Source organism: Amphiura filiformis, chromosome 3 (genome assembly GCF_039555335.1).
Source record: "Amphiura filiformis chromosome 3, Afil_fr2py, whole genome shotgun sequence".
NCBI lineage: Eukaryota > Metazoa > Echinodermata > Ophiuroidea > Amphilepidida > Amphiuridae > Amphiura > Amphiura filiformis.
Window position 1 is genome coordinate 54,035,019 of NC_092630.1, and position 53,895 is coordinate 54,088,913.

Here is a 53,895-nt window from a genome sequence, read left to right on the forward strand (position 1 = left end):
AGTGGTACAGCTCAACTGATCATACTTTTCCTACATTCGACCTTGCATGATTTTTGAGTTGACACAGTCATGAAAATAACTATAGATACTTGACAGACCATTAGTAGCCCAGTTCTGAACCTTTTCATTGATCATTCATAACAATATGTATCTGATGGATCAGTGAAGATAAGAAGGGATTATAATATATCCGTAACCTTGATATTATAGTACATCTCGAAGAAAAAGTGCAATGGACATGTTTTCATTTTATGTTTCAAATATCCCGCGCATGAAAATTGAGTATTTAACCCAAAATGGAAAATGGAACAATTTATTGAAATCTGTTTTAACAGATTTTTTGACATCTTTTTCTGCACTGTATTATACCTAAATTAAGAAATTTGATAAATATTCAAAGAAAATATAGGTCATCCAAAAATGTTGATTTTACACATTTTGGGGCAAAAAGGAAAAATAAGCAAAAATATCAAAATCTGTTTTAACAGCTTCATTCATCAAGTCATAACAAACGGCCTACATGCTTAATTTCTAATAAAATATTGAAATTGTGAAAAATATAGGTAATTATTGATTTTCATGTTTTTTCTTGCAAATATGCTAATAATATGCAAATTATGAAATTGCAAAATAAAGTTTCTACATAGCATACATCTTTCAAGTGTGATGTTCAAAATGACAGACATCAAAAAGAGATTCGATGAAATGTAAAGGCGTAGTAACAATTTTGGCATGGACTGTCTGGTTAGGCAAAGTACGGTAAGTTGAGCTGTACGCACTCAGAAAGTTTGAATAATCCCCTGTGGTCAAATGTTATAAACTTACCGTGCATAAATAAACAGCGTGAGTTTATTGGACAACCAGGAATCTGCGCAGTTATTTTGGTACCGTAAGTTTATAACATTTGATCCCAGGGGACCATTCAAACTTTCTGAGTACGTACTACTTTTAAGAGCCATATTTTTAAGCTTCTCCCGTATTCAAAAAATTGGTACAATGCAAGTGTATTTCAGCTGTGATGAATGTCAATTGCTGACGAAGTTTAAGAAATATCACCTCAAACCCCTATAAATTTGATAATAACAGAACAGGGTTGCAAAATTGCAAAAGTCCAAAATTGTGTCCCGGCCCCACAAAGCTCAAATTAAGGTTCCCTAAACCCGCCATTTTAGGCAACTTCACTATAGTCATGTAAACATAATGTAAACTTATGGAAAGCACATGTTCTATCTAACTATCAATGTAATACGTACACCATCTCCCGACACACCCCAATTCATATTTAGCCTGCGAAAAATATTCCATATTAAATGTCAAGTCTGTATCATCATAATGCAATATAACCAAACAATTACAACACGAAAAGCATAATTATATATAGTTATTCAGAGTCGTTATTGCCCGCAATATATAGCGCCCAGCGCATGCTGATAATCAATACAGTATATAGATTTTATACAAATTGTTGAAAGTCATAATGAATTGTAGTAGATGAATCAAGTGTCCTTGTTCACTAAATATGTTGGTGTCTTCTTCTTCTTTTGGACAGTATTTATTGTGGGACATTAGAGCACATCAGACATATCGAATTGCATTCTGAATACGAAGAAATGTCCTTCTGATATCAAATAATTTTGATACAGCGCGTGCGGGTGTACTGACGAGATACTCGTATTCGCTATTTGAACCAATCGGAGGTGCATAGCGACACACACCGACATCGCCCGGTTAATAATTACATTATACAACCAGAGACACTGAAATGAATACACGGGATCGATACACGTAAATGTGCTGTGCACGATTGATATTCAGACGATAAATCTTTGGATACCGGGGTGGAAAATGATGAATATCTCCCGTAAATGATTTCGTATAAAGAAACCAGATGTGGTTCCATGCACTTGAATATATATTTTGAACAGATATGATAGTCGTTAGTTTGCGTCTTGAGAGAGTAGCTTGCGTCTTGAGCTGAAAAAGTGACCAACATTCAAGATTTAAATAGCGCAGCGTAGACCCTCGTGGAGGTAGTCTCGGGCCAGACTGTATGTGGCTATCACGAACATACAGGATCGACGAGTGTCAGACCGACTGACACAAACTGGCTGTGTAGGAGACTATCGTAGAGGCAGTCTATAAGCAGATGACAATGGCGAATGTATGCTCGCTGACCGTACAGAGGTCAGTCACAGGCAAATGTCATTAGCCTTAGTCGGATGTCCTTCAGCCCACTATGCATTTAAAAACTATTAAACAGGTGGGAACACAATGGCCATGCGTGGCTGTGGATTCAATCTACCATGGCATTTTCTGCCATGAAGATATCGGGGCGATGACACTGTGCGACAACGGGACTGATCGATTTTAAGCCCAGGCAATTCCTTGTAAAATGTTGGATTTAATTAAAATTAAAATTTGATATACTTATGATGAATACTTTTATTTGAATTGAAGTGTTTAAGAATGAGAATAAAGGTATTGTTTTTAGCCGCATCTATTGTCTCATATAACACTGGCAGCATCATTATTTTAGGCGTAAAACAACTCGGCGATAATGATGTCGCCAGTGTTATATGGGAAGATAGCTAAAAACAATACCCTTATTCTCTAGTTAAAAACCCTCTCTGCTGAGAAAGTGAATGAAGTGAAGTATATAGATTAAGAAGTTGGAGCAAATTCGTCATTGCCTCTACATGTCTGCACAGTGTAATGATACTTGTTGTTCGCGGTGATAACCGTAAGCCTACTTCAATGAATGAAGTATTCTGATATTATTTAGAAACTGCAGTTGGGGATGTCATAATTGGCATGATAGGAACACTACCTCTTGGTTGCGCAGTAGGCATAATATTATTTGGAATACTTCTACGCGGAGGAGCAACTTGTCGACCATTATTTTCAGTAGGACTACAGGTACCGTATAACATCCTGAATGAACTTGGATGCGTTCCGGGGATTTCTGTTCGAGAGTTGTCAAGTCTGGATGAAGTATCTCAGAAATCAACGCCGGTAAACTCCAGTATCAAATCTGCAGAAACTATAAAACTGCCATTACTGGAATCCATTATCTCAGACCAAGCGGGTGATTTGGAGGAAGTGTTGGAGCACGTATATCACCAGAGGGAAGTCTGGGATGCGTGCTGGAATATTCAGCTAGAAGCTCGTAATCATTTTCTTCATCGATTTCCTGATAATCACCATGGTCACTCCTATTCGTATGTAGTAAAAAAGTAATAAAAGAAAGAAACATGTGAGAATGTGATATCATTATGTTAGGAGTCTCCTACAACACCATGAACACCAACCTATCATATATATATATATAGAACCTACCGTTGATAATCTATTGAATTGTATTTTCATTCCCTTATTGGGACATTTAAAGAATCATAGTTAACCATGTGAATTGAATCGCTCCAAAAGAATGCATTTGTTAAACCTTCGTACATGATATTTGAGGTACGTTAAAAGCTGCGCTGCGTCGATAGTATGAGCATAATTATTATGTTTTTGTAAACAGTGTTAAAGGGAAAAACGGCAGGTTTCCACAGTTAACTCTGATGATACAAAAAGCGGAAAGCGTTGGATCGGGACGATGAGAAGGAGGTCCCTAACCCTCATAATGAACTCCTCGAACCCTAACCCTAACCATTTTCTCCTTCTCATCGCCTGATCCATTGTTTACCACAAAAAGCCATAGCTTTTGAATTGAAGGCAAGACTATTGCTACCTGCTTTTGTTATGTACCCACATTCCTGTAGAATATTCGTCAACCCCCTCCCGACACATACTCTTATTGTGCATAATAATTTGGTGACACAAACTTACTCATCGTCAGATGGATCCTCCCATGTTAGCTTGGGCGTGTTACTGGTAGTAGTATTAAGCTTCGGTACTGGACGACTGGGAGCAGGACGAGCAGGTCTTCTGATATTATTAGCATTAGAAACTGCAGTTGGGGATGTCATAATTGGCATGATAGGGACACCACCTCTTGGTTGCGCAGTAGGCATAATATTATTTGGAATACTTCTACGCGGAGGAGCAACAGGTCGACCATTACCTTCAGAGGGAACTGAATTTCTTGCCACGTTGTTGTTCTGCTCAACCGGTATCAATCCCGATTTCCTTTTCTCTTTACTTTCTTTGAGTTTCAAAGAAATCTGCGCCTTCATATCGCGTACATTATTCGTTCGTGTTGGTATAACTGGACTGTCTTTTATGTTGTTGTTTTTTGGTTTAGCGGTTAGAGGAATAGGTTTGGGTGGTTTCTTAGTAGGTTTGGGTGGTTTCTTTATAGCCTTCGTCGCTGTGTGGGGTGTTTTCAGTTGAGTTTTACCGACAGTATTTTCTGAAATAATGTTGGTATTTTCTGCTGCTGACAGTGGAGAACCAAACTTTTCTGGTTGGTGACGCATATTCGATGAAGCGTTGGTTGTTGGGGAGTGTGACTGAGAGAAGTGCTTGGGTGATGGTGGCAGGGAGTGTGGCTGAGACAAGTGTGTGGGTGAGGGTGTTGGTGACAGTGCCGTTGATATGTCTATTTTGCTAAAGGTGCTTGCATCTGCAGAATACCTATTCTTTTTGGTGGCATTGGAGGTGGAGGTTGAAATACATCGTCCATTTCGAATGAAGCTTGTTTCGGTACATTTTCATATCCAGTGGTGGGTGGTTCATTGTCTTTGTCAATTACCCCCACAATGTCGGTGTTTTCTAAAATAACGCTTTTCACTTTTAGTCTCCTATTTGGTGGCGTTGGCTTTGGAGAAGTTGGTGTATTTTGAATGGATTCTGCGTCATGGTCTGTGGATGCTATTCTCTTGTTTATTCCTTCTGCACCGATTGGTTTGTTCATTATTGACGATCGCACAAGCGGAGTTGGACGAGTTTGGTGAAGACGTCGTAGTGGCGCATGTTTGGTAGCTGCTGGCGGAGTTACGCCGAATCCATGGTTACCATCTGATGAAGGCATCGGTGGTATCTTTGTTCCAAAGTCAGCATGTGTAGATGACGGAGGTAACCTAACTTCGATGTCCGCATCTTCATCATTAGTTTTGGGAATATTGATATAGTCATGTTGAGGGTCATCCGGATCATCAATGGTATGTTCCATTCCATTGTGCTTGGGCACTTGTGGTTCTGTGAAGCCATTGTTGAATTCTGGAGCAGGTTTGTATGATGTAATCTTGTCTTCATGTGTAGTGCCTTTTGGTCTTTGGTCTTCAAGGTCATTTGATGTTGTACGTGACGTATGATTCTCAGATGGCTCATGGTCCATGGTGACATAGTTTGGTTTTCTATAAGACAGAAATGCAATAATGACGTAATTATGATCTTGTGTTTTGTATGTTATTGAAATAACATATGCTCTACGATTTGAAACCTGACATTGCGTGCGGCACTGCGTAATAACATCTCAAAGAAATTGTTTATTAATTAAGTACCGAAACTATCCATAGATATAGCTGTCGATTTTGGGATGTGAGAGCTTTAGAATAACAACCAAGTATCCCATTATAATAATGTTCCTATTTAATTGGGTCCTACTTTTTAAAATACTCACTGCACTTTCGGTACATCTTTAGAACTTTGATTGGTGCCGATACGTATTTTCAACTCTTCAAATTGGTTTGCAGTCAGCACTTGGATAGTCTGCTTTGGCTTCATGAACTTCGTCACATAATCCGGATCAATTGGAATTTCGGAAGCTGGTGTGACATCCAGATGGTAATAATCTGGTATACTCTGCGTGGCTTGAAATGCTGGAAATGACGGATCGTTCAAATGGATGGAAATATGCGTGACTGAAAACAACGCCATTCCATAGACTGTCAGTGGGGACTCTTCCTGTAAGATTGCGTGGTCTAAGGAATGGTTATTGTCCATACACGAATCAGCGTACTTCACCTGTGATACAGGAAATGTACTTATATTCGAGTATTCTTGCAAGGTACGCCAATCCTGCTGAATTGAAATAAAGGAACCTCTAGTCAACAGCGGTAAATGAACGATGTCGCTTCGTTTTCTTAGCTTACTACGGCGCTTGAACACGGCAACTTCTACGTCTTCCCCAGTGTCAGTGTCTTTGCGGACTTCTATTTGTCCCTCATTGTGTAACTCCAAAACATCACCTTCTTGAATCGCATCAACTTTGTAGCTGTGATTTGACGATACATTTTTAGCTAGTAGTGTTTCCTGACATTTTGCGTTGAGAATCTCACCCGTGGTTCGAAACACAGTGCTATTTGCCTGTAATGATGACGATAATAATAATAATAATAATAATAATAATAATAATAATAATAATAATAATAATAATAATAATAATAATAATAATAATAATAATAATAATAATAATAATAATTACACATTCACAAGACTATATATAAAAAAGCCCGAATGTAACCATGGTTTGAGGTTTATTTGAATTTCCTGAAGATAACAAATTACCAGAAGTGAATACTCTGTTTATGTACCTCATGTACAATATCCTCGCTGGGCGGGAAATCATTTATGTGCATTTCACTGTTACTTATTTAGCTAATTGTTTAATTTACCAATATTGTAATTTCACAAGTAATTAGATAACTGTTCATAAATAGTTGTTGTTTTCTCCTATTAGCGAAGTGTGTTTTATGTCCTTTGAAAAATTTAAACACTGTGAAATTTGACATTTTGTTACTGACTATCCCATATTGTGAAATGGGTAACAGTGAAAAAGTACATAATTGTGAGGGTTTTCTTGCCCAACGAGGATTATAGATATTTTTAGGTATATTTTAATATTTATTGATTTGTATTATTTGTAGACAAAAAAGAAAAAGAAATCACGCAGCCACATTCAGACTCATAATGAACATGCACAATTTATGCATAAATGAACAATAAACCTCAAACTTTTGTTTAAGGTCAAATCTCAATTTACGGAAATAACAAGAAAGTTTATCTTTCTTTTTGGCAATGAAATAATCTGTTTTCTTGATTATCTTTAATATAAGCCTTGAAACCGATGCAATTTGTCGCTTTGTTTTGGGGTTTACAAACATAGAAGTTCAATAAGAACAGGTATATATGTTAAAAAATAGTATCATCAGGACAGGGACACAAAAGGTTTTGTCAAATGTTGAAATGACAAAATCAATGTCATGCTTATTTCATAGTTGATATACTTCAAAATCACAAACACGCGAGTTATTGATTCAGGCATCTTTTTGCAAAAAGCACAAATCGTTGAAAGCAATAGCTTTGTGAAGTTTTTTGAAATAAAATGAACGGAGTCGAGAATCAGTGGAACATTTAAAGTTACGTAAATGAAGTTCTTCCCACATATAATTATTACTGATAATAATAGATTCTTCAAGGTCAGGTTTACCTTTGGAAGTTCGTCGAAAAGAAACTTCTGGTCACAATCGCTCGGAATGACAAACATTTTAGTGACCCCTTTCGCTAGGTATCCAGTCATATCATCTTTGCTGTGTATCATAATCCTCCCTCTTCCATTATCCCTCATCAGCAAAGAGTATTTGTCTGCATTGTTTGATCCTCCGGCAGGTATTGCATAAATCGGTTCATCTGGTTTGCCTAAGCTAACCAGAGAATGGATATCCATAATAGGTCCCATACTTGTAGATGAAAAACGACTCTTTGATACAACATTATAATTCCGCAGTGTCAGCTGTATTCCAGCATTACCTTTGATTTTGACGATGTATTTGGGGTTCTTCCAAGTACAACATGTGATGACAGTAGTTTGAGACGCCAATGGCGACGAAGATCTACTAAGAAACCAAACCAGTTGTCCATCTTCAATCTGTAGACCGGTGTCTTTTAGACAACCTGTGTTGTATACATCCGCAATAAATGGAAACTGTATTCGATTATTTTGTGAAATAATTGCCAAAGGCACTCTCCTTGTGGATTTAGGTCCAGACTGGTCGGCCATATTTGTTACTATTCAATGTATTTCCGCGTCTCAATCATTGTGGGCACACAGGTGATATGAATTCACAATATCGTCAAATCAGGAAACTCGAAAATTGGTAAAACTCTAACTGAACTTCTTTCCGACTCTCGATCATTGCAGTTGAAACCGTTCACACTGCACAGGCGCGATGATGAAATAATTAAATAACAATATCTATGGCAAATCTGAAAATCAGGAAAATCCAAGTGTATATAAACATTAAACAATATTATGTTAAACCTCCAACTCGAACTTGCAAGGTCAGGTTTATTAGGCAACCGCGCAGATTCTACACAAATTTAACACGTACGAAAGTATTTGCGAACGTCACAATGCAATATTTTACCAAGTTGTGATTCAGGGGTCAGCTATGAACAGGGTCATGTCTGGAATAAAGGTAGTGCCTCTACGTAACGGACCATATCGTTGGAGTGTTTACACACGTTGGTAAATAATTGTCGTGTTCATTCACCATAAACTTATTGTTGTACTGTTGGTATAGTTTGATATTATACATAAGTATGGTGAATAGTATTAGTAGAAAAGTCTGTCCCATGAAAAAGAAAGTACGACCAAAATAGTATCAAAGCTCGATGTAATAAATAATTTCTCAATACTGCGCAGCCTATCTCCTCCTATTTATAGCCCAGTTAAATTAAGAAAAATAAAAAAAGGGTTAACCCACCAGTAATTTTAACAGCATCCATTCACCATTTATTTTAGAAAAGCATATTAAATTACTAGTACACAAAAATACAAGTATTTTGCAGAGTGCTTAATAATTGCATAAATAAAAAAAAAAGGGTCGCTTATGCAGGGGGTGAAATTTCAAAGTTGGCCAAATCTTGTTAAAAACCATACCAATGTACGTATTGTTCTCGTAATTCAGCAAAATAGTTTAGCCTGTCTCCGGCATGCAGTTCTTGAGTTATAGGCAAAAATATCAAAGGTCAAATGTTGGGGTCCACATGAGTCTACAATTAGAAGTGCTCCAATTGATATCAAAATGTTCTCAAATTGTTCGCAAAATAAATCACAATGAGAAAATGTGTAATTGTTTACATGTTATTTTGGATGCTTTGTTACAAAAGGTAGCATCGCAAAATATGTCAAGGTCAACAGGGCTCAATGGATTTTGATCAATTCTTCCATGTTACCAAGGTGATCACCTGAGATGATATGCAAACGATTCTTTTTTTTTAAATCTTTTTGATCAAAATCAGAGAAATTGTCAATTTTTGTCCTCTATGGAATCCAAATTTTGACTCGTCATTTCCCCGATAACGCAATAAATGTACATATCAAACTATACCTTTTCTCGGAATCCTTGTGATGAGAGGAATACATTGCTATTGTTTTTAGCAAGATTTGAAAAAACTTTGAACCCCCTGCATAAGAGGCCATTTTGGAATTATGCAAATTAGGCACTGTTCCACTACTTGGATTTTCCGGGATATTAACTAGCTGGGGGGTTTACACCCCCCAGCTAGTTACTGTAATGCTATCCGATCTTTCTTCTTTCTGGCAATAAACTTCAAAATGCTTCTCCTCCTACATGTTACACCCTACAGTTATGTAACTTGCACATATGTATCGGCTATATCTAGTGCCCATAGGGTCTAAAAAGAATTGGGGTGAAATGTCATTAAAGGGACATTTCCGGTATTTAACCGAATACCTTTGAAATGCTTCTTCTGCCACATATTATATAGTACAATGATGTCATTTGCATATATGCATCGGCTATACCACACGCCTAAAACTTGCATACAGAATTGGGGTCAAAGGTCATTAAAGGGGGAAATCTTAGAATTGCATTATCTGGACATCTGTAAGTGGTATGGGGCTCAAACTTGGTGACATCAAACTTAATGATCAGGGGAATATGTTGGAACACTTTGCAGGGGTCAGGTCAAAGGTCATGCAGAGGTCAAATCTTATAATTTTATTTTCTGGATATCTGTAAGGTGTATGGGGCTCAAACTCAGTGACAATAAATCTCATAACCAGGGAACATTTGCAGGGGTCAGGTCAAAGGTCATGCAGAGGTCAAATATTTGAAATGTATTTTCTGGACATGTGTAAGGGGTACGGGGGTCAAACTCGGTAACAACAAATTTGATGACCAGGTGAACATTTTTGGAACATATTGCAGGGGTCAGGTCAAAGGTCATCTGGGGTCAAATCTTAAAATTGCATTTTCTGGACATCTGTAAGGAGTACGGGAATCAAACTCGGTGACAACAAACCTCATGACCAGGGGAACATTTTTGGGACATTTTGCAGAGGTCAGATACCTCCACAACACCAACACGCCCAGCTAGGTTTGTGGTCTATGACCACCATTTGCCACTAGTTTGATATGTTTTTGTGTGATCTTTTGGAAGATGGACGCATGTGAAATGGATTCTGTTGCAATAAGTTGTTGGTGATTTCATAATTTGACTGGGCTATTACCCTGGTTGTTGATGAAATTGAATATATGAATAAAAAAAACCCACCCAAGTCCATACTTTGACCAAATTGAGTTACGCATGGGAAATTGTTGCTGTACATAGGCCTGTCATATGTATGAAAGAACAACTCAAATTCATCCTATGTCTATTGAGCATGTGAAAAGTAGCATGTATGAAAGAACCACCCAATTCCATGATTTGAGTCTTGTAACACATTGATTGAAATCCAGAATGTATAAAAGTCCATTTGTAGCACATTCATTGCTGTAGAGTGACTTTTGAAAAAAAATGGTTTAATAAAGGAAAGTGTGTGGTTTATATTATAATATGGCAGACTGCTTATCAACATTATACATACCTGTGTGCTTTATTTTGTATTATCTTACTAGCGGTAATCTCATTCCAACATTGTTGTCTTTGTATATGATTAAAAACCACCCAAGTCCAGCATTTAAAATGCTAATCGTCATATCTAATACAGGTTAATCCACTCATTTGCACGTAAAACTTACCATATTGACCAGGTAAATCTAACTGACGGAATTAAAATGATTCACAGGTTTTTCTCTCAAAATCACTTGTCAATTTTTGTCCTCTATGGAATCCAAATTTTGACTCGTCATTTCCCCGATAACGCAATAAATGTACATATCAAACTATACCTTTTCTCGGAATCCTTGTGATGAGAGGAATACATTGCTATTGTTTTTAGCAAGATTTGAAAAAACTTTGAACCCCCTGCATAAGAGGCCATTTTGGAATTATGCAACTGTGTGGGTTTTGTATTCATGTATTCAATTGTATCATTTTGCATAAAATCGTAAGAAATAAATTTTATGCTATTTTCATGTAAGGCTATTTAAGGACTGTGTTATAATTATCTGTTCCCCCCTGGGTAGGCAAGTATCAAAATGGCCTACAAAAAAAGTCTGGATCATGCGAGCGGAATGAGCAGTGAATTTTGCTTATCAGAACATTTCCGTACTGTTTTCCTCAGCGTTTTATTTAAAACAGCCCCCCCCCATGAATGTGTGCCAACAATCTCTTTCCCCCCTTTTGACTTAAAAATCACTTGCCATCTTTTCGACCTGCCAAAATAGATTGCATCCACCTTTTTGCCCTGTCACTTTTGCTTACCGTTCATTTCTCTTTTTACCTGGGATGGAGGACAGAAAATTATAATGCACAGCCCCTAATACGGGAATGCAGTTCGACTGACTAACAAGATATCATGACTATGTTTATCATGAGCTTGATGGATTTTGGACATTTACCACCAAAATAAATTGAATGCTATATATGTAACGACATTATGCTTATAGTCATTAACATAATGATTTTAAACTCCTCAACCTTCGCGAAACTGTCAGGTCCAGGTGTCAGGTACAGGTCTGTCATGCGCATATACCAATCTCTGAAAGCTTCTGAAAGACAATACAGATATGATGAAAGACGGAGGTAAAGACTAACTCGCGTGTGACGTCAGGGCAAAGGCGCGCCGTGATTAGTTGCCGACCTGCGCAGTACGGCATTTTTTGTCTAGTTGACAGAATTTTAGATGCGAACTAGTCTTTTTATCTCTGTCTTTCATTATAATTGTTTAAAATTAAAATATCGATCTTTCAACATGTGAAGTGTCTTTGAGAAGATGACATTGCCCAACCCCGCAAGTACAAGTCGATATAACATGGGCGATATCGACCCAATGTCAGGTTATCCACACCTTGTTGTTCTTTAGATGACATAATTATTAGCAATAACACGATTAATTAATAAATATTGATCTGCATATAATACAAAATTTTGTGTAGTGCCAACAACAGCTACAAAAAGGTCAGTAACAATTAAAGGACGACACGGACCAGCATGACCAGATTATTATGTTCCTCAGATCTGTCTTAAATGTCCATCAATTTTTGACATCATGGCAGCCACACAAACCAATACACAACCATCCAGCAAAGCCAGCCTACACCAAGCAGTATCATCCGACAACCATCCATCTACTATACAACCAATCGACACAATTGACAAGACTGACGAAGGAGCTTGGGGTTTCTTAATCGTCGCTAGTGTTTTCATGGCAAATTTTTCGCTATTAGGATGGTTTCAAACACAAAGTTTCTTTTTTCATTGAATGGCAGAGAGAATTCAACACTACGTCAGTACAAGCCAGCCTATTGGTATCCATTGGGCTCGTCATTCTTGGTATTGCAAGTAAGATATAAACCTCATAGTCATAGCACTATACTTCAAGCTACTTCTTAAACAAAGGAGTACTAATCGATTGGATTTAAATGTGTTAAATGATGTAATGGTGTGAATCCCTCCTTTATGTACATGTTCTAGGATCTGTTTTTTTGTACATGGTATTACTTTTAGTGTCAAAGCAAAGATGGTGCCAATGTACTTTTACCAAATCCGGGTTCTCCATATACAGATATAAAGTATTATCTGTTGCTATGACAATAATTCATTATAAATGGAGCTTCATCTACACGTGCTCCAAACACCCCCTTCCAAACACCCGCCCCCACCGCCCCCTCCGCCCTCCACACACCCCACGCACTCAACTCATTCCCACAAATTCACACACACAGCAAATAAGAAGCTATACGACGTACATGCACTGTAATGTGTTTGGTACATAGTCTTTGATAACACAACAAAGATGCTACTAACGTGATTTTCCCACCTCACACACACACCCCCACCACCCACCCATGACCCACACCCTCCTCCCCACACCCCAACCTAGCAAACAAACATAATTGCAATTTTGATTAAATCCATTTTATAACTCACTGGTATTACATTTATTTATTGCAAAGACGTCGCCAATGTGCCTTTCCCAGATCAAGATACTGTTATTATTGCACGAGTTCATTTACATATCTTGACCGATTGAGCATGGGCTTCATCAGGCACACCCCACCCCACTCACAATCACACTCCGCTCACAAGCACACCCCACACACTAAAACAAAATATACACACTGCACTGTAGATTTGGTATAATGTATTATTTTGGTGCATGGGTCTTTGATAAAGCAACGAAGATGCTACAACAACCAAGCCATACATTTTACTCATTATACACATTCCTCCACACACATTGTTAAAATAATCAGTGTGACTGCTAATCTTAAACACTACTTTGTAATGCACGATTTCTTCGCAGGTCCAATCGGCAGTATTTTAGCAACAATATTTGGTAATCGTAAAGTAGTAATGGTTGGTGGTCTGCTTGTGGCTTTAGGGATGATAGGTACCATGTTATCGGATTCAATAGTGGAAATCATTTTGACCTGGGGAGTCATGATAGGTTAGTCTTAATAGTGTATGTATTTAAAGATCTGTATTTGCCTTAGAATTTAGATATATTGTGAATTAAACAAAATGCATCTTAAATTTGTGTAATGGTAAGGTCGCGATTTTGATATTCTGTGGATAAAATCAAATGTTCTTGAAGAGGCTCATTAAGGTTGGTAGAAACTAATACATTTCATCTTGTCAAAACCAGTTATTTGCTGACCTGACAGTGTCGACCATCTTGGACGATGGCCATCTTCAGAGTGATTTTTTTTTCTGTACACCAACAGTGCCCATAAGAGGATCGTATACAATCTCTAAGCATAATAGTAACAGTGGCGTTGTGGGAACCATCATATATATAGAAGGAGGGGAACGACCGTGATTGGAGCACCGGGTTTGATTGGGATCGAGGCACAAGCGATTTTTTGGCAGTTTTCCTCAGAGATTGTTTCAAAATTTCAAATCAATTGGGGGCACGTGCCCCGTGCACCTACGACGCCACTCTACTGTTTAGTAATAAGTGTAGCAGAGCAGAAGTCTTGATAGAGGAAGGTCAGATCGTAACTCACATCATTGTGGCTCACTTTTGACCAATGTGCCATTCGACAAATTGCCCAATGTCATCAGAGTTATATATAGCAACAGGATAAGTCTCTTAGCAATCACACTCTGCTCGTGGTAGATGACAGCATCCAGGGGCGTAGCAAGAGCCTCGGGGGCCCATGGACAAGAAATAATGCGGGGCCCTTTTAGCAGGGCCGGATTTACCATTGGGCCTGAGGCCCCTACCCATCAGGCATGTTCCTTTTAGCCCGACAGCAGGACCAAAATATGGTAAAATTGCAAAATGTTGCCCTTTTTTACACATCAAAATTTACCTTGTCTGAAATTAAAAATTTATTTCGCGCGCAAATGTCCTGGTAAGATCGGTACAAAATATGCTTAGGCCTATATCCCTCTAATTTGCAATGCTTCTTCCACCACTGTCGATCTTATAGAAGGCCCCACGTGCCTTCCTCACATGTCTTCCTCACGGTGGGTTTGGGGCCTCCAAATTTTGGCTTGGCCCAGGTAAATTCGGCCCTGCCTTGTAGCGTCTCTTTAATCAGCGCTTATTTCATTTTCTCTTTTGCTTGGGGCCCCTGAACCCTTGGGGCCCTTGGACTTCGTCCACCCTGTCCCCCGCTTGCTACGCGCCTGACAGCATCGATCTTTTACGATTTACTTACCACCACATATTTTTCTGTTTCCTTGGGAAAATCTATAAGCAACGGTTTGGTTCGGCTATGGCCGGCCGAGGAGCTCGATGTCGTCTGTGGTCGCGATTTTGTATCTGGAATTTCTCGAGCAACAACCTCAGTATAGATGAGTTGACTTCTGACGTCAATGCCTGGCAGTATGCGCGCGCATCATATTTTGTTCAGGACTCGTGTTTTTAAGACTCCCGCCACATCACAATAAAACTATTGAACAGTGAAGTGGTTGATGGGGTTCACTCAAGCATAAAGATATACCGGTCCCTTGCCTTTGTTGATAAACATTGAGGTCAACTCATCTATAGCCAGCCACTGCCACCTTGGTTTGTAAACCGCGGCTATGGAAACGTTATGTGGAAAACATTTTAAAAATTGTCGAGGAAGATCAATTTGAAAATCTTACCTCGCACTACAATAAAGCGGATCCCACAGACAGTACCATATTTAAATGCTAGAAAGAGCAGGGATAATCCATACTGTTCATTGACACATTGATCGTGTACAAACCTGATGGGTCGGTTAAGCTACTGGTCTATAGGAAAGCCTCACACACAGACCAGTATTTAAATTTCGCTTCTCATCACCCCATCCACCACAAGCTGGGCGTGGTTCGCAAATTTCCGGACAGAAGGAATAGCATTGTTTCAGAAAAGGAGAACAAATATCATGAAGAAGGACATATCAAACACACAAGTTTATGTGCCTATCCCGTGTGGACTTCTAACCATGTGAAACGCAAGATGGAATGTAATAATGTAAACAGGCCAACAAACCAAACAAGAACAAGAATTGCACAGAAAAAAACCTTGTGATCTTACCATATGTTACAAAGTGACGGAGACAGCGACTCGCATTTGTAGAAATCACGGTATAGCCATAAAACGTCCACACACCACTTTGAAAAAATTGTTGGTCAATCCAAATATGCCGAAGGAGAAGCGAAAACTCCATGAGTACCACAGATTGCATTTATGAAATCCCTTCTGCAAATTGTGATAGTAGATATGTGGGCAAAACTGGGCCTCGCTTTGAAACAAGTAGCATAGTAAAGGAACCGTCACGCAAGAAAACAATCGGTCAGTAATCAGTCCGGTCCGACTGCCTGATCAGGAAGTACTGCCGAATCAGTCAGCATGTTGCCGAGTCAGGCAACACCGTCAGGCTTTGGTAACCCTTCCGAATTTGACAGACTAAGAACTAAATTGTTCATGGTGATTTTATAAAAGATCGGTGGAAATTTTACTTTGACACACATGAGCTACATGTAAGTTGACAATTTTTCACCAGGCGAAAAAAAATTCCACCAGGAGAAAGATAATTTAAATAACAAAACAATTTCTAACGGTTTAAAATTTTTTTTATTTAAATATGCAAATTAACTTTATTTTAACTAAAATTGATGAAAAAACACTACTAATTGTATATCCATTGATAATTTTATATATTTTACCTACTTCTTTACTCTAAACCAAGAAATAATGGTATATTGAAAGATGCTCTACTTGAAACAGAGCATTGCACTGTGGGATACCATGCTGCCTGACTCGGCAACATGCTGCCTGATTCGGCGCAGTATTTCCTGATCAGGCAGTCGGACCGGACTGGTAATCAATCCAAATCAACGGTTGCGGACCATGTATAGAATCACGTTATCATTATTGGAAAAATTACCAGGCCCTCGAGAAGGAATGTACAACGGGAGATGGAAGAGACGAGTTGAAAACATCACTCTGTAGATGGCCATTGCCAAAGATTGTCGAAACTGTCAATCAGTAAATAAATTCAAATTTCACTTCTTTTTGGAACAAAACAACTATCTCTATGAGAATCATTGAATAATATTAAGTCATGTTCTGTTCTTTTTTCTATTTCTGTAACTTTTCTTGTTTCATAGGTATTGGTTTAGGATTGGTTTATAGTCCATCGGTTGTGATGATCGGCCAGTATTTTGACAAGCATTTTACTCTCGCCAATGGCATAGCGTACGCAGGAGGATCAATGGGTCAGATTTTCATCCCTTTATTATCAGGAAATCTTATTGATGCCTATGGATGGCGAGGAGCAGTGTGGCTTTTGTCTGCTATAATGTGTAATTTAATTGTAAGTGGTGCTGTGTTAAGACCAAAGAGAAAACGACGAAATGCGAAGGAATTACATAAAACCAAACAAATGCAACCTAGCTCAAACGCTCACGATAACACGGCGTTTCAGAGCGACATTGATATCGAGATGACAATGATCCCAACAGACGCAACAGAAATAGATACAACTGTATCAGTACAAAATCATTTTGAGGCCAACGATTCACGCACTTCAAAAGATATCAAAAATAACATGCCAGTTCAAAACTCGAATGCTTACAACGAAGCGTCTCAGGGTGACTCTAAGATAGAGCTTTTGTCAGTTCCGAAAATTACCTCGCCTCGACATAACCCGGAGGAGACAAATTCATCACATAGTACAAGTGCTATTCAAAATGATAAACTGAACGTTTCAAAACATCAAGAAAACAACAACAAAGGTGCCGAACGTCGCGGCTCTTCATTTGCATCAATTGCCTTAGCAATCGTGGCGATAGACGCAGGAGAAATTATTAATGGTAAAGAGTCATCACCCAACACAGACACTGCGGAATCCAATACATTGAATGCAGATGAGAAAATTTCATGCATGTCCGTAGTGAAAAGTCTAACAAGTAATATTTGCTTTATTTTAATCCTCATGGTGTTCTTTATAATGGGGTTCATATTCTTCACTCCAGTCGCTCATGCTATACCTCGCGCGCTAGCATCAGGTATTGAAGAACACAAAGCATCTCTCCTACCAACCATATTCGGTATTGGAAGTTTAGTAGGAAGACTAGCTCCAAGTTTCATGACCGATTGCTTGAATATTCCACGAGATGTCATTAACATATCAGGATTTGTAATATGTACTATTGCCAACGTACTCCATCCATTTTTCAATAATTATGTGTTTCATGTGGTCTACCATTTAATCTATGGAGGTGCTACAGGAACCTTAACAGTGTTCACGTTTACATTGATTCAGATAGTTATACAGAAGGAACATCGTGTTTTTGGAGTGGGACTTGCAACTCTCTTCCTTATGATCGGAGATACAGGTGGATCATTGCTGGCAGGTATCTGAAGGTCACTCTATTATCATGTTTAGATTATTAGTACTATCTGCCATAAACGGTGGTGTCTTTTATACACTAAGTAGTGTCGTAGAGAGGGGAGGGGGCAAGGAGACATGTGCCATGGCCGCCGTCTTTTAGGAGGCAATAAATCGCCCTTGGTTACAAAATTTACTGTTACTGATATAATACGTTGCCAAAATTAGCGAATTGCTTCACTCCCTCTTGTCTGTTTGCATGATAATGAACCAAATTTGGCAATATTGAAGCATTAATATTGCCACAAATACGTGCGTGGAATTTTTTTTTTGTTGCCTACCCCGTCCACTACCCCACTTTTTTAGATTTTCGAGCGGCTTTGTTAAAAAAATGAGGTCAACAATTAACAATGTCAGATCGTGACGAAATATTTTACCAGTTTGGGCGCCATTTTATATCCGTGCCCTGGGTGCCACAACCCCTAGCTACGTCACTTGAATAAAAGCATGACTGGTTTAGGATAGCACAGGTTACAGCAAAATGATTGGTACGCATTGTATGCAACATTATAAAAAACACAAAATATGAAAATTATCTCAAGAATGAAAATGTCAACATCAACTCAAATTGTTCGATTTGTTCGATTGCTCAAATTTGTCGATTCTGAAATAATATTAATATATTCATGATATCAGTGGTATTATAACTACCTCTCAGGTAATAAAAACTTTGCTACACAATTGGAAAGAGATCATTCTATAATTGTTATAATTGTTATTGTTTTATATCTTTTTTACATTAGGATGGTTAGTAGACGTGACAGGCAACTATGACGTCGGATCATGGCTATTATCATGCTTATCATCTGTTGGGGCTATCCTACTATTGATAGTAGCAATTATAATTAGACGAAAGAAAACCGAAGATCAATTTAAAACCGCGAGTATAGTCCATATTTTCTAATAATGATATGTGTATCCATACGTAGTGGTAATGATTAAACATGTAAATAGAAAGCCAATCAAGTTTCTACGCTATGTAAAATTGGTACACTCACCGGTGCACTTTCACTGGCTCAACTGGCGTCTTCAGTGTTATCGCTCTGAAGACATGTTGTTTCTAGCGATGTTGAGATACCTCCGTTGACGCCACATGTGTAGATGACGTCAAACGTGACGCTATATCATCTCCTGTTTTGACGTCATTTACACCCGTGATGTTATTGGAGATATCTCAACACCACTAGCAACAACTAAAACAGGGGTTCTGTTTTCGAAATATGTGCTTATTTAAGTATCAAGCGCCAAGTTCACTTTTAAAAAGCTGGCAACCAGATTATTTTGGTTATTCGGGTATGTTGCATCTGAATTCAAAACTTTTGTCTGCCAAGATGTATTTGAGACCCGTGAAATGGCGAAAGTCCAGTGACCGCGCCGCCCATTGCCTATGGGGTAATTTAGGGATCTTTTTAAGGGTCACGGTCTCAAAATACTGCTTGGCTGACAACAGATTCTCGTTCAGCATACCCAAATTAACAAAAATAAGCTGGTTGCCAACTTTTACGAAACCGACCTTGCCAGTTGGAACGCGATTGTTCCAAAATAGAACCAACCTAGCAGGTTGACCCAATGAAAGCGCACCGATGAGTGTACCAAATTTCTAAATAGTTTAATTTCATTTCTATTCATATTTTCAAAGTTAGCAATCACGCCTGACATGGGCCGAGTAAGAGTTGATGTGAATTATTCATAACCGATCGATACCTTGCCTCACTTTGTTGAGATCAAGCCAACAAAATTCGCCATAGGTTTGCGTTGCGTATACAAAAACCGTGAATTTGGTGTCACCCCTCTGTTCTTACTGGGCCCATGTGATTGAGGTCACCACATTAAAATGTTGTAAGTTTAGCGAACCATACTTGTTGAAAGAGAGTAAATAACGCCCTCTAGCAAGGTCACGGCATACGAAAATGGGTCTACTATTAGGATACCACTATGATTTGTTTTTCCAAGAAAGTCTTCTAATGTGACAAGGGAATGACTTTTTGCTATAGTAATGTCGAAATTAGGACTACGAAGGAAATGCGTGATAGGTATAAGATATGAAATACAAATAGTATATGAAGTCACAAAACCTTTGACACCTCACGTGACCTTCGATCATGGCGCCGAATTTGTCTGTGTGTTCATATGCGTGTCCTCGTGTGAAAAAAATCAGAATCAATCTGTACTGAATCAGACATAATGGTACTTGGCTCCCGGCATGCTAGATATCCTACATGTAACGAGCTACTTTCAAAAGCAAAAAGTAATGCACACGGAAATAAGACTTGGAAGTAACTTAATGCAAGTAAGGATGACCTTAATGATCCAATCCTATTGTGATTGTGCATAATTTACCAGTGATAGTCACACGCTTACTTGTGAGATGGCTTACAAGAAGTTCCAGCGTGGACACACTGGCAAATAGGGTAATTTAATTGCTGGGTAGTAAGTAAGTACTTTCAAAAGCAAGCTATAGTCTATTTATATCCTAAATTTTCAAAATAACATATCAATGCAGTCAATAATTGCTCATTGTTTTATTATATCTATCTGATGCACTCGAAATGTTTATGCAGGATAATTACTTCGCAGAAGTGCATTCGTCAAGATAATCGCTCTTGACCGTGTAGTTTTTGCATTTAGCTCTCGAGACTAACGGCCCTCGAGTTAAATGTGATAACTCTACGGTCTCGTGCGATTATGTTAATTAACGCACTCTGCTCAGTGAATTATCCTTATCATGTTTTAGCAACAGAAGACTTGAGTACTGAATGAAAAACACATTGGTTAGCAGCACCAAGAGCACAAAAAAGAAAGAATGTAAAATGGATTGTCAGATTCTGATCAGATAATTTTTTTAGTGGTGTACAAATATGTATTTCTTTTGTACAAACTTTGTTGAACTGTCCAAATTATCTTGAATTGTCCGAATTTCCTAGATAACGTGACCCTTACCAACATTATATGACATAACTTAAATCGACAATTCAACGCACTTTGAAGAAAATAAATATAATGGTTAAGATGTATGGGTAGGTACGTGCGTCATATGTAAGATGGGAAATAAAATTAGATTTACTGTGCGTTTGAAGTCTTTTTCAAAAGATCATCTTCGGTGTTATGCCTGACGAGAGGTGATCCGAAACGTAAAAGTATGCAGACGTACTTCAGTTTAACTAGAGATTTATACCATGCTAGTTTTGGCCCTATTCAAATAATACCCAAATTATTTTATAATAACATCCACTAATAGCTCTCCATACTCCATGAACTGGTTCATCTTAAAGGATCGTGAAGTATAACTCATACGATGATCATTTTGATATGAAATAAATATAGATATTTGTAATGAGTAGAAGAACTTTATAGCATAAAAATGTATCTTTTGTTAGACAAATTTAAATCTCAAAAGTAAATCTTACGTATCTTGCCGTTTTTAATGGAATGTTTTTGTTTTTATAGTTCTTCTGTTCATTGATGTATGTAGAGCTCGACTTTCACCACATAAAATTCAGAACGCGATTAGCATAACAAAACTGTTGTGAGCATGAAAATTAATTATTTGCAGAATAAAATAGCATGTTATATCCTTTCCTAGTGCCTTTGTATACAAAATGATATGCCATAAGTAAAAACAAAAGTTTCTTGAACTAATCCAATTATGCGGCACATACACGTTTAACTTTATTGTTCAATATTAAAGACCCTACAATGCTGGCCATAAGTGTTGGGACGGTTTTGATGGGGTTATGTAAATAAGCCCCCACTCCCGTAGTCAACGTTGAATTCTTTTTTGGTCACGGCGTCTAGTGGCACCCATCATTCATTGGTGGGGAAGGGGAGGATTGGGTGTTAGGAAAAAGTATAAGCTTGACACAAATGAAATCTCCATTTCATCACGTTACAAATTACGGAAATAAGGCCCTAATAAAGTGTACGTTTTTCATAAGTGTCCCAATACACATTGGCCAGCATTGTAGATCCCAGAGTGGGTACAAAATCTGCCATTACACACGCACAAGATTTAATATCCATTCCTGCATCTTGGGTCCCCACTATTGATCAATCAAATTGGTCGTGTATGAACCTCATTAAACACATTTGTGTGACACAGTTAAAATCTGAGACAGAATTAAAAAGACTAGTTTGCGTCTTGATTGGTTAGTAGCGCGGAAGGTTGATTCATTGGTGCCGGCCGAACAGTGAAAAAGGAATCGCAGAAAAAGAAAATATAGTATACTTTTACAAGGCAAACATCAGCTATTCTAGGCATTGTTGACATGGTCATAGTGCATTCAGGAAAGAAAGTTTCTTATTACCAAGACATAACTTGTGAGACGGTTTGTATATTTGAAGGTGCAAAATTAACCATAAGGCACGCTGTTTTACCTCTGCGTTCAGAAACTCAAACAATTCGACGCTCGTAAACAAATCGTGCCCAAGTTTAATTGCCAGATGACGTCAGGTGCAAAATAGTCTTTTTAAGAGTCCGTCTTAAATACGTTGAGTGCATGGATTACAACAATGTTTATGTCTAGTCTAATCACATCATTCAGTGTATAAATAGTCATATCACAACGTGTGAATGACATACGCCTCCATTTTAAACATCGCCCAATTGAATACACAGGAGACGGAGATGGGTAGCTCTGGGCATATACACTAACTGTCAGGTCCAGGTGTCAGGTCTTTCATGCGCATGTACCTGCCATCTCGGTTGCTTCCAGTATATCTGAAAAACAGAAATATACATTTTAGATTTTCCTCATAATACAGTGATAAGTTGTATACTGCGCGTATCTAAGAAAAACAATACAAATAAAAAAAAATACTAAGGGCTCTCTTGGTTTACTCGGCTAATATTTCAGTAAAGAACAGAATAACTATTCAACACAATTGCTTTTATGCATTAACGCAAATCCGGGTTGAAATATATATGTGTGTGTGGGAGGGGGGGGGGGGCGGCTTTTATCCCATTATATGTAATCCATAAAATAGATAAAATCCTAGTTAGGCCACTTTTCATATACTTGTACTATAGACCAGGTGAAGTTGGATTTTTACTACAGTATTAGTAATTGCCACTTTGATCAGTTACCGATTTAATGGCGGAACCATTGTGTTATGAACAAAAGGTACCTCACGATGAATAGCTTATCGGCAAATCTAATCGGCACAAAGGAACAATGCGTTACGTAATCTATTGCCCTTCTATGTTATAAAAGCTCTTTGATTTGCACCGTCCTCTGCTATGCAATTCTCTCGTGTACAATACCTTTGTTCCAATTCAATACTTTATATGCTTCGCTGCACCTTGGTTATTTTCTATGGCTAAGCGGCTTGACGCCTCTCGGATGCTTGTGCGTTGATTTCATTTCATTTCCCTGTATACTATTTCCACTACCCAAACGGTGCATTTTCAGAGCCACACCAGGCCGAATCAGCATTCGAAGTGGCTAGACCGTGGCCAAAACTATACATGGTCATCTGATTATGCCGAAATCCTCGCTTCCACGTCTGTTCCTCATTGCCCAAATTAGCGCTACCCATCCGGCACCACGTGGAGGTCAGGGTTGAGTTGTCGCGAACAATAACTATACCAGTTCTGCGGACCTTGCCGGACGCCCACGAAACGTTGGTTGTTTTGTCTTTTTAAAACCACATATTGGATGTTGTTGTGTAACATTCTATGTCATTAAAATATTGATCCTTTTCAACAAGAACAAGTGTATAGAGCGTCTCTAAGATAATGACACCACCTACCCAGTCAATATCGCATTGGCGGTATCGACCAATACCAGGTTCTCCGCCTTGGTATTATATAGATAAAGTAATTATCAAGATTAATTAATAAAAATTGATCTACATCGACCAATTGAATACACAACATCGTGTAACGGCAACAACAGCATACTCCATATAGGTCAGTAAAAATGGCAGTGAGCACCTCCTCAGAACTGTTTAAGATATTCTAATGTACGTCCATTTTAAAGTAACATCATGGAAGCTTCACAAACGAATACACAATTATCCAGCAAAGCCAGCTCACACCAAGAATTATCATCCGACAAAAATCCATCTACTACAGAACCAATAGAAACAACCGGTAACAGTATTGAGAAGACTGACGAAGGAGGATGGGGTGTCTTAATCGTCGCTAGTGTTTTCATGGCCAATTTTTCACTATTAGGATGGTTTCAAACACAAAGTTTCTTTTTCATTGAATGGCAGCGAGAATTTAACACTACGTCAGTACAAGCCAGCCTGTTGGTATCCATTGGGCTCGTCATTCTTGGTATTGCAAGTAAGATAATAAGACTTATTTAGACAAGTATACTAATTATAACGCTATATTCTTTTACAAAAGTTATGGTTATGTTCATGTATAGCCATCTACATCCTCACATACACCCAGGCCGTTGCAACTCATATGCTAGCGCAATACAAAAAGGTGGCGACAGCTTCGGCTTTCCCTGTGTATTACCCTGCACTAACATGGCGTCCAATGGCGTCTCCCGGGCGGGGCCATTTTGGAAAAGTGAAGAAAAATGCTGCTGCCACCACGATAGTACTAAAATCTACGTAAAAAAATATGCGTAGTGCTGTGGAGACTTAGTTTTACATGACGTCACGAATATGCTAATTAAAGAAAAATGCTGCTGCCATCTACGGCCACATGTTGCAAGCGTGACGATCGCCTGGCCTCACGTCGACGAACGGAGTTTCAATTCCATCGCACTACGTGCTCTATATACTTATTCCATGATACACCCATACATACAAAGACCTATCAAACAAATATATATTTGGTACGATCCATTTGGTACTACTCTTAGTGACAGAACAAAGATGTTACTAATGAGCTTTTTCCAGATCCAGGTTCTCCACAACGCAGGTGCCATACACCACCCCACAGCATCACACCCATCCCCAGCATCTCCCCCGTCACGCACCCCATACATACCCTCACATACATACAAACTAGCAAACAAACATAATGATATGAACTTTGGAACGATTAAATCCATTTGGTATTAGTGACAAAGCAAAGATGCTAACAATGTGCTTTTTCCAGATCTATGTTCTCTTCACAAATTATTATATGATTGTTATTAGCAAGTGCATTAAAAAATCCTGAGCAATTATACATGGGTATCTCACAGGCCTTCTTATTGAAGGCCTATGGGTATCTACCCTCTATCTACAAAGCAAATCTACTATCTCACAACCACGTACACCCCTACCCACATGCATTAGGTACATGAGTCCTTGCTAAAGCAACAAAGATGCTTATAATTGTTTTATCACACTAAAGAAGATTTTACTTGTTCTAGATGTCCTCACAAAAATAACCTTATAGAAATGACAAACCCTAACAAGTGTATTTTGCGTACATTGTATTCATACGCTCATCTGCACAAATGTTAAATCAATCACTGTGATTACCAGTCTTACACAATTGTACTGTACAATCTTTGCAGGTCCAATTGGAAGTATTTTAGCAACTGTTTTTGGTAACCGTAAAGTTGTAATGGTTGGTGGTATGTTTGTAGCTTCAGGGATGATTGGTACCATGTTATCGGATTCAATGGTGGAAATCATTTTTACCTGGGGAGTCATGATAGGTCAGTTTATAATATTATAATATTGTATTCTGCGTTTGTCATAGAATTTAGATATGAATTAAAACCAAATACATCTTAAATTTGCGTAATGCCAAAGTCACGAATTTAATTTATTGTAGATAAATTCAAATGGTAATACAATTTTGATAATTTTACTTCTTTTAATTTCACAGGTATTGGTTTAGGATTGGTTTATAGTCCATCGGTTGTCATGATCGGCCAGTATTTTGACAAGCATTTTACTCTCGCCAATGGCATAGCGTACGCAGGAGGGTCAATGGGTCAGATTTTTATCCCTTTATTATCGGGCAATCTTATTGATGCCTATGGATGGCGTGGAGCAGTGTGGCTTTTGTCTGCTATAATGAGTCATCTAGTTGTAGGTGGTGCGGTGTTAAGACCAAAGAGAAAACGACAAAACGCGAAGGAATTACATAAAACTAAACAAATGCAACTTAGCTCAAACGCTCACGATAACACGGCATTTCAGAGCGACATTGAGATCGAGATGACAAGGATCCCAACAAACGCTACAGAAATAGATACAACTATATCAGTACAAAATCATTCTGAGGCCAACGATTCCCGGACTTCAAATGATATCAAAAATAACATGGCAGAATCCCTTAAAAACTCGAATGCTTACAACAACAAAGCGTCTCGGGGTGACACAAAAATTGAGCTTTTGTCAGTTACGAAAATTGCTTCACCTCGATACGACCCGGACGAGACAAATTCTTTACATAGTACAAGCACTATTCAAAATGATGAAATGTATATTCCAAAACATCAAAGAGTTATTTGGGAGGAAAACGACACCAAAGGTGCCAAATACCGTCACAACTCTTCAAGACCGAAACTAGACTCATCCATAGCCTTACCAGCAGACTCAAGGAACAATACAAATGGTAAAGAGTCATCACCCAAAGACGACTCTGACATTGAAAAAAATGCAGATCGAGAATCCAACGATAATACATTGAACATTGAGGGAAACTCATGCAAATCCGTAGTGAAAATTCTAACAAGCAATATTTGCTTCATTTTGCTCCTCAATGTGTTCTTTATAATGGGGTTCATATTCTTCACTCCAGTCGCTCATGCTATACCCCGTGCGCTGGCATCAGGGATTGAAGAACACAAAGCATCTCTCTTACCGACCATATTCGGTATTGGAAGTTTAGTAGGAAGACTTGGTCCAAGTTTTATGACCGATTGCTTTAGTATTCCACGAGACGTCATAAACGTCGCGGGTTTTGTAATATGTACTATTGGCAATATACTCAATCCATTTTTCCCCAATTATGTGTTTCATGTGGTCTACCATTTAATCTATGGAGGTGCTACAGGAACCTTAACAGTGTTCACGTTTACATTGATTCAGATAGTTATACAGAAGGAACATCGTGTTTTTGGAGTGGGACTTGCAACGTTTTTCCTTATGATGGGAGATGCAACTGGGTCATTGCTGGCAGGTATGCATGCTACTCAAGGTCATTTTTAGATTATTGGTACTATCACCTACTATCTGTCATAAACGGTAGTGAACATGCTGCTTTATGTGCCGAACAAAGTTGTTATAGAAATACGATTAGGTGGATCTTATGTTACATTTTGTTGACACGGTTTTGTCCGTAATCTTCAGATGGGTACCGATCATTAATGTATTGCGTTAATATAAACGTCCTCGTGTTGACTCATACATTAGAAAAAATAAAAAACAAATAAGAAAATCACCTCGAGAATAACGTTTTCGAATCAACTCAAATTTGATATAATCAGTTTGTCGATTTTGAAATGCATCTTTAGTACTATAACATCTTTTTATTTAATCAGAATTTATATCTTGCTACAGGATGGAGTGTGATCATCTTATAATTGTTATTGTTTTATATCTTTTATACATTAGGATGGTTAGTAGACGTGACAGGCAGCTACGACATTGGATCATGGCTATTATCATGCTTATCATCTGTTGGAACTATTCTACTACTGATTGTAGCATTCATCATTAGACGAAAAAAGGCTGAAGGTCAATATGATGCCGAGCCGGTGGAATTAGAGACCATGCAGTAGGAATCTAACGAGACAGTATCTATATGTTTGATAAGAGGACCATGGTGTCTAGTATTCGCTGTCGTAGTGCACGTTACAATATGACCGTTGCCAGGTCAACTGGATCACGCCTTCTTTGTTACGAACCAGTGATCGAAATGATCACAACACAAAGCCTATGACATATCAAAATTCGGAACAGGTGTATGAGCCCAGGCTTGGAGCAGTAACCAATGGTTACTAACGTGCACTACGACAGCGAATTCGCCAGCGAAGTGTTACGTGTAATCCGATTATCACTATGTCAACTGAATAACGCTTTTGAGTTCTGACCACGATCGAAGTGATCGCAACACAAAATATATGGCATGTACTACCAATGTCAAATGGTGCGTGATCCAGTTACCAGGGAGTTATGTAACCACTTCGCTGGCGAATTGTCAAAGACGATAAGTATGATCCACAAAATTACATTTTGATATGAATTATTGATGTTATGATTGTTATGATAATAGTGTAAAAGGTAATCTTTATTCTAAAAAAGTAAATCTTACGTATCGTTTGTTGAGGCAATTCGACGAGGCTGCGGGACCGGACGATTTATACTGTATGTAGAAAAAGTATTTTGAGATTATGTTAACGTTGGCGTCGATAATTAATAATATTAACACTACAGTCAGTCTACTCTGAAGTACAAAGTACCGACGCGGACGCACACATTATGCCGACTTTGAAGGCACGCATACCTGCAGCATAGACGCAGCAGTGCGCACTGTTTATGCGCTGTATACGCGAGCGTTGCCACTTTGTACTTCAGAGTAGACAAACTGTAGTTTTTTGTGTATCTAAACTCGATGTCAACTCTGACCCACAACATCTCTATTATTCTCGTCAGAAGAATGAGAACATCTTAGTTTAATAGATCTTCATACTACTATCATAATATCCATGCAAAAATCTTATACTTTTACTAAAGTCAAAGATCCAATTGTACAGGGTGTCCCTGAAAAACCGTGAGACCGCTCCGTTTTTGAAATAAAAGAATTTTACGAAATTTTTATCTCATTTTCAGCCCGTTCCACGGAGTCAAATATCTGTTAACGACATTATAGATTCCTCCTTTGCTGATGATCCGCAGTGATCAGCACTCCGATTGATATTTGAATCAGTGGAAAGCTTTGAAAATGAGGGAGTTTCGTAAAATTCTACGGTGTGGTCAATTGCCAAAATTCAAAAAGTAAATAATAGCTGATTTATTCCTCAACCACATCAGTTATTTAATTGTATTTAGTTGTGGCGTTAAAATACCCAAACAGTTAAGTTTCCGACGATACAGTTCTATCAGGGACACCCTGTATGTGAACATTTGATCATAACTGCCAAGATCTAAGCCCAGGATCTATGGCCGAAAGCACCTCTTTCCCAAGTTCGATCAAGGATACACAATTAACACACTGCTATAAACTTAATTGCAGTATGGGAATACTGGTACATACAAATTTACAGATAATCAAAGGTCTTACAAAATGGTGTTACTTTCACCATTCACTCCTTATTCTTGTGACTCCTTTTTAGTGGTACTGATGACACAGACAATGGGGCTACTTTCACCATTCACGCCTTGTTTTGGGAAACAGAATATTACTTTAATCTGTTCCTTTTGTAAGAATTGTAAAAGCCTATAGAGGTCAGCATGTCAAGATAAATATAAATCCCTCGTAAAATGTGCACTTTTGGCGTACCCCACATCTCTTTCGCTCAGCCGCTGAATTTGCAGCACATTGACTGCACAAATACATCTGGTTCCATTTATGCTCTACTTTAAAAGAGCTTAGCTTTACTTTCACAGCTTTCCAAATATACTGCGCCAAAAAAGTATCCTTACAGTTGGTACATTTATTTTTTTAATAGATGCACTATATAATCTTGCACATTATGACACCACATTGAATCCAATGTGACCTCAAGAAGTAAAGTTACAAGCAATTGAATAGACGAATGTCCAGTTTTAAAAGTGACAAACTGGCCTATACAAGGCGCAAAAAGATTCCAACAAGCGCAACAAAGAGACAACACAGTTTCTTCAATGAAGCTTTATTTAAAACAGTTTTTATTTCGGTTTTTACTTCTCTGTTCTTTTCATGACTTTCATTTTATTTGTCAGCTCTTCTGTTTCGGTTTTCTTTTGTTCCTTTTGTTTGAAATTAAAGGCACGCACACATCAGCCATTCACGACTCTCAAACCAGATGTCTAGTCCGTGGAGTTTTGAATAGGCCAGTTTGTCACTTTTAAAACTGGACCTTCGTCTAATCAAATCTTCTTAAGGTCACATTGGGTTCAAAGGGATGTCATAATGTGCCGGATTAGATAGTGCATCTATTAAAAAAACCTAAATATGGTTCAGTTTTGAAATTGCGATTATTTTTCCAAGTGTAAGGATACTTTATTGGCGCAGTATATAATACAGACTGCCACGACTTGTCTTTTTATAGTAAACACTCATTCAAAATTGCCATTCTCACAACATCTGCTAATTCAAGACAATAATGTACGATATAATGCTATGAAATTGGTTACTCTTTTTCAAACCTTATTTTTATGCTATATTTATTAATGTTTACACATGTCTTAACTACACCAAAATGGTATCAGTTAAATGTGTTGTGTTTGTAGGTATCTAAAGTAATTTCGACATTAAGTACCTCATCTTCACGTTAAACGGCCAAAATAGCCAGAATCGTTTCTATCACTTTGCCTCGTTATTTCGGCTTAAAATCAATAGAATCATAGAAGCCCTTCCTAACAGTTATTACGAATATATTTACATTACAATATACATTATGTGTTATTTTGCACCATAAAAATATATTACCATCTGGTAGATAATTCCTCCATGCTCACAGCCATATTTTCATAATTTCTACGGTTTACACGACGAGACAGTGGTGGCACAGGTTCGTCCCTGTAATAGAATAGAGTTATATATACCAAGGGTTGAGAACCAGAAAGCCACAAGTAATCCTTTTCTGAGCTTTCTGGCAATTAGTGCAACTCGTCGTAAACAGTGCCAGGAAGCACTTCTTGACCAGGCAGCATGTTGCCTGCGCAAGCAACATGGTATTCCACAATGCAACGCTCTATTTCAAAATAGAACATCGTTTAATAGACCCGGTTAATAGACCATTATTTCTTGATTAAATGCAAAAAAGTATGTAAAATATATAATATTATTAATGGACATACAATCAGTGGTATTATTTTCATCAATATTTATTAAAATAAAGGTAATTTGCATATTTAAATCAAATTGTCCAAAATCCGTTAGAAATTATTTTGTTATTTACAAATATTTTTTACAAATTATTTAATTGACAAATTGTCAAATAACTCATGTGTGTAAAAGTAAAATTTTTCCCGATCTTTAATAAAGATTTAGGGATTAGTCTGCCAAATTCGGAAGAGTTTATACAAAGGCCTATGTTGCTTGCGCAGGCAACATGCTGTCCAGTCTGGCAGTGTTTTCTGGGCAGGCAGTCGGACCGGACTGGTAAATATAGAAACATCCTGGTAAACCAGCCACTATGCGCCATATTAACCTCATCCCTAATGGCATAGATAAATGACATCCATTAACAAACATAGCTCAAAATTTGACCTCAAGTAGTGGAGTATGAGTTTTTGTACACAACACGATCAAAGGTCATTCTATGCATGTAGAAGCCTTAGGGTTAAGGAACTGCATACTGGCAGATGAGTATGTTTGGGATCCTAGTGAGCACAGGTTTTAATCGTCACTTACATTTCTTGTCTTGAATAAGCCCAATCGCCAATGTAACTTCCTGTTTTTGAGAGCAGTTTTGGGACACTTTGACCTCTGACATATCGGGGAAATGTCTGTAATTATTATTAATTAATTTATTATTGTTATAATGTTATCCTTAAAAATATTTAAATAATTAATTTATTCAACAATAATGTTTTTTGGGTTTGTTTTCATTCTTGTAAAACATTTTAGATTATATTTTGTACGCACAAAAAACTATTTTTCTGAATTTTCCCAATAGGTCAGAGGGCAAAGTGTCCCAAGACTGCAAAAACTGTCCCACAATGCATTGCAAACTTCCAATGCCGATTTGGCTTATTGTACTTACATTTCTTGTCTGGTGTGTAGGTCATTTGTACTAGCACTGATGCGTGTCATGTATGTTGAAGCAGTCCTGGGAATATGCTGGGTTTCGATTCCTCCCTATAAAAGGAGAGATTTAAAGATATATAAATAATTTAGGAAAATCGCTTCCATTTAGTTTATTTTATTTATTATTTATTTTATTAGATCTTATTTTGCCTGGGGAACAAACTCAGTGGTCCACACTGATTTCCAGTCTGGCCCAGGGGTCAAACAAAATACATCAAAATACAAATTAAATACATACAAAGAATAACATACCATGGATTTAACAAATAACATTATATATGAACACACCAAGGAAGCACACCTGCGCTGGCCGGCCGCAGTGCGGCCATGTCAGCAGGCTTCTAAGATAGCCCGCTGACAAATTCCGCACTGCAGCCGACCATCACTGATGCAACAACCTGAATATTTAAATAATTAAATTGCACATCGCTTTGAAATGGCCTGGTGTAGGAGGTAATGGAACTTTAACCTGGGTTGGCAATGAATTAAAAGAGACCACACCTCTGGATGTGAATTTCCGCTTAGCCGACTCGCTCTTACAAGGTGGGATGACCAGGTTACCTTGTGTCCCTGCTCTAGTCAGATGTTTGTGAAAAGGTTGGATCGTGCTGGATCATTTAGTTAAAAGGTTGGATCGTGCTTTCCTTTATTTGATTATTTGAACGCTTACCAACTTGGCTTACCAAGAAAACACACAACATTTCTGACATTTTCTATAGGTTTCACACAACTGTTGCTACAACATATCGCTGAGTAAAATTAATATAGCAATATCTAGGCTTACCTGAATGGAGTTGCTACAGAGCGATGAGAATGTCCATCTTCTGATTGAGATTGAAATTGTCTTAAACTTTGCGTTTGCGACCTTGATTTTGAATTATCTCTGTTTATAAAACATACGAGTAAATAAAACAAATTTAGCAACAACAATCAAACAAAACAAACTAAAAATTTATAAAGTGAAATAATAATGTAAACCAAACCAAATAGGTTGTGTTTGGATTCAGTGCTGCAATGGGCTCTTCCATTTAAAATCCGCACTACTTCTTTGGAAGATTTTAGAAATATCTTCCATAGTGGGAGTATGAATTTTAAATGGAGTTAGCACATTAGGCGGCTTTATTTGAATTTCATACACCCTCTGAGAAAGATTCAATACGAATCTTCCACAGAGGGAGGATGAGTTTCAAAAAGAGTTGATTAATGTGCTAATTCCATTTGAAATTCATGTGATGAAAGATATTTACAAAATCTTCCACTGTGGTAGTGTGGATTTGAAATGGAACGGCCCAATTATCGAATCAATTTTTCAACGTATATGATTTGTAGTCTGAACTTCTTTCTGCAGAACATCCAAGTCCAACACCCCGCACACCGACATGACCGACATCGCCTGGTTAATAATTACATTGTACAGCAGAGACACTAATATCAATACCCGGGATCGATACACGTGAATGTGTTATGCACGATTTGATATTCAGACCATAAATCTTTGGATACCGGGGTAGAAAATGATGAATATCTCCCATAATTGTGTTATTCTAAAGAAGCCGCTTTTGATGCTTGCACTTGAATATATGTGTTGAAAGGATATGATAGTCGTTAGCTTGCGTATTTAGAAAGAACCGTGCGTATTGAGCTCAAAAACTGACAAAAATTCTGATTTTATATGTGCCGAACTATAGCGCAGCGTAGGCCACTGGTGGAGGCAGTCTAAAAGCAGATGACCTCATGGCGTGGCGTATACCATGCTCACTGACATCTTGCGTCAGTCGGCCCATCATGCGTCGGAACAAAATGGCCATGTGGCTGTGGATTCAACCTACCATGGGATTTCTGCCATGAAGATATCGGGGCGATGACACTGTGCCCGCAAGCTCTCATAAAATCAGCATAAAGTTGGCTCCTTGCTTTGGTCTTCAAAAATCAATATTTCCTCCACAATGTATTTTGTTTTCTATTGAATTTTGTCCATAGTGCGGTTATGCTGCACAGCAAACATGATTCGAACTTTGCAGTACTTAAACCTGGCTAACAGGAAATTACTCCAGCAAAATCAATCGATAAAGTCTAGTCCATCCTCCACATTGAATGGTTGGCTGCACTTATGCCCAAATATGTCACTTGCCAATCAATAATCACCCACTTGAAATCCCGTGTCTCTCTCCACTGACCAAAGTTATGGACAGATTTGGGAGCTGTTTTTGCTGTTCTCTGTCATTTACATATCAGGGAGGTACGACCATTTGCAGCAAGTACAAAAAATATCCGTCAAGTGGTTTAGTTATATTGCCCTTCGGAAGATAGCGGTTACAATGAGTGATAGTCACTAACAGTTGCATTCGATTTACACAGGGAATTTTGCAGGCAATGCTGTGCCCTTCCTTACTAAAACATAAAAGTGTGAATATTTCCAAACATCTAAATTAGCTAAAAATGTAGGACATGTTACAAAACTATATTTTCTAGAATTTCAGAGAGTACAAAAAATATTACCCGGTTAGTTTTCACACAGTGACGTTAACTAGGCAATGCCCTATACCTCTAACATACACTATTTGTAGAGGTCACACGTCAATGGTGAGAGCACTGTGTATTGTGTTTAGGAAAATGGACAGTAACTGCAGTATGATGGACTGTATTATGGTCATTTTGCGGGAGCGGGAGATTGTGAGTATACTTTCTGGCTCTCAACCCTCGAAATGTTATTTTACAATTATATATTGATTCAGACAATGAAAATTGATCTTTTTTACTGCTTCGACCAACAATACCTCGTGCACCCTTAAGGGGTGGGGTATGAACGTTTGGACTCTCACAGTATTTATTTTGGGACATTAGAGCACATCAGACATATCGAATTGCATTCTGAATATGAAGAATGTCATTCTGATATCAAATAATTTTGATTTTTGAAATTCGCAATTTAATACACATTTTATGGCAAATCATTAAAATTGATATTTTGATATTTAACAGTACTTGAAGTAAACTTTATAAATCTGATGATTTATACTTAAAGTGTATGTAGGTGGGATGAAAAGCCGACGATCAATTGAAACTTTTGACCTTTCGTATTGAAGATATGGATTTTTTTTCCAAAACACCAAAAAAATTAGGTCTTTTGGGAAAAAATCCATATCTTCAATATGAAAGGTCAAAATTTTCAATTGACCGTCGACTTTTCCTCCTGCTACATACACTTTAAGAATATATCATTAGATTTATATAATTTACTTCGAGGACTGTTATATATCAAAAATTTGAAAAATATCAAATTTTTATAATTTGTCATAAAATTTGTATTATATTGTGATTTAAAAAATGAAAATTATTTGATATCAGAAAGACATGCTTCGTATTCAGAATGCAATTCGATAGGTCTGAGGTGCTCTCATGTCCCACAAAAATACTGTCGAAACGCAATAAACGCTCATTTTGGATCCCTTAAGCGAGCAAAGAAATACATTTTAATATTACCTTGGTGCCGGTACTGGATGTGTAGCAGGTCGACCTCTACTCATTGGTTTATTTGATTTGATGGTCTTTAACAGATGCTGGAACTGTTTCGATGTAATGGCATGGATAGTAGGCTGTGGTTTACTCTTAATCTCCTGCAGTTGAATCGGGATGGGATAAGCTGGTCGCACCTCCATTGGGTAATAATCAGGGATCATTTCAATGGCTAGCGAAGGAACACCAAACGGATCACTTGTGTGCAGTGAGATGTACGTGACAGTGTAGGAGCATTTACCAAATATGGTCAAAGGTGACCCGTTTCGTAAGATATCATCATTCAGTGAAGACATGTATGAATCTGAGCTGAACTTTTCATAGGTTAAGACAATAGGGAATTGGTCTGAACTGATGTGGTTCAAAACAATCAAGTTCTCCGGTGTGAATACCTCTTCCGAGGGCTCGCAAGCTTCAAATTCGGCATTGCTTTTAGTAGAGACGCGAATGATTCCTAATTTTCCTCCCCTTTCTGAGGATAATCTTTCAAACCGTATGATATCACTTTGAATGTCGCCGTTTTCTGCAACACGGATGGTGGTATCTATGAGCTGTTATTAATGAAACAATAAATATTGAAAACCAGTAAATGTCGATTTTAAGGATGCAAGGTAAACACAACAAAAGAAAGGAAAATCACTAAGACTCCACTCTGTTTCACACCCTTCCCCAATCCCTATCTTTCAATGTTGACAGCATGGGGGAAGATCTTACCAAAGACAGGCAAAGTGTGCACCCTTTTTTTCCTGGATTGTAGGTGACACAACGTGAGTAGAATTGTGGAGTTGCCTACATAATTACCAAAACTTAAATTGAAAAATTGCAAGATTACTATAAAGAGTTTCCGTTATCACTTTTCAAATTTCCTGTAAGAGAACAAGAACAAATTTATGTGATATGTACCTGGATGATGTCGTTTTCGTAAATCATATCCACCAGAGGATCATACACAAAGTCACATTTGGTCACTTTCACTTCATCGAACCATTTCTTCGTAATTATGTCAAATAACGACCCGAATATTGGCAGCTTGATCTGTAAACAATAAAGAAAATCATCACGCGTTATTATATCCGAATACACAACGTTCCTGTTTAGTAAGCACTTGTTAAGGATTGGTTTGTGTTTGTAGTTGGTGAATTTAGGTAGTGTGTGGGGATGTGTTAGGGGTATAGTATGTCGTATTATGTGTGGGTGGTTGGGGTGTGTGTGGGGTGTGTGTGGGGGTGTGTTGGTATATGTGTGCGTCGCGCGTATTTGTCCAAGATGGTGAAAATATTCCACAAGTCAACACTTACATCACTGGGTGACGAATACTCCTTGAAAGTTCCTCTGTAATCATCTGGGATAACAAGCATGCAGTCTTCCCCTTTGACCAGGTATCCTTGCATCTTTTCTTTCCCATGTATCAATAGACGCTCTCCTCTTTTCTCTTGCTCCTCGTTACACACAACAAAGACCGGGTATTCAAAACTAGCGATACTAGCCAGGAAGCTGACATCCATACTTGGGCCTAGAATATCACCCAAACGATTGGCTACTTCATGGTACTCTCGGTGATAAACCGTAATGGCATCGTCGAGTGGCAATGGGAACTCCATGCTAGGCGCATCGGATAGTACCACTCTAACTGCTTGCTTATCAGTGGCTTCATCTTGACCGTACCGAAGCAACCAGAGTAGAGAACCACTCTTAAGTGGCTTAGTGTCGGCACGAAGGTCTTGATGCACTTCTACTAATAGAGGAAACGTATTCTCATGTTTAAGTAGATCTAGTATAAGTAAGACATTTTCGCTTGAGATTTCGTCAGACATTGCTAATAAAACGCGATGAAAAGAGCAGAACTGTTGTTTTAATCACATACGCACCGTCTGTATCCACATCGAAACCGAATGAAGATATCCTACTTCCACTACGATATAATCACCAGAAATTCCCACTTTATATAGATATTGTATTCATAAAACGAAGGTTTGTGATAAATAAGTGAACCTTGACACTGAACTTAAGTTTCCATAATGTTGAATTGAGAAATACTCAACAATTGCATATGATATAGTGTAAATATAGGTAACGGCATTTACTTGTTGAGATAATGCGGTGGGGAAAAAATCCCCAGAATAAAAAAGAAACAATGGTTTTACTACTTCGTAGAATGTCATAAATAGAACTAGAGAATCCCCTGTTACGAAAATTAATTCTATTGCTTTAAGAACAAACAAAAGTTTGTTTGCGCAAGAATAGTATTGATAACACGTTATATTGAAGAAAAAAAAGGGAATTCCCCGTTTCTGTTTATATACTAATTGAATGTTTGCGTGACACTTCGTTTAAGACGTGTCACACAAACACTTTTAAGAACTGTCAGTGATTGAAAATGGAAACACAATAAAATATAATTATATGATTGGAAATGGAACACAATGAAATCGATATGAAATATTACTGATTCACCTGTTGCAAATAAGGAGGACTTGTTATTCAGAATTGATCAGGGATAGGGGTAATAAAATACTTTCTTGTGAGTTTGGTGAGAAACTATGAAAACATGGCATTTTTATTGACAAATAATTGTAAGAAGATGGTTTGACAGAAGACTCAAAATGAGCACCCCAGGTACAACATATTTCAATGAATGCAAAAAATCACAAATCAAAATCATGGTATAGCGAACAATGAAAGTTCACGATTATACGGTTGACTACTCATAATGAAAGATCTATAGTAATGTTTGATATGTTTATTCGAGCAATTTTGTTAGAAAATAAAGAAAGACAAACATTGTGAGAAACTTTGTGAGATTGTGACTTACAAACATACGGTATCATAACTTCGATGACAACAATTATATATTATTATATACATTCAGTGTGTTTTGACACGGTACTACAATATATTTGATATAAAATCTTCAATACAAATCTCATTTATATTTAACACCAAATTGCATTCTGAATACGGAATACGAGGACTATCCACCTGATATAAAACAATTTGGATTTTTCTGAAATATGCCATATATACAAAAACAGAAGCCTTTTGTGAAACTTTAAACAGGGTAAGTGTAGGTAATTGGAGACCGTAGGGAATTGGAGACCATTATGCTAAAACCAGACCTCACTGGCTGCACTTGGCTGCAATGTTGCTGTAGCGCCATCTATAGTTTGTAACAACACTCTTGTAACATTTGCAATGCATAGGAGCTACAGGTCGTCATTTATTGGAGAGAACTTTCTGATAATGTATCAAGGGACGAAATTGTCACCCTAGAATTTTGCTCTGATGTAAAAACACATTTTTCAAGGAATGTTGGGGTGTGTTCACCTAATGAAGGGGTGGTCTGTAAAGGCAGTTTTAATAGGAAGTTATGGAAGTGGGCTAGCCACCACAAAACACTTAATGGTGATTGTGTGTAGTGGTATGGGTGATATAATGCCACAATAAACAATGTCAGATCAATAATGTGCGTAGGTAGTTGAGAACACAAATATGATGGCTCTTGTAATGAATGTCAATTGTGTTCAGGATAGTCAATGACCTGCTGCTGGTCACTTGATTGTGTAATGTGGGAAATTAAACAGCACATACTTAAAGGGTTTTGTATTCTCTTCAGGAACTTCTACTCTGTATTTGGTAACAAAATGGTGACCATAAATTAATTGATTAATGTGATCAAGGTCAAAATTCTCTTATTACTTACACGTGTATGTAAGGAGAGACCTTTGGTGATGACTTAATTAATCCTAATTATCTCATTAATCAATTAATTCATGTTCACCATTTTGTTACCAAATATAGAGTAGAATTTCCTGAAGAGAACACAAAACCTCGATAGTAAGCACATATGCTAGCTATCGAGTTTTTACGGTTTTACTCACGTATTTAGCGACGTTTCTATGATAATCTATCACAGGCTTCCTCAAATAGATTTGTTGAAGTGCCACATGAAATAAAAGAAAACTGCAAAGCTAAGCGCCACTCAATAGCTGGGAAGCAGCCATCGCGGTTTTTTAGCACCGCCGGGGGAGTCATATGGGGTGTCCCCCCTCTGAAGCTAACGATTGTTTGAAATTTAATGTGCAAATGACGCCATTTGGTGCAACATTTTGTACTATTTTAGCCTGTCTTTACAAGGATAACATGGGAATCGCATTGTTTAATGTTGAAATGTAGAATATTGGAGATATTCCTGATGAATAAAGTTTGATCAAAGGATTTGGTTTGATTTTTTTTAAATTTATTTTTAAATTTCTTTAAAAATCAGGGGCGGATTTAGGGGGGGCGCAGCCGGCGTGCGCCCCCTCTATTTTTTGACTAGCAAAAGGCGCCGGCCTAGCTTAAAAATACAAAATATGAAAGAAATTCAAAAAAATGAACAAATTCGGCCATGAACAGCAAACAATGGGCCAAACCCCCTTATCACCATTTTTTCGTCATCGACCAAAAGGCGCCCCCTCTATCAAAAATTCTTGGATCCGCCCCTGAAAATCTAAACGGCGCCGCACGCCACTCGGGAAGCCACGGCGCGCCACAAGTGGCGCTCGCGCCGCTATTTGTGGACCCCTGATCTATCATCTTCTTCAGACTGGCAACCCATACCACTGCTCACTGTCCTTTTGGCGAAAGCCATAGGGGGAGTGGTGATGAATTGGTCAAAGATGTTATGTAACTTGTAGGCACCCTCGTCTTTATTGAGAATATTGTCTCCTTTCCTCCTAATCCAGATAGCTTCCTTAAGCCATATTGTAGATTTGTCCGACTCTCTGTCTATAACTTTGGCCTGATCCCATTCAATGTTGTGGTTTGTACACACAACATGATCAGTGATAGCAGATTTGATGGAGGATTTGCGAGTCCTTTTAATGTTCCTGGAGTCTTACACCAAACGAGCGTCCCGTTTCACCAATGTATGATTTTGGGCAATCCGCGCATGTTATTTCATTAACTGCTTCAGCTTTTGAAGGGGGTCTAACTTGTCCTTTGGGTGGACTAACATATTGCCATATTGCGTAATGTTCTGTGTGGTTTGCTGGCTGTTGAGAAACCGTGTTTCTGAAAAACACGCGATACGCGTTCTGTAAGCCTGGTGGAGCGGGTGATGGGAAGTGAACGGCAGGTACTGGTCAGTATGGGTACTTTTCCTGTAAATGCAGAGTTTAACCGAACCGTCAGGTTTTCTTATTATAAGAGTGTCAAGAGGGTATTTTTCCTTCGCGTTCCTGTTCATACGTATATTTAATACTGCTGGAGGGATATGTCTTATTAAGATGATCAGTGAGATTGTCAACTTCACCCTTGCGAATAATTTCTAGGACGTCATCGACGTATCTCTTCTATATGCGGGGACGACAAGTTATGGGAACTGTAGAAATAGCCTTTTCTTCAAGCCATTCCATGAAGATGTTGCAGCCTATTGGACTCAGAGGGCTCCCCATAGCCATACCAAAACATTGGCGAAAGATCTAACCTCCATAGCTAAAATATGCGACGGAAACCAAACAGGACTCTGTCAGATCTATTATATCGTCGATGGAAAGCAGAGTTCTGTTTTTTTAGATCTTTGTCCTGAGCAAGCCTCTCACAAATAATCTGGAGGGTAAGGTGGATTGGGGTGTTGGTGAATAAAGCAACAACGTCATGAGAGTTAAGAATCTCATCCTCCTCGATGGTGATATCTTTAAGATCATCGGCTTTTGGAGTTGAGAACGTGATGTTCATCAGAGTTTCCAACTTAAGGGGCGATAATGTCAGCAAGTGACTTGGCAACATTGTAACCGATCGACTCAGTGAAGTCAACAATAGGACGCAGAGGAGTCCCCTCTTTATGTATCTTGGGACTACCGTACACGCGAGGCAAATTTTCTGTAGTTGGATACAAGAACTTTTTGTCTTCCTTTCTGAACTTATTTTCCTTTTCAAGTCTTTGAAGAATAGAAATCAGTTCCTTCTTGTGTTTAGATGTTGGGTCTTTATCCAACTTTGCATATGTTTTTCATCACTGAGGAGAGTTTGCATTGTTTCATCATATTCAAGTTTATCCATGATGACAGTAGCCCTGCCTTTGTCGGCACCAAGAACAATAATGGAATCTTCCTCCTGAAGTTGTTTAATGGCATGCCTTTCGTCCTTGCTGATGTTATATTAGAGGGAGGTGGTTTGCAAGACTTGAGTGTTCTCAATAAAGACGAGAGGGCCTACAAGTTACATAACATCTTTGATCAACTCATCACCACGCCCCCTAAGGCTTTCGCCAAAAGGACAGTGAGCAGTGGTATGGGTTGCCAGTCTGAAGAAGATGATAGATAATCATAGAAACGTCACTGAATACGTCAGTAAATATACCATCTTATACTACTGGATTTGATATAATGAACCTTCAAAACCATTTTCACAACAATCCAGATGAACTTGTTCAAAGGAGAAGAAAAAAAGGCTTATTTAAGAGGTTTAGTGCATTGGATGGTTGCCTCCCTGCTTTTTAGATTTCCATGGGACTAAAAACCGGAATCCCAAAACAACCATCCCTATCAGGCGCATATCCACGATTTTGCGATTGGTCGGACGGCTTGTTATTATCGTTTTATATTTAGCAGACGTTCTGTCTATTGTCTATTTTGGCCACAATAAAAAGCTATAAATTCCAGCCCGGAATATCAGACCCTTTTTAGGACGTGTTTTTTTAGTTTGATACTACACTCCTCAAAAGAATTAAAGGATCAGTTGAATATAATCAGCATTTTTGAAAACATTGGATATGATGATGGTATTATTGATTGTGCTTGATCTTTCATTATATCACTTATTCCCTAAGCTGCAGGCAAAATTCACTCATTACAAATATCCGCCATCACCCACATCGTGAGGGGAGGGAGGAAAATGGAAGCCACATTTTCGATTTTGAAGCCATTTTCAAACGTCACCACGGTCAAGGTCAAGTCACATATTGGGGTGGTTTTGTGTATGTGACGTGTGTGTGTGGGTCTATACGTCACATTAGTGGGTATAAGATGCCTTCAAAGTTTCCCTGGGGTGGGGAAAGTCATTAATGTAACCGTACAAAAGATGAACACCCGGCCCCCTCCTCGTTTCTCTGAGGGTAGGGGTCTTAATCGTGATCATTAAATGGTACAGAACGACAGAACATATAGAGTATTCATTTATGCATTACGTTGCACTACTAAAGGAGCTCAATTATGACCCCTGCCCTCATATATGTGAGGAGGAGCCCGGGAGATCATCTTTTGTGCGGTTACATTAATGACTTTCCCCACCCCGGGGATACATTGAGGGCATCTTATACCCACTAATTTGACGTATAGACCCAAACACACATCACATACACAAACCCATCTCAATATGTGGCTTGACCTTGACCGTGGTGACGTTTGAAAAATGGCTTCAAAATCTAAATTTTAGCCTCCATTTTCCCCCCTCCCCTCAAGATGTGGGTGATAGCGGGTATTTGTAATGAGTGAATTTTGTTTACAACTTAGGGAATAAGTTATGTAATGAAAGATCAAGCACAATTATCAATAATATTATCATCATATCCAATGTTTTTTTCAAAAATGCGGATTTTTTTCAACGGATCCTTTAATTCTTTTGAGGAGTGAAGTTTCAGAGGCAATTTAAAATCAATACAAATATAATAACATATGATGATTTCTATAGGGTTCAAATTTTTTGAGTTTTTGGTGTCATTATATCGGAGCACGTTGAAAATTCCTATCAATATAATGAAATTTTTGACTTGTACAAAATTGATTATAGGTTAAGGTCATTTGTATAATGAACGTCCGCTATATCTCACGGGTCATTGGATCCCCAGGTTGGATCATTATACACTAGGATCCAAAAATGCTCATCTATCAGTAGCACAGTTCTTTAACCAAAATACATTTGTACATTCATTGAATGACCTTTGGAAATTTGGGTACAAAACTCATACTCTGCACTTGAGGTCAAATTTTGCACTATGAGTGTTTTATTGAGGTTGTTGAACTATGCCATTGGGATGAGGCCATTGTGGTCCATAGTGATAACAATATAATGACCAGATTTCGTGTTATTGTTCCTAAAACCAATGACCGTAAAACTAGGAAAAATGAATAAAGTTTGCAGTGTTCTGGAGGGCAAGTTTTAAAACTTCATAAACAGCAAGTTGGAAAAGCAAACCATCGGTTTTTGAAGATGCTTCAGCAGATATTAAGGGGCTGTGCAATACCCTCGGGAGGGTAAATTTTCAAACGGCCAAAAAATGCTTGGTTTGCGTGAGTGGTACCCAATGGCGCACCGAGCCAGAGGTACAAAATTTCCAAATCGTCCCGCTGGCTCGCTGCTAAAAATGACTTTACCTAGACAAATGCGCCGGAAGCGCGCACACATTTGCAATTTTAATGCTGAAATGAGCCATAATGAGAACAATAATATTGTGGCCTAAACTAAAACCGGGTCAAACTTCGTAAATTTTGTCCCTGTATTAATTTCGAGACAGTTGAACAACTTGATATAAAATATCACATCAGCAAAATTAATGGTCCGTTTTATTTGTCAAGGAACTGTCCATTAGTAAAATAGATGGCAAATTAAAAACAATATGCCCCAAATGAATAAGGATCGTATTCTGTGAGAAAATCATTAATTCTCTCAGTGTAAATTCGCCCAAAAAGCTGAATATTGGCATTACCTTGCCAATGCGCTTTACCCTATTTTGGAGCAGAACATATTTATTGGGCTAAAAAGAAGATGCACATGGCAATTCTGGTTGATTTCTTCCCGGCAGGTGGGCATTTGTGTTATATTTTTTCTTTTCTTGGGATTTCCCTCATAAATTTCCTTCATTCCATCACCTATTTCGTTATTCTGGTCCACACCTGCAGATACTCCGCTTACCTCTATTTCCAAAACTTTTCCCCGCTTTCAAGGAATATGCAAATGTTGTACTACGGTGTTTCTTTGAAATACCAGGGGAAGTTTTGAGTGATGCTAAGCTAACGTCGTCGCCTACGCGCCCTTAAATGTTTGCATCTGCTACAAACGAGAAACATGTTGATAATTGTAATGATATATTTCCCGATATATTTATTAGTTAATATTTGCCAAACACGGTTATGTAAAGCTTGTTTTTGTTTACAAAAACATACAAATATATAATTCACCAGACATTCATCATACCGATGTTTTTTTAATAAACGTAATCGAGTATTTTATTTTACCCCCTCTCCCAATGGAAACTAGTTTCGTTTATAGGACGTCATCGATCATTTGGTCTGTTCCCTTATAATACGCTATAGTCTGTTCACTATAAGATGACACATGACATTTGGAAAGTACACTGGTTCCCCAGGGGAGACACAAGTCAAATGGTATATAAAACATTTGGAAAATGTGTGGTAGCTTTAGTGAATGTTGCTACAATTTGAGCATATAAACCTATAAATATCTGTGGAAAACGAACATGGTCATGTGCCATCTTATACTGAATAGACTATAATAAATAGTGTGAAAACATAGTTTTCGCAGAGATATGTTTTAGCTGCGATGCAAAACATTTACTGGAAATAACGTCCACTGTGATGAATTCAATGATCTTCGATACTAGACAAGACCACCATTGCAGTAAACTAAGACAGAAGGTCAAGATTTTAAAAGTTGTACTTTTTGCCTATTCAATAGGATTAGAATGTCCTTTGTCATATTTATAACCAATCAGAGGTACATGCTATAGATGAAGTCCATTCGTAACCATGGTAACATAATACACTCTCGTGTGTCCAATGAAGTATTTAAGTGCTTAACGAGTTAAAATTGCTTCATGAAGCGAAACCTTAATGAGATATCTCGGCTCTATTTTTCATAATGATATTTCGCCAAGTCAGATCTGACTGGATTTAGAGTTTACAATAGTGCCTCAAGTTTTGGTAAAATGATAGTGGCTACTGTATTGGCTGTACGTTATACATGAATGAAATGGTATGGTTTATGGGAAATAATCTAAACATCTTTTTTGTATGCTTGAGTGTTCAAATGATGCAAAATGCATTACATTAATACGGTATTACATTAAGTTTGCATTATTTTATATTCATTTTATACATGACAATTGATAATAGCAAACTATTTTCTCATGAGAAATACCTCAGTTAAACGAAGTAAGTATATACACTGTAGATCATAGTGCAGTTTTGTCCACGGCAAATTCACCGTGACCTTTTCAGCCATAAACCCGCTTAGTGAAGATTAAACCGAAATATGCAGTACTAAACCATTATAGTAATCGATTGTCCAATGCAAATTTCTTACCACGTGATAATATTAATCCAATGAGCGATCGAATTGTCCGCTACGGTCGACTAATCCAATCGATAATGACGCTATTGACATGTACGGGCGGAGCTCCACTGACTGAGTTTTGGGGTATTTTTAACTGGTTTGCTATCATTTACTTATCAAGGCGGTCTCCCGTTATTATAAGGACTATGCTAATAATATAAAGATTGACATGTAGAGAGTAAACCATACTTGATTGACAAAGTACTAAATTTGTACCTATTACGGTTTCGTGGCACCCATCTTCCAAATGCGACCAAGTCAGGGCGGCCCGGTGAAGCAAAATGTGCATTGGATTAACACGGGAGTTTGGATAAGATGTAGATTTCCTTTCTCATACAAATGTATGGTCCCCCGTTATTAAAGCTTGTACCGGGTTCAAAATTCAGACATAGAGCAAGTACTAAAATCATAGCTTTTATACTTTTTGATATATGACGCTAACTAGTTCATCTCCTATATCTACAACACAGCGCTACCAGTACGGGTCAATTGCCTATTGTGAGTGCCCCTGTGTTGCGTGCATACATGTAGTTAACAATAACTGCATGGTGTGCTATTGGGTATTTCTTTACAATCAAAAGAGGTATGAACTTAAAATAGACCTAGTGTCCATTTATGTTCCATTGAGCAAGTCCATTCTTATCCTGCCCAGAGTTGCCATGTCCATATAATCATCTTCGTCACTGCAAAGTTAAGTTAAAATACATAATACAATATTATTAAAGGTAGGTGGTCAGATTTTGTCATATTGTGTTTTGTACCTCACATTGAAGCGTGTACCCAAATAATTAGCCGTTTTGATATTAGAGGTAAAAACGTGTTTCACAACAGCCCATGGAACAGTATGTGTGGTATACCACAACTGGGGATGAGGCTATCACCTTTTCATTCATAACCATGATAACATCTAAACGAAGTATAATTTGGGCCTAAAATTTCACTGGGATTATGACAAAAATATGAGCTTTCTTCTAATGCCAAAATCGCCATTTTGATAGGAAAATGTGGGGGATGAGGCTGTCAATCAGGTCATCCATCTTTAATACGGTTGTTGTTGTATACATGTTATAGCCTACGATATTTCCTTTTTTTATGTATATTCTACAAATTAAAAAAAATCAACCACACACCACCCCATTCATCCTCCTACCTACACACACACCCCTATACGCACTCCACACCCCCTTACAGTACAACACACACTGCTGCGATTGAACACATCATCCACCCACCCCCACCCCACATATCGTTTTCATATTACTTTTCCCTTACATATTATCCTTCCTTGTCTGCATCGGACTGGGTAGTGTGCTGCTTCTTTGGCGTAGTCCAAGCGTTAGTGGTCTTATACGCTGACTCGAACGATCATTCCTGATAAGACGAAATATATATGCAAATCAATAAAACAGATATGAATCCACAAAGAAACATGAATAAATACACATGATTGGGGGTATAACAAAATAGGGCGGTTCGTAACCCACAAGACCCCTCTGGCCGTCGCTCTGTACGTGAAAGTTAAAAAAGTGTGGACAGAAAAAAAGACTGAAAAAAAACCCAATAACAACAAAGAAATAAATCAAAACAAAGAAATAAAAACCAAGAAAATTGAATAAATTATGCAAATCAGCTGCTTTGGTAGCATAGTTTGCTCGGTAAAAAATTAGGTTGAGAACCGCTGGCCTTAACTACCTTCTACTAAGTTATGTCACTGTACCCCCACACGACTTTCCAGATATTGGATAAAAGAATTTATATATACTGCGCCAATAAAATATCCTTACACTTGGAAAAATAATCACAATTTCAAAACTGAACAATATTGAAGTAAATTTGTTTTTTTAATAGATGCACTATCTAATCTTGCACATTATGACACCACATTGAACCCAATGTGACCTCAAGAAGTAAAGTTACAAGCAATTGAATAGACGAAGGTCCATTTTTAAAAGTGACAAACTGGCCTATACAAGGCACAAAAAGATTCCAACAAGCGCAACAAACAGACAACACAGTTTCTTTAATGAAGCGTTGTTTAAAGCAGTTTTTATTTCAGTTTTTATTTCTCCGTAACTTTCATGTTATTTGTCAGTTCTTTCGTTTCAGTTTTCTTTTGTTCCTTTTGTTTTAAATTAAAGCCAAACGCATAAATTAGTCATTCGCCACTCTCAAACCAGATGCCTAGTCTGTGGAGTTTTGAATAGGCCAGTTTGTCACTTTTAAAACTGGACCTTCGTCTAATCAAATGCTTGTAACTTTGCTTCTTGAAGTCACATTGGATTCAATGTGGTGTCATAATGTGCAGGATTATATAGTGCATCTATTAAAACACCAAATTTACCCCAATATTGTTCAGTTTGGAAATTGTGATTATTTTTCAAGTGTAAGGATACTTTATTGGCGCAGTATATATGATATGCAAATGAGCTATAATCGACTGACTTCAGATAACCTTTGGTGACCTGGAAATTACCTTCATTATTGCAATAGGATATGAGAAACTTTTACAAAATCGCCGAGTAAAATAGCAATATCTACCTGTTGGGAGTTGCTTCAAAGCGATGAGAACTTCCATCTTCTGACAGAGAGGTGTGAAATTGTTTTAGTTTTTGCGACTTTGTACTTGAAACATTTCTGTTTAAAAATATACACGAGAAAGCAAACACATTTAGCAACAGCAACAATAACAATCAATCAAAAAATAATAGAGTAAAACAATTAGAATGTAAACCAAAACAAAATGGGCTGTGTCAGTGCAGCAATTATAAAATATCTGCAATAAAAATATTAATAAGTACCAATGTGTAAAGCAAACAGCCCATTTAGTACAAAATCATACTTGAGATGAACAACATAAACAGAAACATGTTCGTAATTAAGGTGGCCCCATACAAAGGTGTGTAAATGTTTAAGTTTTTCTTAAATACAAAAATAATAATACAAGTTAATATTCATAAATATGCGAATAACATAACACAGAACTATATACAGCACATCAGCCCACCATATACTATCACAATACCAAGTTTGAAGTTGATCGGTTATTGCGTTGGAGCTACACAGGGATTAATGAATTCGTTTCCGACCGGACAGCCAAACAAAGAACCGGAGAGCCAAACAAAGAAATAACCAGTCAACCATTTGTATGATAACATAAGCTCCACATATGTGTGGGGCCAATTAATTTTTTAATCAAAATAATTAGTGCCGTCAATTTGTACAAAAGTAATAAATAATATGTAAATAAATATATCAATAGGCAGATGGAGAAAAAAAAATACATCACGAAGCATCATAAATAAACTCAAAACATTTTAGGTAGCATAAATTTGATAATTATTATTACTAGAATTGAAAATGTAATAGTATTTTGATTTCAAATTAAATAATGTTGCAATCAAATAAAGTTGTTGTAGTTCTGTGATGTGTTGTAGAATGGAACGATCGTTTAAGAGAGCAAACAAATACATTTTAATATTACCTTGGTGCCGGTACTGGACAACTAGTAGGTCGACATCTACTGATTGATTGATTTGATTTGATGGTCTTAAACAGATGCTGGAACTGCTTCGATGTAATGGCATGAATAGTAGGATGTGGTTTACTTTTAATCTCCTGCAGTTGAATTGGGATGGGATAAGCTGGTCGCACATCCATTGGGTAATAATCAGGGATCATTTCAATGGCTAGCGAAGGAACACCAAACGGATCACTTGTGTGCAGCGAGATATACGTGGCTGTGTAGGAGCATTTACCAAATATGGTCAAAGGTGATCCGTTTCGTAAGATATCATCATTCAATGAAGGCAAGTATGAATCTGAGCTGATCTTTTCATATGTCAACGTAATAGGGAATCGGTCTAAACTGATCTGGTTCAAAACCATGAAGTTCTCCTCACCTGGGGACTCACAAGCTTCAAATTCGGCATTGCTTTTAGTAGAGACATGAATGACCCCTAGTTTTCCCCTTTTTTCTGAGGATAATCTTTGAAACCGTACGGTATTACTTTCAAGGTCGCCGTTTTCTGCAACACGGATGGTGGTATCTATAAACTGGTATTAATGAAGCAATAATATTGAAAACCAGTAAATATCGATTTTAAGGATACAAGGTAAAAATGAACTTTAATTACAACTCATGCTACATGCTTAATGGCATCTCAAACTTTATATTATCTTTTAGTAGATCTCTTGGGTGCTTCATGGCTTTGTCACGTACCTTGAATTGTGACATCACTTTTTGCATCTTAAATGCTATAATGGCATGAGCTGCCGGGTACTTCAACCTCTTTGTCTTAGTAGATCCCCACTTGTTTTATTAAGCTATATTTAATTATAGTCCATAATACAGTTTAGTTTTGCCGTGGATTAAGAATGATTCCTGCCCGTTATTCCGAATGGGAGTTATTCCGTAATTATTGGAATAACGAGAGTAAAATAACGAGGTCTGTAAAATGAGAGAGGGGCAAAAGAGGGGCAATGAAACTAAATCTATAATGATCCACTGTTGAGAACGTAACACCCGAGGAATGTGAAGTTTTAGCGGGAAAACAGGCGGATCATCACATTATTGACTGAAGAAGTCATCCGATCTGACATGTCTAACAATGGAGGTACAAAATATTATGCAATTTTACTCCAATTCCCCCACTCTTCATTTGTACGCGCTCGTGATCATGAAAAGCGAGTGTTACTCTCTTAGTCTTACGGTGATCATAGCCACTCTATTCATTTTGGAAGGTGCGTTATACGGTCACAGCTACAGTGACCGCACAGGCTTCGAAAAAAAAATAACGGAGAATTCGAAGCTATTTTGTGGCGAAGTAGTATAATTATGTACAAAGTGAATATATTTTATTATATTTTATTTTATTCTAGATTTCCTTGCATAATTACCTACCTTAAATTGTATGAACTTAATAAAATATAAATTACAAGATTCTTTTGTCACCTTTCACATTTCCTGCAAGATTATAATTAATTCAATAATTCATAATTATATTTTCCTAAAACAAACAAAAATATGTGATATGTACCTGGATGATGTCGTTTTCATAAATCATATCCACCATAGGATCATACATAAAGTCACACTTGGTCACTTTCACTTTATCGAACCATTTCTCCCTAATTATGTCAAGTACCGTCCTAAATGTTTGCAGCTTGACCTGTAAAAGCTTGTAAAAGAAATAAAATGATCATCATGCGAACCCACGCCGTACCTGATGAGTATAAGCAGTGTAAAACAGTGGCGTGCACAAAAGTGCATTTCCGCCGATTGATTGACCACGTACCCCAGGCCCCCACTTTTATCAATCAGTCGGGGAAAATGCATCCAATAGGGGGGAATTTTTTTGGGAATTTTTTTGGATTAGCTATTACTGCGAGCGAAGCGAGTCGGAACTTTTTGAACAGGCGGGGGAATCGAGACCTCTCCCACATTTGCAAAACTGCGGACGCCACTGATGTAAAAAAGATTGGTGGGATCTGTGTTTGTGGGTGTGTGGAGGTACATTTGGGTGGGGTGTGTGGTGGGTTGTAGGGTGTGTGGGCGTATCATAATGGGTGGTATTGAGACATAATTGAGTATTTATGTGTGCGTTGTGCGTGTCTGTCCAGGACAGTGGGAATATTCCATGTCAGTGTCAGGTCAACACTCACATCACTGGGTGACGAATACTCCTTGAAAGTTCCTCTGTAATCTTCTGGGATAACAAGCATGCAGTCTTCCCCTTTGACCAGGTATCCTTGCATCTTTTCGTTCCCATGTATCAATAGACGCTCTCCTCTTTTCTCTTGCTCCTCGTTACACACAACAAAGACTGGGTATTCAAAACTAGCGAGACTAGCCAGAAAACTGACATCCATACTTGGCCCTAGAATTTCACCCAAACGATCCGCTATTTCATGGTATTTTCGGTGATAAACTGTAATGGCATCGTCGAGTGGCAATGGGAATTCCATGCTAGGCGCATCGGATAGTACCACTCTAACTGCCTGCTTATCGGTGGCTTCATCTTGACCGTAACGAAGCAGCCAAAGTAGAGAACCACTCTTAAGTGGCTTAGTGTCGGCGCGAAGGTCTTGATGCAGCTCTGTTAATAGAGGAAACGTATTCTCATGTTTAAGTAGATCTAGTAGAAGTATGGCATTTTGATGTGACATTTCGTCAGACGTTGCTGTTAAAACGTGCTGAAAAGAGCAAAAGAGTTTTTTCTCAATCACGATTTACACAGCGTCTGTATCCACATCGAAACCGAATGAAGATATCCCAATTCCACTATGATATTATCAGCAGAACGTCTAAAATATTAAACGAAGGTCTGTGATAATAAATGAACCTTGATACGGAACTAAAGTTATGTTGATTTGAGAAATGGGCTATGGGTTATAATGAAACCTCTAAATTAATTAAAGATTTACCTATTGCAAATAAGGGGCTGTGCAATAATTATGGGTCCATTTCACTGAACTTTTAACCCTTCGTAACTCAAGTAACCGTTACAAATACCCAATATTAGACGTAACTTTACGAAGGAGCTCGAAGGGTCCCTGTAGTAAATCCCTAAATCTGAATTTATACTCGATCAGTTTTGCAGAATAGCGATTCTCACGCGTGCGCAGTGTTTACTTCTGTTTTCATAGCGTCAAGTCGATCAATCGATACATATCGCTGAGGCAAAAACAACGTCGCTTTTGCGAGTTAAAAAAGCTTAACTTCCAAAGGCACTTTGCATCAACCAATCATTTCCTATATTAGATCTTTTAGTTTGCTAATTGATTTACCTTTCTCAATCGTTAACTTTCGGAGATGAATTAATCGAAAACAATTATTGACAGCAATGGATGTTTTAAAAATGTATTTTATGGCCTTTTAATTGTCGTTTGCAATCGCGATGGTCGTGATTAGTATAAATGCAAAAGCGACAAGCGATTGACAATCGCTTTCTAAAAGCGGTGCATTACAATCGCTCGGCGATCGAGTATAAATTCATTACTTTAGTGAAATGGAACTTACGACTCCTAGTAAGTTAAGAACGATTTCGCCCGGGGTGCGATGCAGAGTTACAGCGTACGTCTAGTGCGGGGCAATTCAAAAATTGTATTAATATATCGCTATGGTAATTAATCCTGTTACATCACTACTTCTACGGCGAGAAGAGTTAAAAACAAACCAAAATATCTCAATTCTAAAATTAAAATTGACAATAATGACTAAAACGACAGAATAAAAGATTTAATGGCTTTATTTTGCCGTTTTTGCTCCATAATTTATCGGAATGTTGGTTGATAGATATTTAATTCCATTTTCGATTTACTTTCCTCCTCCAAATTTAAATCATTCGAACAATAAAAAAGACCTCAGTAGTTCGCCAAAAAACCACCCCAAAACAATAAAACACAAAACACAAAACAAACAACAAGCACCTGACTTTGAAAATAATTTGCATTATTTATACTTGCAGATTATCTAATCAGTATTATTTATCTCAACTTTCGTTAACCCGTATACTAATGCATATTACAGGAGGATGGTCCGATCAACAATCGCATCCCTTTTTTTCTCCATTAAAATGGAGATTTTGGTATCAGCATGATCCAGTGGAAAGTCCAATAGGTCTGGAAGATGTTTTGTTTGGATTGTGTTAGCCAAAATGGGTCCCGGGAATGAGTGTTTGTATACAATGAGATTTGAATATTGGCATGCAACTTCACATGATGTAGGGAATTAGTGGTCGAGGTCCTTCAACCAAGTCCAAGGAGGAAATCATGTGATGAAATCGGACCATCCTTCTTTAAACATAGTCCAATAATGAATGTTAAATCCATGGTAGGCAGTTACCACCGTGACGTTTTGAAGAGAGACAGGAGATCATTAATTGCCGAACTATATTTATGATATAAATATATTTTGTGTGTGTTTTGTACAGGCTTGTATAATAATATGATGAAGACTAACTTAATAAAGTCGAAAGCTACGTCACCATTCTTCAATGTCCTTCCAAATATATAAAT

At 37.8% G+C, this 53,895-nt stretch overlaps 4 protein-coding genes across 4 annotated transcripts; 2 read left to right on the plus strand and 2 right to left on the minus strand.

The window, feature by feature from the left end:
• Positions 1 to 449: 449 nt before the first annotated feature.
• On the minus strand, positions 450 to 7,983 carry LOC140148740 (uncharacterized). Its single transcript, XM_072170788.1, has 4 exons — positions 7,376 to 7,983; positions 5,567 to 6,252; positions 3,832 to 5,300; positions 450 to 3,212 (listed from the first exon to the last, which is right to left on the minus strand). Exons 1-3 carry the CDS (start codon positions 7,943 to 7,945, stop codon positions 4,544 to 4,546), a joined length of 2,013 nt encoding a protein of 670 aa, XP_072026889.1. The 5' UTR covers positions 7,946 to 7,983; the 3' UTR covers positions 450 to 3,212; positions 3,832 to 4,543.
• A 4,233-nt stretch (positions 7,984 to 12,216) lies between these two features.
• LOC140148742 (uncharacterized) lies at positions 12,217 to 20,555 on the plus strand. The gene is made up of 4 exons (XM_072170790.1): positions 12,217 to 12,639; positions 13,604 to 13,747; positions 16,888 to 18,135; positions 18,914 to 20,555. Exons 2-4 carry the CDS (start codon positions 13,654 to 13,656, stop codon positions 19,072 to 19,074), a joined length of 1,503 nt encoding a protein of 500 aa, XP_072026891.1. The 5' UTR covers positions 12,217 to 12,639; positions 13,604 to 13,653; the 3' UTR covers positions 19,075 to 20,555.
• A 3,533-nt stretch (positions 20,556 to 24,088) lies between these two features.
• On the plus strand, positions 24,089 to 28,696 carry LOC140148741 (uncharacterized). Its single transcript, XM_072170789.1, has 4 exons — positions 24,089 to 24,459; positions 25,637 to 25,780; positions 25,954 to 27,255; positions 27,690 to 28,696. Exons 1-4 carry the CDS (start codon positions 24,156 to 24,158, stop codon positions 27,854 to 27,856), a joined length of 1,917 nt encoding a protein of 638 aa, XP_072026890.1. The 5' UTR covers positions 24,089 to 24,155; the 3' UTR covers positions 27,857 to 28,696.
• Positions 28,697 to 32,811: 4,115 nt separating this feature from the next.
• Positions 32,812 to 37,532, minus strand: LOC140147330 (uncharacterized). Its single transcript, XM_072169108.1, has 4 exons — positions 36,846 to 37,532; positions 36,451 to 36,582; positions 35,515 to 36,098; positions 32,812 to 32,914 (listed from the first exon to the last, which is right to left on the minus strand). The coding sequence occupies exons 1-4, from the start codon at positions 37,359 to 37,361 to the stop codon at positions 32,812 to 32,814; spliced, it is 1,335 nt and encodes a 444-aa protein (XP_072025209.1). The 5' UTR covers positions 37,362 to 37,532.
• Between the last annotated feature and the right edge of the window lie 16,363 nt (positions 37,533 to 53,895).

What these genes read in the sequence shown, in the direction of transcription:
- LOC140148741 (XM_072170789.1), top strand. Translation starts at nt 24,156, where the DNA reads ATGGAAGCTTCACAAACGAATACACAATTATCCAGCAAAGCCAGCTCA. An exon ending in TACCTGGGGAGTCATGATAG is followed by an intron (nt 25,781 to 25,953) that starts GTCAGTTTATAA and finishes TTAATTTCACAG; the next exon opens with GTATTGGTTTAGGATTGGTT. An exon ending in AACTGGGTCATTGCTGGCAG is followed by an intron (nt 27,256 to 27,689) that starts GTATGCATGCTA and finishes TTTATACATTAG; the next exon opens with GATGGTTAGTAGACGTGACA.
- LOC140148740 (XM_072170788.1), bottom strand. Translation starts at nt 7,945, where the DNA reads ATGGCCGACCAGTCTGGACCTAAATCCACAAGGAGAGTGCCTTTGGCA. An exon ending in TTTTCGACGAACTTCCAAAG is followed by an intron (nt 6,253 to 7,375) that starts GTAAACCTGACC and finishes TCATCATTACAG; the next exon opens with GCAAATAGCACTGTGTTTCG. An exon ending in AAAGATGTACCGAAAGTGCA is followed by an intron (nt 5,301 to 5,566) that starts GTGAGTATTTTA and finishes TCTGTCTTATAG; the next exon opens with AAAACCAAACTATGTCACCA.
- LOC140148742 (XM_072170790.1), top strand. Translation starts at nt 13,654, where the DNA reads ATGGTTGGTGGTCTGCTTGTGGCTTTAGGGATGATAGGTACCATGTTA. An exon ending in GACCTGGGGAGTCATGATAG is followed by an intron (nt 13,748 to 16,887) that starts GTTAGTCTTAAT and finishes CTTGTTTCATAG; the next exon opens with GTATTGGTTTAGGATTGGTT. An exon ending in AGGTGGATCATTGCTGGCAG is followed by an intron (nt 18,136 to 18,913) that starts GTATCTGAAGGT and finishes TTTTTACATTAG; the next exon opens with GATGGTTAGTAGACGTGACA.
- LOC140147330 (XM_072169108.1), bottom strand. Translation starts at nt 37,361, where the DNA reads ATGTCTGACGAAATCTCAAGCGAAAATGTCTTACTTATACTAGATCTA. An exon ending in ACGAAAACGACATCATCCAG is followed by an intron (nt 36,099 to 36,450) that starts GTACATATCACA and finishes CATTAATAACAG; the next exon opens with CTCATAGATACCACCATCCG. An exon ending in CATCCAGTACCGGCACCAAG is followed by an intron (nt 32,915 to 35,514) that starts GTAATATTAAAA and finishes TTTTATAAACAG; the next exon opens with AGATAATTCAAAATCAAGGT.